This window comes from Dioscorea cayenensis, chromosome 16 (assembly GCF_009730915.1).
Source record: "Dioscorea cayenensis subsp. rotundata cultivar TDr96_F1 chromosome 16, TDr96_F1_v2_PseudoChromosome.rev07_lg8_w22 25.fasta, whole genome shotgun sequence".
NCBI lineage: Eukaryota > Viridiplantae > Streptophyta > Magnoliopsida > Dioscoreales > Dioscoreaceae > Dioscorea > Dioscorea cayenensis.
Window position 1 is genome coordinate 5,973,603 of NC_052486.1, and position 68,168 is coordinate 6,041,770.

At 33.5% G+C, this 68,168-nt stretch overlaps 4 protein-coding genes and 1 long non-coding RNA gene across 5 annotated transcripts; 3 read left to right on the forward strand and 2 right to left on the reverse strand.

Annotated features, from left to right (window-relative positions):
• The first annotated feature begins 6,433 nt into the window (after positions 1–6,433).
• Positions 6,434–7,930, forward strand: LOC120279448. The gene is made up of 3 exons (XR_005541916.1): positions 6,434–6,460; positions 6,677–6,909; positions 7,856–7,930. It is a non-coding gene; the product is annotated as an uncharacterized LOC120279448 (long non-coding RNA).
• A 2,151-nt stretch (positions 7,931–10,081) lies between these two features.
• LOC120279447 lies at positions 10,082–17,979 on the forward strand. The gene is made up of 2 exons (XM_039286381.1): positions 10,082–10,113; positions 17,394–17,979. The coding sequence occupies exon 2, from the start codon at positions 17,412–17,414 to the stop codon at positions 17,853–17,855; it is 444 nt and encodes a 147-aa protein (XP_039142315.1). The 5' UTR covers positions 10,082–10,113; positions 17,394–17,411; the 3' UTR covers positions 17,856–17,979.
• Positions 17,980–33,474: 15,495 nt separating this feature from the next.
• Positions 33,475–37,400, forward strand: LOC120278921. The gene is made up of 3 exons (XM_039285665.1): positions 33,475–33,609; positions 34,634–36,044; positions 37,094–37,400. Exons 2-3 carry the CDS (start codon positions 34,695–34,697, stop codon positions 37,115–37,117), a joined length of 1,374 nt encoding a protein of 457 aa, XP_039141599.1. The 5' UTR covers positions 33,475–33,609; positions 34,634–34,694; the 3' UTR covers positions 37,118–37,400.
• A 664-nt stretch (positions 37,401–38,064) lies between these two features.
• On the reverse strand, positions 38,065–41,692 carry LOC120278954 (putative leucine-rich repeat receptor-like serine/threonine-protein kinase At2g24130). Its single transcript, XM_039285732.1, has 2 exons — positions 39,154–41,692; positions 38,065–38,602 (listed from the first exon to the last, which is right to left on the reverse strand). The coding sequence occupies exons 1-2, from the start codon at positions 41,678–41,680 to the stop codon at positions 38,187–38,189; spliced, it is 2,943 nt and encodes a 980-aa protein (XP_039141666.1). The 5' UTR covers positions 41,681–41,692; the 3' UTR covers positions 38,065–38,186.
• A 5,189-nt stretch (positions 41,693–46,881) lies between these two features.
• On the reverse strand, positions 46,882–50,121 carry LOC120278464 (putative disease resistance protein RGA4). Its single transcript, XM_039285257.1, has one exon. It carries the CDS (start codon positions 50,119–50,121, stop codon positions 46,882–46,884), a length of 3,240 nt encoding a protein of 1,079 aa, XP_039141191.1.
• Between the last annotated feature and the right edge of the window lie 18,047 nt (positions 50,122–68,168).

A 68,168-nucleotide genomic window follows, 5' to 3' on the forward strand; every position in this document is an offset into this window, starting at 1 on the left:
CACCGTAACGGCCATGTCATCAACGGTAACACCATCAGCCGCAGATGGTACTGTTATTATTTCATCATCAGCCGGTGATGGAGATGGAGGCATTATTGTTTTTCTCTTTTTCGCAAGCCTCTACGAATGAGGCCGTTTTTGAATTGCCTCCCCGATGATGTCGTCGTCATCGAATTCTGACACCGCGTCTGTCCTGGATGCTTCATTTGTTCTGAGGGACGGCGCCATCGATTTTAACCGGCCTTCCAATGCCTCAACCGGAGCGACAAGCCGAGGGAACTCGGTCATGAATATCTGGCAAGCTTGTAGAAGAGTTGCAGCAACATCCTCGCCTAGTGCCGTCTGGGGCGATGCCACGGTCGGGGGGGATGCCACGATCGGGGGGACTGTCGATGTCATCGTCGGTGGGGTATTGTAATCTGGCGGGGTAGGGGAGGGCTTCTCTGGTGTCAAGTAATGCGTGCGCGTTTTGGGCTGGAAGTAGGAGAACGGCGTCGAGCGCGCACGAAAGAGGTTGCCCTCTCATCATGCCTTCGAGCAAGTGGTTCCGGAGCAATAGCATCAAACCGATGGTTAGCCCAAACAAATATATCTTCATCAGTATTCGCCGGAACCAGCTCAGGAAACTAACATGTGTAAACCAAACAATTTAGCGAAATCATTCAGTTTAAACAATAAAAACTATAGTTAAACATTGAACTTATATATTTAAACACTATAGCATAAACGTAAATAGAGAATAAAAGTTTTAAACATTGAAGAATACTTTTTAAACGGTAAATGAACAAAGTTAAACGGTAAATAATATGTTTAAACATTAACGTCTACTGTTAAACACATTGTTCATGATTTATTACCTCTTTTCCTTCGAGAGATGACAAACTGGTTTCTATCATCGCTTGCTTTCGGTAAGTATTTTCACTGTAGCACAGCGTCCTTGGGATCTTGCAGAAACGGACTTTCTTTCTGGTTCCAGTCAGTTCGTAAAACCTGATATTAAGCGCGACCGTGCAACCCTTCATATACCCTGTGTTGGTCTTCTTCCCCGCGCATCTAGCTTGCACTCAAGTGGTTGCTTGTGGAATGTCCTCCATAAGCCACTTGTGCGTCGCCTGCGCCTATGCATATCGCCCCATGCCAGGTAGATCATCGACATAATCAATGATCCAGTTAGGAACCGAGCAGGAGGTATTTGGGAAGAGGATTGTACCCATGAGGTACACCATTAGTAGTTTCGCAAAATTTTCTTCTTCTTCCCTCTGTCCAACAGGTTGCTGAAGAGTGCTCCTGATGGAGTCTCTGTGTCTCTCGTAGTTTTTGGATAAATACCTCTCTTGGAAAGCTGAGCGTGTTTTCTTCTTCTGAAACATGACTGCGTCTCCATCACAACGAAAACCAAGAACGAGGGCCACATCTTCAGGCCTGAAAGTCAGCATGCTTTCCCCAATCCTGAATTTATTGGTGCAGCTATCGTACCTTTGTAACAGAGAATCAAGAAAGGCCCGCTCTTGGAATACAGCTTCCAACTCAGTAAATGCTGCAAACGGTGCCCTTCGGATGATCTCCCAGTGTCGAGGGATCATGTGAACTTTCAATTCAGCCACGGTCTCCACTACCGGTGTCAAGTAGCATCGCCCATTAACTAGATTAACCGCCATAATCATAAGCCTGCGACAATAACAGCATATTCAGCTAGCCGTATTAACAAATTGTTAAGTGGAAATATAAGTTGTTAAACGGTAAACTATCAATTCTTAAACAGTGATATCTCTTGTTAAACAGAGACCTATATTATTAAATAGGGATGTCAATATTTAAATGGAGACGACAAAACTTAAATGGTAAAAGCTTATTCTTTAAACAGAGACCTCATTTGTAACTGCAACCATATCAATTGAAAGGAGAAACGTACATTATAAACATTACACAAATCACAACAATCAAAAAACTATTTCGATCATGTACACAGACGAAAATGTAAAACAAAACAAAACCCTAGCCGAGAAATCTCCCTGCAGACTAACGAAACCCCAGATGATAAATCCCCCTACAAGCTTCAATGTCTTCCAATAAAAACAAAATCAAAAAATAAAACCGAAAAATGTTTCTTTGTAACAGAATAGTTAACATAAACCCATAATCAATACCTTAGATTGCAAACTGATAAAATGCCGAATACTAGCGTGGGACTTCTCCTTCGAGACATCGGTGGAAAAGGAAAAGCTGAATTTTACAGAGGATGTGCAAAAATGGCAAGAGACCCGAGTTGAGAGAAGACAAGCAAACGGCTCAAATGGCTGTAGCCCTAAGAACCCCCCAACCCCACTTCCTCTCACACCGCCAAAATGGTCGCAGACCCACGACTTCCCATGCAAGGGCATTGTCGTCCATAAAATTTAAAAATCACTCCGTTAACCACCGTTACATACTTTGGGGGTTTCAAAATCATGGAGTGTAAAAGGAAGGGGGTTTTGGGGATTGCAAAATTAGGGGGGTTTTTTTGGCAATATGGCAAACTTATGGGGCTTTTTTGGCAATTTCCACATATATTTATATGAAATAAATAAATAAATAAATAATAATAATAATAATTGATTGTCGTGGTCCTCATGATCATGCGGCCATGCCCCATGATGAAAGAAAAGAAAAACGCAGCAACCGCCCCACGTCTCTTCACAACGATCGCATCTCTTCACAATCAACATAACTGTGCAACCGCCATGTTGAAGATCTTTAAAAAGGGAACGAAGGACGAAGGGTAAGAGGAGGGAACTGAGGAGAAAATCGAATAGGAGAGACGATAAAGAAGATTTGAAGAAGAAGACAAGAAAAGAAGAAGGTGTTCATCTCTCCCCCTATATCACCATATATATAGATATATATATATATATATATATATAATCACTCTCATTACTGCCGCCGTTACCCGTCAACACTATTGTCATCGTCACTTTCATCGCCTTCGGAGCCTTCCTCTTGACGCCATGGTGTTGGAGGTTGCGAGGCCTGAAGAGAGAATCTCATCGCTGCCGCCGTTACCCGTCGCTACTACTGTTACTGTCACTGTCGTCGCTTTCGGAGCCTTCCTCTCGACACCATGGTGGTGGAGGTTGCGAGGCCTGAAGAGAGAATTTTGTTGCTACCACTATTGCCCGTCGCTACTGCTGTTACTGTCACTGCCGTTGCTTTCAGATCTCTCCTCCTAACGGCGTGGTGTTGGAGTTTGCAAGGCCTAAAGAGAAAAATAGCTTCGGAGAAGATGACATGCAAATCTTTACTCAATTTCCAGATCAAATAAAAAAATCCCAACCACCTGAATATACAAACTCTCGACATCGAACTTCCCATTCCTGACCAGTGATGACACCCAAGGCTGAGAAGAAACCCACGGAGAAGAAGCTGGCCGCTGAGAAGCCAGTGGAGGAGAGGGAAAAGAGTTCCATCATCGAGAAAGCTCCTACATGAGAAGAAACCCAAGGCCAGGAAGCACTTCCATCCAAAGACGCAAGACTCAAAAGGGACCAAGAAGAGGAATAAAACCTACAAGATCTATATCTTCAAGGTTACAAGCATCATGAACTCTTTCAAACAATGATGTCTTCAAGAAGCTCGTTCAGGAAGTATCTCGCATGCGATGGTGGTGTGGCCTTTGGTGTAATCTGGTCTCTCTAATGTTTGCCTTCGTCTAAGACTTGAGAAGCATGAAGATGGGGGTCGGCACAATATCAATTCCATAGACAATAAGAATGGTCAGAGAAATAAGACTAAAGATGGGGTGTTTCTACGCCAACGATCAAGAACATCGATGGCACTGAATGGAAGTGGTCATACATATTCGTCATATTCCCGAGACAAAGGAAGAAGTTCAAAACCAAGATGATGAGTTCCTTTAAGCTGGCCAGGAATTGCATAACCTTTCACTCAATGTAAAGAATACAACAAGGAGGTCAAGTGGTGTTTCAAGAACCCTAACTTGCCCAAAATAGATGGCTTCAGAAGGGAATATAAAGCTACAAATCCAAACTCCATAAGTGTTACTATGATGCCAAGGAAAATGATGAAAGATGGAAGTCCATAAATGATAAAAAAAAAAGGTTTATGTGGATAAAGTAGCAGAATTCAAGTCAGAATATGAGAAAGCATATGGAAATCTCAAGACAAGTCATTTGAAGATGAAGATAACTCGGATGCCACCACTACAAGAAAACATGGGCATTAGAGACGGAATTTTTCCAACGGAATTTTTCCGTTGGTGAAAGTCAATATCACCAACGGATTTTGTGACGGAATTCGAACGAAAAAGATTTTATAATTTAAAACATATTAGTGACGGAAATTCATATTATCACCAACGGAATAGTCCGTTGGTGATAGTTTCTGTTGAAAATTCCGTTGGAAAAACAGAGACGAAATTTTAGGGTATTACCAACGGAATTCGATAGTATCACCAACGTAATTCAATACAATCACCAACGGAATTGTGTAGTATCACCAACGGAATTCTATACTATTACTAACGGAATTTTGTATTATCACCAACGGAATTCTCTATCATCACCAACGGAATTTTATAATATCACTAACGGAATTTTGTGTTATTACCAACGGAATTTTGTATTATCACCAACGGAATTTTGTATTATCACCAACAAAATTCAATACTATCACCAACGGAATTTGTATTATCACCAACTGAATTCAATACTAATACCCATGGAATTTTGTAGTATCACTAAGAAATTCTAACAGTAGTGATTAAACTAATATTTAATAATATTAGAATAAAAATAAGCATATGCACCGCTGACTCCAATCATGAAATTAATAATAAATATTATTAAACTAATATTTAATAATATTAGTTGTGGGTGGCTCAAAGACGTACTTCCTCATCAGGCCAGCCAAACCATAGCCCAACACCTGTCAACAAGAGAGAAAGAAGAACCCTAATCCGAATCTCAAAGGCCTGGGTGGTAACAATGAGGATCCAGGCGGCCATGAAGGAGATGGATCTCTTGTAGGCCTGGGTGGTAACTCCAATCTAAAGAAAACTATGTAGAATTTAATTTTTCTAACAACCAAGAGGATATATATATTTTTTTTTTAACAATATGATGAAAAAAAAAATTCCAGCGATTGTGACTCATCTAAGGCAGAGATGAGGTAAACATGATGAAAACATGACTTCAAGCATCACTACAAAAACACTGGGTCCATGACTTCCACAATAGGAAAAAAGATATATCATTCCTATAATGATAATCCTCAAACATAAACAAGAAAGCACCATGGATGATGTTGACAGTGATCCTAATTTAACATAGAAAAAAAAGAGGATATTTTTATTAAAATTAAAATCATTCTAATAAAAACTAAATTAAACTATTTTATTTAAAAGTAGATGCGTGCGTGAGTAGGCTACAGGAGGTTCTCCATCTGGACCATCTCCATGTGCATTCATGACAAATTCAATGGGCAGAATATCCGGCGCGTCTTGGGAGCATGGAAAAAAGCATGGCTCAAGACTTGCTTAGGTTCAGTGCACAAGGTTTTCTTGTTTATATTCAAAGAAGAGTTAATGTGAAAGAACATACAGAGTCAAGTCACTATTGCTGATCAACTGATCAAGCATGGGCACATTAATTCTAGAGCGTCCCTCTTCTTTAGGGGCATGAAATTACCACCTCACTAGCCAATTGAAAGCTGCACAGCTCTATCTATTTTTAGCAGCTGTGCTGTTAAAACAAATAATTTACTTAAACAAAATAATGATAATACAACAAATAGTCTCTTTTGAGTGGATTTATAATATAATTTTTTTTAAAAAAATATGCTTTTGCATCTAAATCAAATGAATGATTTTTATTGCAAACACATCGGAGCGACAAGCAAACAAATACTTCTGGTGAAATTATTCATTTCTTTTATTTAAAAAAAAAATCAAAATAATAACAAATAGTAATAAAACTCACCGGAAAAGAGAGACCTGAACGAGCGTGCTGGGCCACCACCTGTCAACGACGTACTTCCTCATCAGGCCCGCCCAACCATATCCCAACACCTGTCAACGAGAGAAAGAGAGCCACGTCAGCACACCGGAAGCTCAAAATTAGATAAGAATGAGAAGAAGAACCCTAATCCGAATCTCAAAGACCTGGGTGTTTACAATGAGGATCCAGGCGGCGATAAAGGAAATGGATCTCTTGTAGAACGCCTTGATGATATCGACGATGCCGACGGCGTAGGCGGAGCCGGCGTTGGCGAAGATCGTGATCAAGACGTGCTCCTTCATATTGAACGACCCCGGATTCAGTGAGAACTCCCTGTCTCCGAAACCCGGGATCTTAAATCTGAGACTGCAGCGCATTGGCTGGGAATTCTCGGAAGCGGCTTCCTCGAGCTCCGAAGCGAAGGTGAGCTTTCGTTTTGATGGCTGATTGCTGATTGCTTGTGTTTCAAGGTGAGCTTTCGTTTTTCTTTGTTTGATCGAACTTTTATTTGTGCTTGAGCCGAAGAGACCGATGAAAATTAGAGTATTGTGAATTTTGTGAATGTCTCTTGGATTAGTTTTGAAATTTATTTGTTAATTTTGATTTTGTAATCTGTAAGGTTGTTATTATTTTTGTTTGTTTGAATTTTGATTGTCATGTTGTCATTGGTTTTTCATATGATTCAGATGCGTTGGATGAAAATTAGAGTATTGTGAATTTTGTGAATGTCTCCGAAACCCGGGATCTTGAATCTGGTGGTTGGACGCGCCGAGGCGAGGAATCGACCGACGGGGAGAGACGCCGCCTGAAAGGTGATCTGGGTGATGATCAGAGGGTTGGTGCGGTAAGCGAAGCACTGGTTGAGAAATGATAGGAGAGAAAGAAGACGAACCCTAGAAACATTCTGTGTTAGCATCAGGTATATGGCCTTGAACTTAGTTCATGTAATTAGTGGTTTTTATTGTGTTCTGTTTCATGATTTTTAGTGGTTTTCATTTTGTTTTTGAATTGATTTGTTCTTCATGTCATTCTTGTTGTGATGGTTTAATTTGTTTTATTTTGTGGTAATGCTCTGAAATTGCTTGTGTGTTTGCTCATGTAATTAGCTCAAGCCTATTATTCTATCAGAATCTATGCTTGAAGTGATTTGTGTGCTTAGAATTCTGTTTTTTAGTTGTGTTGAAATTAAACTTTTTGTTGACTTCTTTTTTTTTAGAAAAAAAAACTTTGGATTGTTGTGTTGCTTTGTGGAGTAGATGTTATTAAATAGAATTGTGGTAAATATTATCCCAAAGATTAGATAGAGTTGGTTTCTCTCATTTGTTGAGAACTTTAGTTCAATACTTTCATCAGTGATTCAGTGGTAGGTTCAAGGCATATTTATTGAATCGCAATAAAATGTAAGCTGTCTTTTGATGATGAATTACATTTGTTATGTATGTATCACCTGAAGTTAAAAAATGACATTGAATTCTAAGTGACCTAAAGATGCTGTTCAGAATTTGCATACCAGAAAGGAAACTAATGGCGAAGCTTAGTTAGTTTGGATTCTCCATTGACTGAGATTGTTATTTCTTGCTTTACACATAGGATCAGCCTTAGATTTCTATACTTCTGTGAGATTTCAAATGAAAGACATTAGAATTTTTATTATTAATTAGCAGGAAGTATTAAGCAAAAGTAAAATGTCTCTTATTTCTTCTATATCTTATAAGATTGATGAAGGGCCTTAGGTTGGATGTGTGATTTTTATTCTGTTCTTGCACTAATTGGCTTTGTTGTTGTTTCTCATGCAATGAACTTGTTGTTGATTACCTGGTTTTGTTTGTCAACCTCCCAGCTAATGTTTTGCTTCTCTTTTCCAGCTTGTTGATCAAGGCACTGAAGGACAGTGTAATTCAGAATGTAAGACCATTGAGCGAGCTTGTCAGGAGGTGGATATAATCTTCTCTTTATTTTGCATTGTGATTCAATCTGTTGTTTAAATTTTTAACAATAGCGACATAGATATGAAATAGTTTTTATTTTCTATTTTATTTTTATAAAAATAGTACATAAACTATAATTTTAATAAAAAAAGGTGTTCAGAATATCTATTTGATGGTTTCTTTAAAATAAAAACAGTAAAGACATCGGATTTAATTAAATATATTGATAAAATATGTAGACCAAAATTTTTTATTATATATTTTTATTAAAAAATGGTTCATAATTATAATCCGTAAATTAATAAAAAAATATTTTTCAGAACGTGCTTTTAATGGTAAGAAGTTTAAATTGGATTTATATAAAAATATAAAAATATACAGTGGATTTATATAAATTATTATTTAATTAAATTAAAATTAATTTTTTAAAATAATAATAATAATAATTATTATTATTATTATTTTATAATTTTATTATTAATTTTTTTTTTAAATGTGATTCATGAAGCCAGGTAATTTGATTGAGACCAGACCAGAGGCTAAAATAAAACATAGTTCATAATTATAATCCATAAATTAATAAAAATATATGACTGTGTTTTCATTCATCAATATGCCATGCATGCATGTTCATCTTTCTCATCTTAATTTGTTAATGAACATGGACAAGTGTGATGAGAACTAGTTTATACTTTATAGTAATGTGCTGGCACAGAGTTCAAAAGGAAGTCACATGAACCTAACTTTCATGAAGATACTGTTCTCTTATATATATATATATATATATATATATATATATATATATATATATATATATCTTAAGAATTTTTAGAATTTCACATTATTTGTGTTGGGGTGGCTGTTAAGAATGGATTTAGACTTAAAAATAACAAATGATTTGTACATGTTTTGGGTTTTTCTTTTTAAGTCCTCGTCATTATCTTGATTGAAGGTTGTAATTAAAACTAAAAGAGCTTGGATTGTTTGTTGTGTTGTATTATTAGAGAGTTTCGAGTTGGTTTAGTTGCCTAAAAGGCTACATATTATCAGCTGACTTAAATGCCTCGTATGCGCACACACACATATATATATAAGTATCACTTGATTTTTAGTTTAAAACATGTACATTAAAAGAGAATCACTTGATTTTAAATTTTAGTGGTTGCCTCATACAATTTCTAATTTCTAATGGTCAGACCTTTCTTGTGACCTCATACAATTTTCCATATCAATGAACAGTACTTTAAAGAATTATATCATCCGTTATCATATTATAAATCATGTTTGAAAAGGGATATTTGGTGGCCATAAGAAACTCATTGTACCATCTTGATGCTAGTAGTTTATGTTTAGTTGGGATGGTCACCTACCGATTGTTGTTCTTAGAGTTGACCTATGAAATGAGTTTGAAGAAAAGCTTTAGCTTTTCTTTTTGTTGATTTTGTACAAGTGTGTCAAAAGTTATAGTAATTTTCTTGCAAAAAATGCTATTCCAATCTCATTTTCTTGAAGTTTTGATTTTCATATTAAATAACACTGCTGCATAAGAGCTATATATTCTATTGCCACTTAATTCTTGAATTATTCAGTAGACACACCAATATGATATCAAATGTTTGCGGAGTTGATCATCTGTGGTTATTCCTTTCTGTTTGTATATATTGATCTCTTAGCCATTTGATTACTATCCTTCAAATCAAGTTTTTGAAATGTTGATTGTACTCAAGTTACAAATTCTGTCATTAGCAAATAAACTATTGTGCTAATTGAACATCTCCGTTCGCATGTGTTAACTTTTCTTGGCAACTTAGAATTTTGGAACTAGTTTTTTTTCTTTAAGATAATGATTTAGAAACTGTATTTTATATGCTATAATTTTATTTTAGTGATTGTATTTGGAAATACTACAAGTTAATTAAAAAAACGCCTTTTTCTCAATTAAATAAAAATAAAAGCCCGGTTAAGCTCTTTTTCTTTTATTTTAACATATATTTATTCTCTCTAATATGTAGTAATTCAAAATGGAATTATTATCTATGATGTGAGATAAATCATGATAAATTAATAATATATGTTATGCTTGAGTAAAAATGGAAATTTTGCTAACATAATCACAATATCTAAACCACAGGTCGCGGTTTGATAGTTCTTCAAAGCTACACGCTTCTCGATTGGATCTAAATTTGCCATCAACGGTACACATCTTTCATCATTGGATATACATGAAAAATCTTTTACTTATCGCATGACATTATAAATTATTTGGCTCATAGATAATAAAAGCATTTTCTTTGTTAATAAGAATACATTGTAGCCACTTATATTCATTCAAAGTAGCTTTTGCTTATCTTCTGCTTATGTGGACTTATTTTTTAATTTTGATTGTTATTTTTATTGTTAAAGGAATGATAATATTTTCAGCGAGGTGAATAGCAAGAAAACATAATTGAAAATAGTATTTATCTAAACTTTACTGGCTACATTTGAAACTAGCGACGGATTGCACAATGGATAAAGACTGAATAGTGGGCATGTGCTGCAGCTTAATGAGCATGGATATATATCGAACCAATATATGAAAAGCAGCGATTTGAAGATTACATAACTTTTGCAATGAAAGAGAAGTGGTTTGTTAGTGTTGATAGAATTAGATGCCCTTGTTTGAATTGTCAGAAACATATGTTTTTAAAATATGATGATGTGCGGCGACATTTATACTATAGTGGATTTTGTAATGAGCCAATATCTGGTGTTGGGCAATCATCAAGAAACAGGCAGGAGGTTGACGAACAATTTTCTGAAGTAATGGTAGAAAATCCATATGCTACCATGGTTAGGGATGCTTTTTACTCAAATTTTGACTCAAATATAAATTGTGATAATGAGTCAATGACTCTGGAGCAAGAACCTAGTATAAGAGCATCGACTTTTTGTTCTTTGATGAATGATGCCGACGAACCACTGTGGTCTGGTTGCACAAAACACACAACATTATCAGCCGTGTCGCAACTATTAAATTGCAAATCAGAGTTCAACATTAGTGAAGCTTGCTTTACTCGTCTTATAACTATCATGAAGGGTATGATACCGATGAGGATAATAATCACGTGAGAATTATTATCAAATGAAGAAGAAGATGACCTGATTTGGCCTTGAATATTTGAAAATCCATCTATGTGAGAACAATTAAATGTTGTTTTCTAAAGAATTTGAAGTGTTAGAACATTGTTCAGTATGTGGTCATCCTCGCTACAAATCGAATAATTCAAGAGCGAAGGTTTCAAAAATTTCTTTCAAGATTTTGCATTACTTCCCACTTATTCCTAGTTTTAAAAGGCTTTTTATCTTAAAAAATATTGTGAAGAATATGACTTGGAATGCATACAATCAAAGACCTCCATGAGTGCTACTTCATCCTGCTTATGGAGAAGCGTGGCAGCATTTCAACCGTACACATGAATCTTTTGCCAATAAAGTAAGGAATGTCAGGTTAGGGCTATGCACAGATGGTTTTACCCCTTTTAAGCAAGGTGCAAGACCATAATATTTTTGGATAGTAATGGTCATGATATACAATCTACCTCCTTGGATGTGTATGAAGCAACTATATTTATTCCTTGATATGGTTATTCCAAGTCCGAATAGTCCATCATAGAATATAGATGTCTTTTTGAGACCTTTAATAGATGAGTTGCTTATTTTGTGAGGGGTTGTTCTTCTGACATTCGATAATAATAGAAAGGAACATTTTTCACTTCGGCCAGCATTATTATGGACAATTAGTGACTTTTCTGCATATGGCATGCTATCTGGATGGGACACTCATGGAAAATTATGTTGCCCATATTGTGTGAAAATTTTTAAGTCATTTAATTTAGCACATGGGAGAAAACTATGTTTGTTTTATTGTCATTGACAGGTCTTACCTTCTGATCATCCTTTTAGAAGGCAAAGAGATAAATTCAGGAGGAGAGTTGATCATGGTCCTTTGATAGATTGTTAGGTGAAGAAATTTTGAAAGAAATTGACGGCTTCCTAGATTTGACATTTGGCACAAAATGTCCTCCACAAAAATGAAGGGGTTATGGGCTAACTCATCATTGGGTGAAGAAAATCATTTTTTAGGAGTTACTGTATTGGTATACAAATTTGATCATCACAATTTGATGTCATGCATATTGAGAAAATGTGTTCGATAATATATTCAATACCATGATGGATATTACAGGGCAAGACGAAGGACAATGTAAAAAGCACGATTAGATGTGGCGAGAATATGCAAAACGCCCAGCTTTACATTTGATTAAAAGAGATGGAAAAATATTTAAGCCTGCAGCTTCATATGTTCTAATGAAGGAAGATCGATATAGAGTGTTTAATTGGGTTAAACAACTTAGACTACCTGATGGTTTTGCCTCTAACATAGGGAGATGTTTTAACGTCGAAGAGGGAAAAGGTTTCATGCAATGAAAAAGCCATGATTGTCATGTATTTATGCAACGATTGCTTCCAATTCGCGATTACGTGATTTAGTGCCTACTCCAATTTGGGATGCAATTACTGAGATTTCCAACTTTTTCGAGATCTTTGCTCCAATCAAAATAACTATCGATCATATGGAATTGTTAGGAAGAAATATCATTGAAACAATTTGCAAATTAGAAAAGATTTTTCCACCTGCATTCTTTGATTCAATGGAGCATTTAGTCATCCATTTACCTTACGAGGCGAAAGTGGGTGGACCAGCCTATTATCGCTGGATGTATGTGTTGGAAAAGGTAAGAAATTTAGATAGTTAGCATGGTTATGCAAGTTTTAATGTTTAAGAGAATTTGTACTAAATTAAATTTTTATTTCGTTAATCGTTTTAAGGTTTCTAGCATCATCTCAAAAAGAAAGTGAAAAATCTCGCAAATGTTGAAGGGGTCAATTTGGAAGCATATATTCTCGAGGAGATTGCATCATTTTTGTGCCTCGTATTTCAAGAAGATGTACAAACAAAGTTTACTCGAGTGCCACGTAATGATGATGGAGGCGAGATGGATCACATGGGACGTCTTTCAATTTTTAGATATCCTGGCCGACCCCTTGGTCCAAAATCAAATAACACTTTCGATATTTGACAACAAATGAGTATTTGGGCTGCAAATCTATGTCCTAATGAATTGCTGATGAAATGGTTCCATATATTGAGTAAGTAATATTTGTTTCTTTGTATTCAATTATGTAGTATTGAAAAATTATTACTTAATCTAACTTTATACATCACATGATTTAGGATATTTGATGAGAATGTAAGGAGGAGAACATCACATATTATCGATAAGGAATTGGAAAAATCACGAGAATCCACATTTACTTCATGGTTTAAACAATATAGTAAGTATTAAATTACATACAATTTATATTCATTCTAGTTTCATATAATTGTCTTCTTATTATAATTTGATAATTTTTTAGGTCCAAGAGCATGTCTCGAAATTGATTCTCGTGATTGCTCAACTTGCTCATGGTCCATCTCTCGCTTGGTAATATGCTACAAAGGTTATTTTGTGAATGGTTTCAAGTTTCATACCAGAGAATATAGTCGTAATCGGTCGACATTGAATTGCGGTGTATGCGTGAAAGGGAGTTATTACAATGATTATGATCGGGACTTTTATGGTGTGTTGGTGGATATAATTGAGCTGGAGTATTTTGGAATTGGAAATCGAGTTGTCCTTTTTAATTGATCATTGGTTTGATACAAATAAAAGGAGTTTAGCGTGGATTCCCGTCATGGTCTTGCTGATAAATTATAAATTAGTACTTGCTACTAATGAACCATTTGTGTTAGCAGCAGCAATGTCATCAAGTTTATTATAGCCCTTATCCATCGACAACTCAACATCGGCGAGATTGGTGGGGCTGTGGTTCAAAACCAAGGCAAGAAATAGATTTCACTTTTCCACTAGTGATAAAGAAGTTCTTGATTTAAATGAAAGCGTTTACAAGAGTTGAAGTGTCTGAGACCAAGAAATGTTATATATCCCAGAGGATCTTGATAATGAAAGAATACTTGTTCATGGTGATATTGAAGAAGTGGATGAAGTCTTAGAGGATGAAGATGATGAAGAAGAAGAAGATGAAGGCGAAGACGAAGACGAAGATGAAAGCGAAGAAGAAGAAGAAGGCGAAGGCGAAGACGAAGATGAAAGCGAAGATGAAGACGAAGATGATTATTAGGAATATATTTACACAATTATAGTGGACTACTAATTATGACACTATCATATTATCTTTCATGATTTTTGCTTTTTAATATATTTATCAGCTTTATGACTGAAATTTTGTGATAGATTTAATTGTTACTATTGGGTTGTTTTTTATGAATATTTATGCATTTTATAGTATAATATCTTTATTACTAAACTAGTATCTTATTTAAAAATATTCAATTACTTTGTATGTGAGTATTAATTTTTGTTTATTGTTTTCGGATATCATGCCCAAAAGGAAAAACTTCAAACTAAATCTAAATCTAACAAAGGCCTTGGAGATGGAGTAGTTGAAGAACCTCCAGTGAAAGACGATGGGGAGCATGGTTGACCTACTCCACCATTGCAGAGTGCACCTTGACGAACCATTCGATTGATTCACAAACCGCATCAAGAGATTCGAGACCCAAAAATCAGTATATTGGCATAGAACCGAGGATGCTTTTACCCACGATCATGAATAAGGAAAATGTTTAAGAGGTCCAAATAAAGTAATACCTACACCAACAAATGCTAATGATCGAGTCTTCATTACTACCTTACATGATGAGTATGTTCGTTTAGAATTCTTTGTTTTTTATGCTAAAAAGCGTGTAACTAATATAAACTAATATTATTTTTATTGCATTATTGTAGGAAATTTCTTGATGCTAAAAATTGTAAGAACAATTACAAAAATCTCTACAACTAAACTTCAACGATGCATGGCCAACATGGAAAAACTCCTAATGATACCAAAGAGGATATATGGGCAAAATTTCGTGTGTGTATCGAATTAATAAAAATAGTTTTAAAATGTATGTAGTATACAATATTTATGTCATGGTTTGGAATAGATTCTTATATGTTTGTGAGTAACATGTTATGTAGATCAATTGGATGCTTGTTTTTATGTTGGATAGAAATGCATGTTGAATATGTTTGTCTTCTTGAATAAAATGATAAATAATGAAAGATAGCAAATGGGACTCCTTGGTTCTTTGTAAAAATGAAATAATAATAATAAAATAATAATAAATTTGATATGTTGAATTATTATTTATATGTGCTAGTGGTTCTGGTGGGTAATGAATGAATGAAGGTATGTAGGCAAGTGAAGCATCTAATGGAAATCAAAGGACGGTGGAGCCATTTTGAGTTGGCTGTAATAATTCTTATGAATCTAGACTTCATTTGCACTATTTAGATCTGGATATATAGTATGTTAATTAAATAGGAATAGTTTTGGTTGATTATTTTTTTAATTAAGATGTCTCATTGTATTTGATTTTTATTTAATTGTAAATTTATATATGAGGTTGAACAATTAAATTCAAATTGGTTTAGATGTATATTATGTATTGTTTTGTTGTATTTCAAGTAGAATAGAGTGGTAGAAATTTGTTAATTAAATTTTGGAGAAACATTTCATTTGATTATACACACCAAGTATTTATTATAACTAAATAAAAATTTAAGTGGGATTAGAGATGCTTTTTTAAATCGTTAATCCTCATAATGTCAATGTGAATAAGGAATCAACCGGCATGAATACTTAAATTATAAATATATATTCACTATGCTTTTAATTTAGATTTGATTAATCCAAATGGCATTAATGTATATGTTCTTGATTTCTTTGGTGGTGTTCTTCTTCATCAATGATTAAATATTGTTAGAAAAATAAAGATTAGTGATTTGACTAATATATAATCTTAATCCATTTGGAAACCCATGAACCAAAGCTGTGTGACTGAGCCCCTTGATAAGTCGTGCGGGCCTGCAGACTCATGCAGTGTTTTGCCTTGATGCATGCAGAGCATGCACATGAAATAGCTACACTTCTTATCCATGGATGCAGACTCATGGCCTGTGCAACCATGCAAGTTGCTGAGTTTGTTGATAAATTATTATAAGCCTATCTATACAATGTTTTTATGTGTGTATATATATTAATTAAGAGTAAAAAATATTTGCCTTATTTTATTTCAAAGCATTGAATTGGACTCAAGCGTCTAGAGTGCATATCAATTTTTAAAAAGATTTATAACAACCTTCCCTTGGCCATATATGTAATTCATGGTTTTATACAACTATATAAAATATATGACCCATACTTTTGATACTTGAAAAATAATTTTGTTTCATTTTTATGGATTTTAATTTGATGTTTGTATTTATGAACTTGGTGCCAATTTGGCTGCTCTTTGCTGCTGTTGTCTGTTAGACACCTTCTTCTAATTCTATGAAAGCTTATTTAAGGTGTGGGAAGGAGCAAGCTAATGGAGTCTCACCTATGAGCTTTTATTTATGCACCCCTAGTTCTTTCTTAGGAGGAAGACATTAAAATGTCTTTGTTATCTTTATTTTCTTTATTTTATTATTTCATATGGATATGAAATTATTATAGCAAAGATATTTCCTTTTTTTCAATTAATGTTGACGAATTGGGTATACAATACTTATCTTTTGAAATCCAAAACTTTACAATCTTCAATTTCATGCAAATAATTTACCATCTTTGCACTTTGAATATTTTGTATCATTTTTATAGTTTGAAACTTGTGTTGATAATATTTGATTTATATATATTTTGTTAGGAGAAATTTGTGTGGCCCATAGAAAAAACAAATGTTGTACGAAAAATATGGGATACCACATGTAAAGAACGATTTAAAGGAATGATGGAAGAAGAAAGGAGTCGGGCAAAGAAGCATTTTGGTGTTAATGATATTGCCGAATGCAAAGGTTATAATGAAGGTTGGATAAGAGTTGATATTTGGGATCGATTAATTGACAATGTTTGGAACACTGAAGCATGGAAAAATCGATCTCAAAAAGCCAAGCAAAATAGGATTACTGAAAAACATGGAAGCATTACCAAGCATACTGGTGGATCGATTCCTTTTTTGCTTCATGCGGAGAGGATGGTATACATGTTTTTTATTAATTAAACTTACCTTTTTTTATGCTTTTACATTTTTTTCTTTTTAATTTTTATGATCATGAATAATTTATTGTAGGCAAAAACAGCTTAAATCGGAAACCAACATATGGAGAAGTGTTTAATCGCACCCACAAACGCTGGGAAGGGCCTTTGGTGATTATATTGATAATAAGTCGAAACTGTTAGTGTAAGGAATTATATTTCACAATTATTTTCTTGCACTAATGCAAGTTTTATATATGTTTATAATATGTTTAATCTAGCACTAATGCAAGTTTCATTTTTTTTTTAGGATTTGTATACTTCTTCAATGAGCCAGAAATATGGTGCCGATGAATCTTGTCATCCTGAATTTGATCCGCAACTTTGGTGTGATGCAATTGGTGGTATGGAGACTACACGGACACATGTATACGGCTTTGGAACTACACCACGTGGAAAGAGTTTCTTGTCTCCTACCAATAGTATTGGGGAAGCATGCTCGACGGCTTGTAGTCCACAAGTTGATCAAACTCCACATTCTAACACTGAAGTTGATAATCTACGAGAAGAAGTGACGGTTGTGAAGAACAAACTACAAAGCTTGGAGGATTCTCAAAAAAATATAGTGCAGAGTCAGAATGAAATCAAGGCTTTTTTGTCTCAAATTACTGAGATGTTAAATCCTACAACAATTGCTCGGAATGCTGGATTTTCTCAATTTGGGACGAGTGATAGAGGCCAAGAAGAAGATACCACTGATGATGAAGTTTGAATCATGAGAGAGTGACTTATAAAACTTGGGTGCTGCATAACTAGTTTTATTGCCATATGATTTCTATTATTCATGTTTTACTTGTGTATGAATATGTTTTAGATATTATGAAAGATTGAACTTACTTGCTTTGAATACCATTGAATGTGTTTTGTTATGAATAAATAATTTTGTTTATTATATAGAGTTTGCGAAATGATATTGATTACATGTAATATAGGGAAATGAACCAAAAATAATAATAATATAAATATAAAAAAATACTATCACAAACGGAATTTCATTGGTAACAAAGACTTTTAGGGACGGAATTTCGTGGGTGATAAAAAGTATTAGTAACGAAATTCCGTTGGTAATAAACACATTCAAGGATGGAATTCCGTGGGTGATAAAGACTATCATAGACGGAATTCCGTTGGAAATAAACACTTTCAGTGACGTAAATTCCATTGGTGATAAAACCTTTAGTGACGGAAATTCGCTGGTAATAAATATTTTTCAAAGTGATCGAATTTTCGTTGGTAATGAATGCTTTTCGGTGACTGAATAATTCCGCTGGTAATAAACACCTTCTGGACGGAATTTCCGCTATTAATAAACATCTTTCAGAACGGAAAAATTCCGCTGGTAATAGTTTAATATCACCAACGGAATTAATTTTTTTCCAACGTGAATAGCATTAGCCACTTGCTTTTCAAATGACGGAAATTTCCAACAGAATATTCCGTTGGTAAAAGTTATCACCAACGAAATTTTACCTATTAGTGACGGAATTGTCCGTCTCTGATGCCCATGTTTTCTTGTAGTGCACCTCAAACGGTGAAGATGATGGGAATGAAGATGAAGATAAAATCATGAACAGAGACTACTGTTGAACTTGATTTCGGTCTTCTAACATAATTATATATGAAGTTCATTACATGTACAGACCCACCTCCATATCTTGTACATGATAAATTAAATATAACAAGACTCATGACATCAACTTTTCATTATATAATATGACAACCAACACAATCTATCACCATACATGTACCCAGTTTCCAAGTAGCTCTTGAATTCTCTCCGGGCTTCTCTTCATGTCTTCAGCTAGCCTTCAACAGGAGTGCAACCATAATCCTACAAACATAGTCCAACATAATTAAGCACATGCAACTCTGCTAAAAGTTCAGTCCATATATGTAAAACTAACATAAATAACCCGGTTCGGTACTTCATCATGACTTAACTCATGAAAGGTGATCGTGCATGAGATTATAATAAATATGGGACCTTCTCTCTGCGACATATTTGAGAAGATAAGCAAAGGTGAACAAGCAGTTCATCCGGCGGGATACTGCTGCTTTGAGTTAAGCTCGATCACTTACAGAGGATAAATGATAAGACATATGAATAAATGATCAACAATAAATGTCAAAATACAAAGACCATTCCTATTATTCATACTGGACAGGCCGGCCCCGGTTCGGCGTAGTCTGCATGGTAACAATGCGACTGACGAAAAGAATGAATTTCCGAGTGGCACCATGCTTAAAATAACCAAAGTGGCTAACATAAAGGTCATTGGTGAACACGATGGATCACTAGAAGATGAAGAATCAAATTTCAAGAGGAACAGCGCAATAGTCTTCATGCTTTCTCAGAACTGAAAATCCTAAAATCCTTCATCTCTCACCGGAGAGAGAAAGAAAGTGAGAAGCATGCAATAATATACATGCTTAGTCACTCACGTGCATGATTCAATTTTTTTAAAAAAAAACATATATATACAAATATCCAAAAGTGGGTCCCACCTAAAAAAAATATGAAAATAAATGAATGATATATAAAAAAATCATGTAATGATATGCATGCATTGTCACGTGCATTGATTTAGTAAATATATATAAATCAATATAAAAAAAAAATAAAAAAAAGAGACCCCACCATGCACATGGGAATAAGTCAATGATAAGCATAAATATAAAATAAATAAATAAATGAAATCTAGTCAATTTTTGCATGAATTATCACAAAAACTAAGGAAGGCAAAGCTGATGGATTGGACAACTACATACATTGTGTAAAATTGAGTAACAATACAATGGATAGTGCTTATTCAGTAACAAGAAATGGGTTCTGGTCTTCTAATTTGGATGTTAACTTAATACAAAGCAGTTTACAAGGCATAAACTTGTGGTTGATCAATTAAGACTCGATAAAATATTCATTATGAAGCCATGATAAACATGTTCACACCGAAGCAATTATGAAGCAATGATAAACATGTTCATACTGAAGCAACGTCAAAAATGCTCATACAAATTTCAAGACGGTAATGAGATATATCTCAAAGCAGCAATGAGGCATATAACATGGTGACAAGGCACGGGCAACGACAGTGATATATATATGTAGATATATATATATATATTACATGTTGTAATGAATATATATATATATAATAAGATTTATAATTTGCAAATTTTCTGGCCTTTACTTGTACTTGAACCCTTAATCGGATTCTTAAGATTTCAGTCTGGGGTAATTAATAATAGAGGCTTGCCTCTATTAGGAATGGAAGAGCCTACAAAAATAAAAATAAATAAAATAAAAAAAAATAACATTTGTGATTCGATATATCGCCCCGTGTCTCTTCATCCCACAATAATGAAAGATATTTAGGTTGTTAGAGCGACTGGTATAGAGTTAGCCATTATCTACACACATGTGACGTTTGTTATAATGACATGAATGGCTAGTTTAATAAAGGATATGATTATGTAGACAAAGATATCCAGGTTTTCAGAAAGATTGTTATGGAGTCCTCCATTATTCAAGTACACATGGTATTTGTTCAATGCCCTGAATGGCCAATTTAATGAATGATATGATTTTATAATAAAATATATCCAGGTTGTTAATAAGGTTGTTTAGAGCCCGCCATTATGCTGGCACACGTGGTGTTTGTTACAAAGCCCTGAATGGTCAACTAAATTAATGATATGATTTTGTAATAAAAAATATTTGTTTTGTTAGGGAAGTTGCTATAGAGTAAGCCATTATACTGGCACATGTGGTGCTTGTTACAATTCCCTAAATTACCAATTTAATTAATAATATGATTATGTAATCAAAGATATCGAGGTTATTATAGAGTCGGCCATTAACCTGCCACATGTGATATTTTTTTTACAATCCTCTGAATCACCAGTTTAATGTATGATATGACTATGTAATCAAAGATATCCTTATTTCTTCAGAGGTTGTTATAGAGTCCGCCATCATGTTAACACACGTGATTTTTGTTGCAATGCCCTCAATTGCCTATTTAATTAATGATATCATTATATAATCAAAGATATCCAGGTCGTTATAGAGGTTGTTATAGACTTTGCTATTATTCTGGCACATGTGGTGTTTGTTACAATTACCTAAATGACCAGTTTGATGAATGATATGATTAATTAATGCAAGATATGTTAGTTGTTAGAGAGGTTGTTATAGAGTCAGCCATTATCCATTCACACATGGTGTTTGTTACATTGCCTTAAATGACCAGTTTAATGAATGATATGGTTATGTAATCAAAGATGTCTAGATTTTTAGAAAGGTTGCTATAGAGTCAACCATTATCAAGGCACAGTGGTGTTTGTTATAATAATCTGAATGACCAGTTTAATAAAGGATATGATTATGTAATCAAAGATATCCATGTTGTTCGAGAGGTTGTTATAGAGTCAGCTATTATCCTGACACACATGGTGTTTGTTATTAGAGAGGTTGTTATAAAGTCTGTTACTATCCTAGCACATGTGGTGTTTGTTACAATGCCTAAATGACCAATTTAATGAATGAAATGATAATGTAATCAAAGATATCTAGGTCATTCGAGAACTTGTTGTAGAGTTCACCATTATATGGGCACACGTGGTGTTTGTTACAATACCCTGAATGAACAGTTTAATGAATGATATGATTATATAATCAAAGATATGTAGGTTGTTAGGTAGGTTGTTATAGAGTCGGCTATTATCCTGGCATACGTGGTGTCTGTTACAATGCCCTAAATGACTAGTTTAATAAATGATATGATTATGTAATCAAATATATTCATGTTGTTAGAGAGGTTGTTATTGAGTTGGTCTTTATCCTGGGACACGTGATGTTTGTTATAATGCCCTAAATGACCAGTTTAAGTAATGATATGGTTTTATAATCAAAGATATCCGAGTTGTTAGTGAGGTTATTATAGAGTATGGCATTTTGTTGCCACACCTGGTGTTTGTTACAATGGATTGAATGACCAGTTTAATGAATGATATGATTATTTAATCAATGATATCTTGGATTTTTGATAGGTTGTTATAGACTCAGCCATTATCTTTGCACACGTGGTGTTTGCTACAATGCCTTGAATGGTTAGTTTAATGAATGATATGATTATGTAATCAAAGATATCCAGATTGTGAGACAGGTTGTTATAGAGTCAGCTATTATCCTATCACACTTGGTGTTTGTTACAAAGCACTGAATGGCAAGTTTAATGAATAATATGATTATGTAATCAAATATTTCCATGTCGTTAGAGAGGTTGCTAAATAATTGACCTTTATACTAGCACACGTGGTGTTTATTACGATGCCCTAAATAACAAGTTTAATGAATGATATATCATTATGTAATTAAAGAAATTCAAGTTGTTAGAGAAGTTGTTACAATTACCTGAATGGTCAGTTTAATAAATGATATGATTATGTAATTAAATATATCCAGGTTGTTATAATGGTTGTTATAGAGTTAGCCACTATCCTGACACATTTTTTGTTTATTACAATGCCCTGAATGACCAATTTAATGAATGATATGATTATGTAATCAAAGATATCCATGTTATTAGAGTACTTATTATAGAGTTGGCCATTATCCTAGCACACGTGATGTTCATTACTATGCTCTAAATGACCAGTGACACACCCCTTGCGTGTGTCCACAGGTACATGGGTCAATCAAGTAATAAAGTGTACCCAACGGGTCGGGTAGTCGAATCCACAGGGAAAAAGATTATTAGTAATTGCTACTTCTAAGTTATCTAGTCAAATGGTCAAAGATATGATGTTATGAACTAATGCACAAGTAAATGAATATCACGAAAGGTAAGCAAGAGTAAAATGAAGAGAAGTCTCAATCAGTAAAAATGAGGTATTCGGGCAATGCTCACCCTAGGATTCAAATATTAAGCGCAAGATTCAAAGGTGTTCCTAAACCAAATTAGTTAAGTCATAGAAATCCAAAGGTAATCAGTCCCTACCTCCAGATCACCGATCCTTGTCCCCTACAAGATTCCAAAGGAGAATATCTTAGCCTCAATATCTCACACCACATATGATAGCATAACACTCTACGAGGTTCTTGCAGAAAAAGCTCTCAATCTCAACACCTCACACACATATGGTTGTTTAGAACTTAGGAATACGGAGATAGAATACAACAATCGGAAAGGAAATGGGGGCACTCCATTATCTCATGACTCACCCTCTCAACCCTCTTCAATCTTGAGGTTCTAACCCTAATAGAGATCCCTCTCTCACCAAGGTAAATGAATCAATGCAAACTAATCAATCAATCAATCAATAGATCAATATAGCAAGCAAGCATTAAGAACACAAGATTAAAACTCAACTAAACTAGGATTAAAAGGAAAACACAATGTAAACCAACACAAAGAATAGAATCATAGGGTTCACACACCCAAATACCCTCTCCTTCAAACTCATAAAGAAGTTAACCTAAAATCGAGCAAAGTGGCTTTTTATAACTTGAAATCGGGGCTCCACACGGGCTCCCACATGCCCGTGTGGGCTGGAAAATTCTCCACAAGACTGTGTGAAAATTTCAAACAGCCATGAACAGTGACTGCCACAGTAATTTGCTACAGTGCTTTCATGACTAGTTCTTTAAAATTTCCTTTTTCTAAGGCCACACGGCAAGGCACACACTAGTGTGGTAGATCATGTGGCTTCTTGTCAACTAAATACCATTAGGAAATCTCTTGAAGTCTTCACACAAGACGGGACATGAAGATGTGATTATGTTTGTACCCTTCCAACTCACGAATTAACTTGAACTCTTTTCAGAAGTGGCACACAACCCCCATGTGTATGAGCACAGCCTATGTATTGATCCTTATGTCATGCAAAAGACTCTCAAAATGTGCCTCCATGACCTATCTTTACTTTTTTCTCTCTACACATCTTCAAAACCCTATTTACACAAAAGAACACCAAATACACTTTATGAGCTATAAAACCTGATAGAAGCAATGCTCAATGCATGTAAAACATATGGTAAAATATGTTCACTCAAGCATTTATTAAACTCCCCCACACTTAACCATTTGTTAGTCCTCAAACAAAACTAATCAATAAACTCAAGGAAGGAAAAGAGAAGTGCTTAGCCTTAGGTTCACCAAAAGAGTACAATAATGTAATTCTAAAATCATGGAAAGAGTCAAGTAGTAGATGAAACAATGAATGCTCTAGTAAACAATTTAATAAGAAAGAAAGAGGTGAAATCCGAAAGCGTGTGTGTGTAAAGAACTCAACTCATGTCAACACTATGTCTACTACTTAATGTTCTTATTACAAAGGGGCTTATTTAAAGACAAAAAAATAAGCAGTAGCTTCACACATTCTCTAAGGTAGCCCTTTCTCGAACGGCTGCCCGAGTGGCTTTCACACTTTCGAGATAGTAGCTCTTTCTTACCAGAAGTGGTAGCTTTTAGTCATCCCATGAGATAACTCTTTCTCTCATTAAGGCATAACTTGTATCTGGCTTATAAGAGTAGCTTCACACATCATAGGTGGTAGCTCTTTCCATCCTTTATGTAAAAACAAGAAACTTATTTTTTTTTAACTAACACTACTAAGTCCCAAGAATTATGAACTAGAATTTCCATAGGTTTAATGAGTGAGAAAAGTGCACGAAATGGCAATCGGACAAAATTTCCAAGAAAATTGGAAAACAACTAGAGCTTGATAAAACCTAGTGTTTAAAACCTCCAAAAGCTAAGAATTAAACTCTTAACCCTGAGATGAACCTTCATTTTCAACAAGAGAATGATCATGATAAACACAAGTAAAAGATATGTATAAGGTGAACCCTTCCTGACACTTAAGATGTATATTGTCCCCAATCTACATGTGCAAGCATAATAAAGATATCATCAATAAAAGTAAAGTGTGTGCGGGAACGCAATTGAAACAATACTCCCCTAAACTCCTCAAAGATTGTTTAGTGAAGCCTAACTCATTGACGTGTTGTGTTAAACGGGTGTATGAAGGTCACATGACCATGTACATAACTAAACCATTCTCAACATCACTCTCAAGGCCATCTACATGTAGATATAGGGGTTCAGTGGAGCTCAACAAAAAAAAACAAAAAAGAAATATGAGTTCATAGAGATAAGAAAATTGAAGAACAAACTCACAGAAAGGAAACAAAACATAAAGATGCTCTCAGAAGGTGAAACCTTTCTGAGTATATCCAAAAGACAACATTAAAGAAAAACAGAAATAAAAGCATAAGTAAAGAAAATAACAATCTCATGAGTGGGACGCTTCAAGCATCGACATCATCGGTTGCTGCTGGTGCTGCTAGTGCTAGGTCAATCACCTCGAACATCTTCCAATCAATGAGATGATTTGTCCAATTTTCAACCTTTGAAGATGCTCAAGCCTTTGCTAATGTTCGGGGATAACAAACTCCAATTTTGGTGGTGGGAATGATTCCTGAGCTTGGCGAGACCATTTTTGAGCAAGCTTTTTGGTCCTTGGTACCATACCTGCAAAAAAAAACACCAAATGACATCAAAGGCTTCTAGTTAGTATAAGAAGATGATTTCCATGAAGAAACTATGCTAAAACAAAAACAAGACCAACAGATCTAAAAATAGGAAGCATGGAGAAGGTAAGGAAGATGAGAGCTTACCCGAGAAAATCGGAGAAGAAAAACTTGAAGTAATGACTGGAAAAGCTCTTCCTCATCTTTATATGGCCGAGAAAAACAGTTTGGAAGCCCAAGAGGTGTGTCTCTTGGTGTAGATGTGTGAGGAGATGAAGGGGTGTGAGAATGAAGAAAGTGAATAGTTACCCTTTTTCTCCTTCAAAAGGTACATGGGGGTGTGGAAATTCCACACCTTCGTGTGGCGTGATTTATACAAAATTTAGTAGCCCACACTAGCACTTACACTTGTGGGGGCTGTCTGTGTGGATATGCAGAAAATGTACAATTCTCACAATCTAAGTCCGAATTCTCGACTAAATACATGAATAACATCCTAGACCATGCCACACACATGTGTACACATTAGAACACCGAAAAATTTCATGAAAAACTCAACACCAACCATAATTGAAATTGGCACCCACTCATGAATAGTTATTTTTGCAAAATTGAAAAACTAAGCTAGAAAACATGTAAAGCTTGGGTTGCCGCCTAAGAAGGGTTTGTTTTACATCACTAAGCTTGGCGTACCTATCCTTGCCTCATGGTAATTCATGGAGATGGATGGTCTCCTAACCTACAGCCTGCATTACTCATTCAAAGTAAGGTTTTAACCTATATCCATTGACCTTAAATGTCCCTTTCTCCGGATGAGTTATCTCAATGGCACAGTAAGGAGATGCCTGAGTGACTATATATAGGCCTGACCATTTGGATTTCAATTTCCCAGGAAACAACTTCATGCAAGAATTAAAAGCAACACTTGATCTCCTTCCTTGAAGTCTTTCTACAGTTTAATATGGCTGTCATGCCATCGACACATTCTTTCCTTATAAATTCTTGTATTTTCATATGCCCGCACTCTCTACTCATCTAACTCATTCAGTTAGAGCTTCCTTTAGTCACCCGCCCACTCAAGGTTGAAATTCATCCCCTTAATTACCCAATATGCCTTGTGTTCGAGCTTCACCAGTAGATGACATGCCTTCCGATAAACCAAATTAGATTGTTGTTCCAACTGGTGTTTTATATGTTTTCCGATATGGCCACAACGTGTCATCTAACCTTTTTGATCAATCCTTCCGATTATGCTCCACCGATTTTGCTAGGATTTTTTTGAGTTCCTGGTTTGTTACCTCAGCTTGTCCACTTATTTATGGATGATATGGAGTGGAAAGATGGTGATTTACACCATATCATTTCAAAATCTTCTCAAGTTGAGAGTTACAAAAGTGAGACCCTCTGTTACTTATAATGATCCAAGGAGTCCCGAAATGAGTGAACATCCATTTGAGAAACCTAACTACAGCTTTAGCATTATTTATGGGGAGAGCTTATAACTTAACCCACTTAGACGCATAATCCATGGCGACTAGAATGTAGCTGTTCCCATTTGAACTTGGGAATGTTTCCATAAAATCAATGCCCCAAACATCAAATACCTCACAAAACTAAATTGGATTTCATGCCATCTCATCACGCCTAGAAAGATTTCCTGCTCGCTGACACTTATCACAACTTTGCACAAATTGACAGAAATCTTGAAATAGAGTTGGCCAATAAAAACCTGCAACCAAAACTTTCTCTGTTATCCTACTTGAAGCATAATGGCCCCCAACGGGCCCTGAATGGCAATGAGTCAAAACATCCTATTCTTCTTCCCGTGAAACACATCTTCACACTATGTGGCCTGGACACATTCAAAAAAGGTATGGATCCTCCCAAGAAAAATACCTCAAATCAGCAAAGAACTTATTCTTTTGTTGGAATGTGAGTCCTTTAGGAAGGACTCTCCCCGAGAGATAATTCGCAAAGTTTGCAAACCATAGAGTTTCCAATTCTGTGATTTTCTACATGCTTTACAAGTGTTCATCTAGGAATGAATCATTAATTTCTGTTTTCCATGACCCATTTTCTTCCAAACTTTCAAGGCAAGATAGATGATCAGCAGCCACATTTTCAGCCCCTTTCTTGTCTTTAATTTCAACATCAAATTCCTACAGTAATAGCAACCAATGAATCAATCTTGGTTTGGCATCGGATATGTTCATTAGATAACGGAGTGTTGTATGATGCATAAAGACAACTACTTGCGACGAGATGAGGTATGATCTGAATTTGTCAAATGCGAACACCACAGCTAGCAATTCCTTTTTAGTAGTGGTGTAGTTCTCTTGAGCACTTGTCAAAGTTTTGCTAGCATAATAAATTGGCTGAAAATGCTTATCTTTTCTCTGCCCCAAAACAGCCCCCACTACATAATCATTAGCATCGCACTTAAGTTTGAAAGGAAGATTCGAATCTGATGTGGTGAGAACCTAGGTAGTCAGAACCGAGTTAGACCGAAATCAAACCCTAGGCCAGTCCAATTCCATCCCCAAAACCGGCCCATCCAAAACCCGTTCATAGATCGGATGAATCGGCCCAATTCATTCGGTTCTCAGTCTCAAACTTTTATGCTAATAAAAGAATCACATGTTATCTTCCGCTCTGATTTTAAATTTTATGCTAATAAAAGAATCAGACTAAGATGCATAAATTATTAAATTTCTTACACTATGAAGTCATTGATTATGTTGACAATGACGTGGTAAATAGTCATAGGGATAATACACATTAATGAAAAGAGCTTTGTATCTAAAATATTAAATTAAACATGTATGAATTAAGTTATTCATAATTTATTTTTAAGTTTCAAGTTTTAAGTTTTTAACTATCAATTAAAATATAAAAACAAATGAAAAAAAAATTGTTTAGGTTGATATTTTATTTAGTCTATCATAAAAATTTTGTTTAAATGTTGTTAAATGTTGTGTTTTAAATATGGAATCAAGAATTGTTTTGGTTGATATATTATTTACTTGATTTTAAAAATTAATTCAATATTTAACGTGTTTTTATATTTTTTTTAATTATTTATTTATTAAATCCGATTCGACCCGGTTCAACCGCAATTGGACCTCTTGACCCTTGAACCTTGGCCTTCTCTGGTTCAAAGGTCTGGTCCAATTCTGACTACCTAGGTGAGAACACATTGATATTTACCTTAATAGGACACATTGATATTTTCCTTTATCTAAATATAGATTACCGATAGTTTAATTGTTCACTTATTTTCTAATAATTATATGTTAATTATTTAGTTAGTTTTAATTTAATGGTTACTAATTTTTTATTACTTATACTTCTCTGAGTTATTAAATTATTTAGTTATAAATTCCTGGTTTATCAAATGTTTATTAAAGTTTTTATTATTTATACATTTCTGACTTATCTACTCATTTGTTAATGTTCTGTTGATATAATTTTGTTATTTATTTATTTATTAAATTCCTGGTTTATTGATGCATTTTTGTAAATATTTGATCACTTCTACATTTCTGATTTATCTACTCATTGTTAAAGTTCTGTTTATATAATTTTTATCAAGTTTCTGGTTACCATGTTTTCCTCAATTATTTTGAAAACTTCAATTATTCAAGATTTTTATGAGGTATTTGTTCAAGTTTGGATTAGAAATAGTTGGTTCATTTGGATATTATAAAATTAGGATCATAAGAATAATGATATTTTTGCTTGAAGGATTACTTTGTACTTTACTTAATCTGAATTTTAATAGTTTGTTGTTTTGTGAACATGAAGTGTTTTGACATAGAAATTGGTCCCCAATCAACTATACACTAGCCCTATCACTGGGGGTTAAACACTGACCGTGTCGACATGTACTTCTGATATAGAAACTATAGTTTCACACCGTTTCGTTGTTGGAGAATAATTACCTATAATATTCAGGCTCGGGTCATCGAGGGTAAACAAATGAGCTCTGAAATTCTGACTCGAGTCACCGGGTTTAAATATATGAATTCTGATGTTTTGTTTTGGCATTAGTTATTTGGCGGACACATATGATCATTTAATGATAACTTATATTTGTTTGAAATTTTCTGATTTATGGCTTTTAATTTTGATATTTATTGTACAATGTCACACTTGAGTTTGATTTTGAAGTTACTAAGTTTTTCTGTAATCCCAACATTTTAAGTGGTTGCTTACTAGGCTCCCAAGCTCATAAAGTTGTTGTTAATTTCTTTCAAATCATGGCCAAGTTCTAGCGGTATCTTAGTGTGCAGTCGAGTATCATGTTTTCTCCAGTGTAGTCAAGTTGTAAATTGTCTTCTCAAATTTGTTTCTAACTTCTTTGTATTTGATTATTTGTAATTCATGTCTTTGATTGATTTTATTTTTGCTTTGAGTCAAGTGTGAAGACCTTGCGTGACTACGGGGTTCCCGTCCTATGGGTGCACTGTTGTTTGTCTGTTGCACCCGGCTCTGGGAGTGACATATATATATATAAATCCAAATCCCTAATTCTTAAAGGGATTAGATTATTAGATTATGGATTTGGATTTTTTTACTTTTAACCTAAGAAAAATTTAAATTTATATATATATATATATATTTAAAAAAATATACTGAAAACTAGATACCTAGTTTTTATTTTCTCCCGACTCGGATCTAATCCAGTTTTCATTTTAAAAATTTGGATCCGTTCTTTCGGATTGGGTACCACAAAAATTCAGGTCAAAAATCGGTTAAAAGATCGGGTCATAGGATCTGAATGTTTTGCCCACCCCTAGTGTATGGTAGTTTAACTAGAAGATTGTTGGGATGTGCACTATACACTATGTTGAGATCTAATAAAGTATATGCATTATGTTATGTAAACATATTTGATTCATATTAATAATTGTGTGTGTATTATCACCATTGAATAAAATGACCTGATTACAATGAGAGGGCATTTGGTTGCAAAGAATGGAATGGAAAAGAGTAGAAGAGCAATGACAATGAGGTGGATTAGAGAAGGAATGGGAATGGGAATGAAAACTATATTTCATTGGAAGGATTATGGAGATAGTTTATTAGGAATGAGAAAAGTGAAAAACAGAAAATATGATAAAATAACTATTATGCCTTTTATGCAAATGAAAATTATATAAAGGAAAAAAAATAAATTAATTGTAATAAATAAATATTTAACTTTAATAGGCTCAAAATTTTTGTTAATATCTTTAATCAATAATTAATTAACTATAATAAATAACTAATTACACGTTTAAAGATATTTTAAATGAATAAGTAAAGATATTTTGTTATCATTAATTATTAATTAATCAACTATAACAAATAACTAATGAAGAAATATAACTAATTAATTACTATAAATAAATATTTAAATTTAATTATTAATTATTATTATTTCATTTTAATTATTAATTATTATTAAAATTATCTACTCAATTATTATATTTAATTAAATTTTTATTTTTAATTAATAATTATTTTTAAATTTTATTTATTTATTTATTATTTAGTCAAATTATTATTTTAATTATTAAATAAAAGAATGGTCATTTCTCCCTAAGGAGGGGGGAATTGCTCCTCCCAAAGATGGGAGGATTGCGCATTCCCCCTTACTCCCCACCCATTCCTCTCTTATTCCCATTCATAGCCATCCAAACAAAGGTTTGGGTTTACTCTATTCTTGTCCTCATTCCAAACATGTCAACCAAACACCCCCTCATTAAAAATATATATATATATATATATATATCGTTGGATTATAATAATCTAAATTAGATGTATGAGGTCAAATAAAATTATTCAGAATTGTTAGAGACAAAATCGTTAAATCTATGATGAGTAGATTAGTAATTAACCTCATAACTTTATAAATAGGGTTGTGGTTCTAACTATCGCATGGTGACTCAATTCGGAACTAGATTTTTCTCTAATAGAGGGTTTACATCTCCCATACTATCCGAGATTAGTCATAAGAGTCACTAAATCCAGATTGATTGAACGATTATGGTTGAATTATGTTTCCACTCTTTCTTTCTTGTTATTTCTAAACTATTCAAAAGGAAGATTTAAACTATTATTGAGATTATTAACATTAAGTTTCATAACTCCTTACCCACAAATATATATATATATATATATATATATATATATATATATATATGATGACAATTATATAGACATAAAAAATGGTTTAAATGAGAAACCGAAATTGACCCAATGATAACTACCTCTCCACGAGGCTATTTGCACATAATACTGGAGATATTTGGGCTTGTTTGGATCAGCTTTTGGAAAACCCAGAAGTGCTTTTTTATAAGTTAAGACACGGGTTCAAAGATTGTTTGTATTGACTTTTCTAGTAAAAGCTGTAAAAAAAGTGAAAAAAGCGACTTTTTTCATAAAAGTAAGTCATGAGCTTTTTGAAAAAAAGCTTTTTTTGAAACATTTTTTCACTTTTCTTTTACTGAAAAATATCTAACATGAAAAATATAAAAAGTCTTAACTTACTCAGAAAGCACTTTTTCCAAAAGCACTTCTACTAAATTTAAAAAAAAGTACTTTTTTGATAAGCCAACCCAAACAAGGCTAATCTTATATATATATATATGATGACAATTATATAGACATAAAAAAATGGTTCAAATGAGAAACCGAAATTGACCCAAAGACAACAACCTCTCCATGAGGCTATTTGCAACAACAAAAAAAACTAATAAATAAACAAATAAAACTTTTTCTTTACTAAAAATAAATAAAACTTAATAGTATTAGATTTGTGAACAAAGCCAATCCGACAATGGGACAAGCTAGTACAAGCGTGGAGAATGTCATCGACAGGTATCTCCGACAACATGATTTCCATGGCCCACACAAATATAGGGGTTTATGTGGAACGAAAAATTTTAAATGGGGTGTATATCTCACTCTTGGATTTCTGAGGGTTATATTTGTATAAACAACTAATTTTATTTTTAAATTATAATTAAAGGTTTTTACCTGCCATCAAATTAAATTCCCCAAAATATTTTTTTGGTGTTGTACGCTAGTTTAAAATAGTTTTTCTATTTATATTTAAATTTGTGTGATGTCTATTATTAAATATTACATAAAAAATATGAGATATTTACAAATCAGTGAATTACTATGATCTTTTTTTTTATTAAAATCAGTTATATATCAGTTTATTTAAATAATGATATATTCAATATCTAAAAGAAATTCCATGACTGACAATTTAAATATAATATAACCTATGAAAATTATTTTTACTTTATTTTTGCAAATACAACCTAAATGATCGTCTATTTTTTTGAGTATTTCTATTTTTAATATCAAGTTTTAAAAACTTATGATTTCATTTTTTATTTTAATTTTTATTATAATTTGGTCCCTCGAACATATACCGTTAACAGAATTATATGTGGCTAACTACATGATATATATTTTTTTTAAACTAATATCTACACTGGTATATGCCACATATGATTCTCGATATATATTTAGATAATTAAATTATAATAAAAATTAAAAATAAAGAATTAAATAGTAATTCATAAAATTGAATAACAAAAATAGAAATAATATAGATATGAGATTATTTAGGTGGTTTACCTTTTATATTTATTTTTAAAAATAATTAATTTCTAAAAATTAAAAAGTGAGGAACGGGCGGCAAGTAAAATCTCTTATGATTATTAAATTTTAATGGGTACATCTGCAAAATATGTCTATATATAGCGGGCCTCGTTGGGTCGAGCCGTTAGAATACTACTGCCTTTGAAACGCCCGCTTGAAAAGCCTCTTCGATTGTTTGAGCTCTCTGGAGATGGAGACTGGGAGCTTAGGTTTCGCAATTCATCAAAGAGAGGAAGATTGTAATGCGGTTTAAGTAGGTATCAATCAGGTAATGATTTCATTTAGTTCGTCAATCTGATTTCTTTGGGAAAGTTTGGAATTTGACATGGAAATGATTTTTTAAAATGTGAGATTTAAGGGGTCTTTTCATGCTAGAAAAATTTTCTATTCTTGTTTTGTGTATTGAATCTTTGAGTGAGATTGTGGTTTTATCTTCTCAGTGATGAATCTTTTACTTTACCTTTTGACTGAGAAGTTCGAAGTTGTGACAAAAGATGATACTTTTGGAAAAAAATTAAAAAAAAAAATGAATAATTTTTTTGGGGTTTATGTCCTGAAATATGTCTGTATGGGGGGTTTAATCTGTTGAACAATGCATTATTTTCTTTCCTTTTAATTGGGTCTGCATTTATGGGAACAAAATTAGGAGTTTTCAGAAAGCATTTATTCTTTGGTGAAAAATTGGAAATAATAGAAAAAGAATCTATAATGTTTTGCATGTGAAAATGGTGTAGTTTCTTGGATTAGAAGAATTGCTTTTTTGATTGGTGGGAACATTTATTTTATTAGTACTTTTTTGATCTATTTGGGAGATTTTTGTTTTATTTTTTTTCTTGATCTATGATCGAGAAGCATACTATGTGATTTTGATATGGTTCTTTTGTTTGATTATGTATCTACTTTACCTTTATTAGAGGTTCAGATTGATTTCTCTGAAGTGTTTTTTTTTATTCCTAAGTCTCATATTCCAGCTTGGTTAAAGTCTATTTTGAGTTCTTCATTTGCACAAAAAGATTGTTCAAGTTTAATACCTAATGTCCTCACTATGATGCACTTCCAAGGTTTTCCCTTTTTCATATTCATTTGTATTTGTTTGTTAATTTATCTATGTTTTTATTTATTGTTTTTTGCTGTGAGTTGAATGAATGGCCTGTTCAGTAAGAGCTATGTGGTTTCCTGTTTTCTATTGGTTAGGTTTGGTTGCTTCTTTGTTTGATATTTTTATTTTCATATTTGGCAAATATATCGAATGAATATCAAGAAATTGACGATGCTAGTTGTTATAATGTCAGGGTGCAGTTTGTGAGGAATCAATATTTTCTGACGAAGCTGATCAGTAGGTGATTGTTGGATATGGATGAAGGAGATGTTAGGGTTTTAAAAGAAGCTCTTTGCAAACAATGCCTTCTGTTGAAAAAGCTTTATATTGAGTTGGAAGAGGAAAGAGAAGCTTCTGCAACTGCAGCTGATGAAGCTTTGTCTATGATTTTGCGTCTACAAGTGGAAAAGTCTGAAGAGAAAATGGAAGCGGTTCAATACAAGAAATTGACCGAGGAAAAGATGCGCCACAATGAAGAGTCTATGGCAATTCTTGAAGAAATTATTCATCAACAGGAAACGGAGATCACATCTCTCAAGCATCAAGTACAAGTTCTTAAGCAGAGATTGTTGAGTGCTGGTGTAAATGATGGAGATTTGGGCTTGTGTAGTCCTTCAACTCTGAAACTTAATACGTTTTTGAATGAGACTGGCTTTCGTGGATCTTTTAGAAGAAACGTCTCTCTGCCTTCCATTCGACTTGAACAGATTTTCTCAGAGATGGATATTGTTGGCAAAGATAGATTTCCATTTCACAAAGGAGAATCAATCTGCATGGCAATAAGTGACTGCAAAAGCCAGCTAATTAAAAACTCTGAGGAACATCAACGACAATGCGAGGATTATAAATCATTAATCAAAGAATGCACTTACCAAAAATTTGACTCATGTACAGGGGTAAAAGAGTTGTTGAGTAATGAGTCAATGTCAGCAAACGATACATTTAGATCTGGTGGTATGTCATTTGGAGAAACAAGAACAAATTTCAGTGCCAAAGGGGTCTCATCTTCACCACCTCCAGCTGAAAATCATGAGGCTATTGTAGAATCAGGCATGCTTGTTCATTCATATCGTAAAACTGAATCAAACAGAAATGGGAATCAATTGGTCAGTGGTCAAGGCATTTCTGAAGCTCCAGAAAGTCACACTGGACATGCTTATTGTGAATATTACAAAAGGCTGTCCCATGAGGCTGAATTTGAAGTGAAAGATAAAGATGTATTGTCTGTTTCAATTCCTCAAGAAGCCAAAGATTGCTGTTTAAAGGGTCAGGACTTGTTAAACAGGTCATTCATTTATAGGGACCATGCTTATAAGACACGAAAAACAGCTTCTATAACTTGCCACTGCAATCCTGTGCATTCTAAGATTGAGATTGCTCCATGTAAGACTGAGATTGATGAACTAAAGCAGTGGCTGCTGCACCTTGAGAATGATGGAAGGACTCCGAAGATGGATGCCCCCAAGAGAGATAATGATCAAGTGAAGTTGTTGAAGGAGATACAGGAGCAGCTCAACACAATACAATTGCATATTAAAAATTTTCTATCCAGGAAACAGCCCCAACGGCAACAAGATGATTCAGTGTACATATCCCTCATGGAGGTATCCTGATTACTTCTGCACATATGGCATCATCTTTGTGCTTATACTGATCTTGCATTCCCATGTAGTATCATATACGTTTTTTCTTTTTCTTTTGAGTCTGGTAAATATGCTCATCCAAAACTATATGATTTTCATTTACTTGAAATATAAAACAATGCTGCAATGGATGTAATACCATGCACAATTGAGGGTTTACAACTTTAATTTGGTTTCATATTTTCTCAATTATTTGCTGTCAAAGATTAATTTTCAGCCATACATGAGTTTTGAAACCCCCACAGAGCAGATTTCAAATGTCACGCTGAACAAGTCAAGTTAATGGGAGGTTTAGAACATTTTAGTGCTCCATTCTTACCATGCATGGCTAGCGGAAAGGACATATGCACCTGTAGCATCATTTGCCTATTAAGATGCTGTTTCTATTTTTTTTTTTTTCATGGTAATTTAGGCATGAGTCTCTCTGCTGGGCCACTTGGGAAAAATCACTGTTCATGTAAAATTCCTGAGTAAGAATAAGTTCTTTAAAATGTTAAGACTAGTATTTTGACCTTTTTACGTTTTTTAATGGTCATGGTCATCCCTGGAGTTTATCTAGAAGATCAATAAAGAGTGAAGATTAGTTCCAACTACATGAAAACAAGGTTAGGAGGATCACTTGCAGCATATTTATATACTAGTTGTCCTACATGATATTCTAAGGAGAACGAGTGTGGTGCAAATAAGATGAGTTTACATGACTTTGCTTTCCCTTTCACTATTTCTCTCTTGTTAGTAGTCCCAAATGATTTTTATGCTTCTCATCATAGAAAACCCTGTCAGGTGTTGCATTTTCAATCCAAAATGTTAACTTGAAAAGAAGTTGGTAAAAATGATAGTCTGCTCTCCATTCGTTTTTGAAGTTGAAAGTTTTGCTTTCTTATATCATTTCAGGTTGAGCCATTATCTGTAGTGTAATGCATTTTGCCATTCTACACTTTTGGTATAACAATTCTACATTCATTGACGTAAGTGGTAACATTCTTTAACTTACTGTATTTTATGAACAGGCAATGCTCTATTTTTCAATATAGTCTCATCAAATTTGCAATTACGCAAGTAATATTGTGACCATACCCTGAAAGATCAATTCAGAAGTGCTGCTTTTGACTCTGGATGATAAGAAGTGAATGATAATCTCTGACGGTGGTTGTGAAGTGAGAAGTTGGCTGGTTGGTTTTTTACAAATTCAATTTAATGTTACTTTACTGGAATATGTTTTATGTAGGAAAACTTTTAGGGTCAAAGAATTTATTACATCAAGATATATGTATTTTGTTTTTTTTTTTTATAAAAAAACCTTGAGTACAGAATTCTTCTCTCATACCTTGATGAAACATATTTCATTCTCGTAAAATGTCAAATTCATTGATGAACATTATATAAAGAATTGCCAAATATTCTTGCAGTTATTGGCTTTTTTTTCCCCTTTTATTCTTAAACTAGAATGATTCTTAACTGAAGAATAGCCGCAAATGCTCTGATAGAGGTAAAGTGGTTCTCTTAGACTTCAAAAACTACAATATATATTTAATGTACATTAAGAGATTGGGTTTTTGAGGCTGGCTTATTTTAATTAACTTTTGGAATGTATTTAGTTCTTTCCAATGAGAAGGAGAATATGTATTTTCAACATTCATAAAAGCTTGAGGGCAAACCTTGGTGGTTTGCAACCTGGATATAATGACTTTGAGGTGAGTTGAGTTTTGCCTTTTTTTTTTTTTCTTTAGAATAATCTTAATACACGTCTTAGTTTTCTTAAATCTTGAATGTGAATTGAACACTATGTTTATACCTTCTTATGATTTGTATCATGATAACATCTAGCATTTGACAATGTATGTGGTTTTAAGGTTATATATATACGAGGTGAACTATAGTAACACTAGATGATGATATTCCATGAAGGGAGATGATCCATCAGGCGTTTTTATTTGAGTATCAATAGATAATGGTATTTATTTCATTTTGTTACATTACCTCCATCATAATTGAATTTCTATGGATCAGAATATTTATGTCTTTCATTATTTTAGAAAACAATATATCATTTTACATTACTTGAAGTTCTCCTAGTGATCCATACACTAGGAGGAGTATCTACTAATTCATCTCCTTGGTAAGACTGGATGATGATATTCTGTTTGATGAAGAGAAAGGCAAACTTGCATCACTATTGACATAGTATTTTACTTCCTCCAAATCATCGACAACTTCAATCATAGTGGGCCTTTTAGATGGGTCTTCCTGAGCGCAAAGAAGGCCTAAATCAAGTAGTTGCACGATCATAGTCTCCCATATCTTTTTAATTTCCATATGGCTTTCTAAGTCATGCATAAGAGAGGGATCGATAACCTCTCTCAATTGCCCATGGTAACTGTTCTTCACCCATTTCTGCAAGTCTAGAGGCTCAATGAACATGTCATCTGTTGGCTTCTTTCTTGTAAAAATTTCCAGCACAAGAATTCCAAAGCTATAAACATCACTCTCCGTTGATGCTCGTCTACCATATGCATACTCTGCAAAAGCTTCGTGCAAAATATAGCTCTGTTAAGACTATATGCAAATCTTAAACTGGGTATAACCAATATTATGTTTGCAAGATAATTTAATTTTTGTCTCAGAAGATAATGAGATTTACTTTTCATCATTAACGATGACTACTGCATTTTGCGAAGTCTCATTTGCAGAAGGTTTTCATGCGAAGTGGTGAACCTGATTTTTGGCTACTTTTCTATGATGCATTAGTTAAGATTGGAATTTATTTTTGAGAATTATGAAGATATCATGATGTTATTTTGTATCTTTATGACATGCACTACATAGAACAAAACATGTGTGACCATATCTTAATCATCTAAATTATGCAATAAAGTGGTCTGAAATCGCAAATAAAATGGGCAAAATTTATTGGAAAATTTTGTCTTCTAATATTGTCATTGCTGATTTGTCATCTCCTAATGATTAATAATGTATTTTTGACAGTAGATTCTACATGCTGCATTGTTAGAGATGAATTATGAAATTGTATCTCAGTTTCTTGAAAGGAAGAAAAAGAAGAAAATGCAACCTGGAGCCATGTATCCAATTGTCCCGCTAATTAGCTCAGTGTTGATATGGTTTTCGGATGCCATTGTTTTCTCTGCAATTGTTGTCGTCAGTTTAGCAATGCCAAAGTCTGATACCAGCGCCATCATGTCATCATTGAGGAGAATGTTGCTTGGTTTCAAGTCACAATGAATCACCTGAACTGGAGCATGATGGTGCAAGTAAGCCACTGCCTCAGCTACATTGCAACAAATATTCACCCTTTCCAGTAAGCTCAAGTATGTGAAACTAGGATTTTGTCCCTGAGGATATAGATGGCTCTCAAGATTTCCATTGGCCATAAATGGTAGAACAAGAGCCTTGAAGTCTGGAAGACTGCAAGTTGTTACAATCCTGATCAGGTTCCTGTGACGAATCAACTTCATAATTTGGCATTCTCTGTTGAAAGTCTTGGTGAAATCACTATTTAGCAATTGCAGAACTTTGATTGCAACTATGCTGCCATCATTCAGCAACCCTTTGTATACATGTCCAAATCTGCCAGAGCCAATTAGCTTGTTATGATTGAATCCTTCAGTAGCTTCCAAAAGTTCTCTGTACAATATTCTTCGGTAGCTCTTCACAAAGCCCAATGAAGTTGGACATGAGTTTCTATGATTTCTTTTAAATACCTGATCTTTGATGCTGATGGAACATACCAGATAAAAAATTCCTAGAAGGACTGATGATAGCAAGATGGTGCCTAATATCAGTAAGGAGACTTTATGTGTTTTTTGTTTATGTAGGCATGCAGGAAGTCCTGATAATGACCCACAGAGATGATTTCCCTTGATTGAATCATATGTCAAAGAGTTGAAGATGCCGCCTTCTGGAATTTGTCCACTCAAGTTGTTGAATGAGAGGTTCAATAGTTTGAGACTAGTGCATTGACAAAGGGAATCTGGGATTTTGCCGATAAGGAAATTGTGAGAGAGGTCCACGGATTGGAGGTCTGGGAGACTATCAAAGGAAGACGGAACTGCCCCTTGAAGATAATTGTGAGATAAGTTCAACACTTCAAGTTCCTTACAGTTTCTTAAACTCACCGGGATGGTGCCACTGAAGTTATTTGATGACAGGTCAATGTTCTGAACCTTGTCCATCTTGCTCATCTCCATTGGAACTTCTCCTTCCAATAAATTGTATGATAGATTGCATGTTCCCATGGAGCTCAAACGTGCAACCTCAACGGGTAAAACTCCCGTAAGTTGGTTTTGTGACAAATCCAATTGCTCAAGGTTAATACTTCCAAGACTGGATGGTATGTGCCCTGAGAGAGAGTTTTTGCGAAGATTGAGAATCCTCAATGCATTCAGATTGGCTAAAGATGTTGGGATAGTACAAGAAAGATTGTTGTATGATAGGTCTAAGAGTCCAAGGTTTGTTGAGACAACAGGAAGGGATGGAATTTTGCCATGGAGTGAATTGTTAGATAGCCAGAGTCTTTGTAAGTGGGGCATAAGAAATAATTCCAATGGAATAGTACCATTCAAAAAATTATTAGATAGGCTCAGGTCTAGTAGATTTCTAAGTTTTGATATGCTTGATGGTATCACTCCGTGGATTTGATTGTCTTCAAGAAGAATTTTTGAAAGGTTACATGGAAGTTGGCCTATCACAAATGGCAATTCACCTCCAAGATTATTTCCCGCTAACTCAATTATCTTTAAATGAGTCAAATTTGAGATAGAGCTAAAGAAAGAAGTGAGGTTTGTATTGTTTTCATCGCTTGAGAGATTGTTGTTGGAAAGATGCAATTCTGTCAAATTTGGCATATGAATCAGGATATGCGATGGTAATGTGTCAGTTAGGAGATTACCTGCAAGATCAATAACTTCCATGCGAGTTGAGTTGGATAGAGAAGCAGGAATGTGGCTTGTGAATTTATTGCCATAGAGAAGAAGGACAGTTAAGTTAAGAAGATAGTTTCCAAGCAGTGGGGGAATTGGTCCATTGAGGAAGTTATCACCAAAGTCAATTATTTCTAATTTTGTGCAATTGTACAAGAGTTGTTGAGGAAGTTTTCCTTTAAGCTGGTTATCACGAAGGTTAATGAAATAAAGGTCTTTTAGCTTGCCAAAGCTGTCAGGGATGGCACCTTGTATCTTATTTTCTTCAAGGTTAAGTACCATTAACTTAGATAAGGCTCCTAGATCTTTGGGTATGGACCCGTGAAAATAGTTATTTGATAAATGAAGACATTCAAGGAATGAAATATTCGACAGAAATGGAGAGATTTGTCCTACCAGAGAAGTATCATTTAAGTAAAGGCATGTTACTCTTGTTGTGTGGTTGTTGCAGGTAACACCATTCCAATCACAAACATGATTAGCTTCATTCCAATTATGAAGAGCTTGTTGAGGATCACTGACTATACCCTTCTTAAACGCCAGTAACGCTGCTCTATCGATATTTATATTTTTGACAGGGTGGCTGAATTGTCGAGGTAAAACAAGTGAAAGTGAGAGGAGAAAGAGAAGTAAAATTGAGATGGTCCTGGTGTAATCCATTGGCAGATTTCTGTTGTGAATTCACTGTTATTCAAGACTAAATCCAGCATGTCTTTATAAAAACTGGTGGTGAATAATTTAAATCTCGTCACATGCTTTCATTGGCTGATTTTGTTGGTGGGGAAGGTAAATGCGGAAAGTATTTTCTGTTTCAGTGCGCATATCAGATGCATAGATTGAACAGACACATGAAACATCAGTGTCAAGCACTGTGCATCCAATTTATTCCATGCCTTACAATCCAACCTTATCAGGTCCTGGACTAAGAAAGAATGCCCAAATCACATGGATAAAAAAATATTTCACATGCCAGTCCATATTTTGAGGTTTGAGCAACTTCCTCTGTTTTTTATTTTTTGTCACTGCTTCTACTTAAAATTGTCATATTGTTTGATGCTGAATTTACTGAACAGTGAACATATATACTATTAACCAGTAGTTTTTCCTGGCAACTTACTTAGAATGCAACTGGTATTTCAAGTCATTTCTGCTGGATTTGTTTGTGCAAGTAATGTTTCAGTGAGAAATATATACAATTCCCATTTAGTTTCGCAGCAGTCCTTTCATACTTCTATTGTGCATTACCTCCAGTGTCAACTTTCAATTTTTTTGTTGTTAGTGAAAACGCCACCTTAATGGTTAGCTTGTATTCTCCCATAGCTGTATAAACCACAAATCAGTAAGCATTGTATGATTTAATATTGACTGCTGCTGAAAGACTAATTCTGTTATCAGTGGTGGAATTATTTCATTAGTATCCATTACAAAAGTTTGCTGAATATTCCAATCAATAAATAGTATTCTTCTTGTATTCGATAAATTTTCGGGAATATTTTGTAGTTTCATTTCAACAAATATGGCATGCTTCAACTTATCAAATCTATTGTTTGTATCACAAACTACACCTTTTTTATACCACTGATGTTGATATTTGCTCATGAGAGACACACACATATGCATGGTTGGCGTGCAGACTGTTGTGATTATTTTATTAATCTAAATGAATGTGGATTAAGATTGTGATCAAGAGTCACTAGTTCTTGTGAAACTTATTGCTGATCAAGATTGTGATTATTTTAGTCTTTTGAAACTTATTGCTGGTTTCCGTGTGATAATTAAAGGTTCTTGATTTTGATTTTCAGAATAGACTTCCTTAAAGCTTAATCTTTGGAGATTTGATTGGATGAGTGCATTTATAAAATATTATGAGTTGTTTAATTTTTACCATCAGTATGTCTGCCAAATTTTCGTTGAATGGTTGGGGGTGACTAATGAAAACCATTGAAGACTTAATTCATATTTTAACTAATTCCATATTAGAACAAACTTAGGTGAAGTCCTTGAATAAAAAGGTGCATTAGTCTTTGAATTTTTTACACTCTCAGGTGTAAAATATTGGTCCTTCCATTTAACTCCTTTTCTAACTTGACCACAATTCTATTGATCGTATATTAAATTAATAATTTAATATATGCTTTCCTTAATGCTTATCAAACCACCATCTGCTTGCATTAGCTTGGTGAGTGGACATATTAAGGTGTACCCAAATGCACTTTAATCCCATTAACATTGAAAAGAAAAATATTAAAACAAAAGAAGTGTCATGTAAAGATTTAAGAAGTTTATGGTGGCGGTAAGTCCAATTGTCACGAGTCTGTCCACTAGATAATTATATTCATTGAGTAGGTTTATCCCAACTTAACAAAGTTTATGATGTTTGTTCAAAGGTTCATCATATCTTGTGAATGATATGATCAAATATTAGCCAAGGCAGAATCACAAATAAGGGTGGCAAATAAAACTAATTAAATCAAATTTTAAGTACATTTAAAATTATATAATAATATAAATTAAAAACTATATCTGACTTTAAAATATATGAATATAAAAAATCAACAAAAATAAATTCACAATTGACCTCAATGAGTTTTCATCTAAGAAATCTTTTTCAATGTATATTACTAAGCAAATAGGTAAGTGTTAAGTTTGATAACGTGGATTGGCACTTTGACAAGCCAAGTTATGACATGACAAGAGGAAGGTGATGTGGCATGTGGTGACTCATCAAAGGAAGCATTGACTATGATGATGATGTGGCAAATGGAGATATCATGACATGTGAAGCTACAAGGTTATGAAGATCAAGGTGGAGATTTTATTTCTCTCAATGGAATCATCAACTATTTTTTGAAGTGCATCAAGTCTAAAGGATTTATTTAAAAAATGCAAGTTTTATTTTAGGTATGATTATCTATCCTTGGTAAGATCCGGGATGACAATTCATATCTTTAATAGAACTCCCTTTTAGAAAGATCTATTTGGAGAGAGAGAAATATTCTATCATTGGCAAGAATTCAAGATCATGAAGATTGTATGAAGTTATTAGAAAACACAAAGTTAAACTTGGTATGAAGCTATTAGAAGACACAAGGTTTAGTTTGGTGTGAAGCTATTTGAAGACACAAACTAACTAAGTTAAAGACAAGCCAAGAAGATTATCAAGACCATATTTAGCAACACAATTTGAAAGAAGATCCAAAAGCTATCTATGGGCGGAACTATTCGTGGAGGAGGAGATTGATTGAAGATTGCATGAGATATGATTAGAGATTTGGAGATCCAAGCATGGATGATTGAAGATCATGCTTGAAGATATTGAAGGCTAAACTTGGATGAAGATGAGATCAAGTTTAGTAACAATATTTTCATGAGTCAAACGAAGATCATTTGGGAAGGCCAAACTTGGGCCAAGTTTGGAAAAAAGATCGGGAGATCTTCTGTGGCTATCTTTGGTGAGATGGTCGTGTGTGCCTTGGTGGGCACGTCCCTCGGGAGAGGGAGACCTACTGAAGTGACGTGAGGAAGGAAGCAATTGCAGGCAGGAGAAGCTCGGGTCGAGTCAACTGCTACGAGGCGGAATGAAGAAATCGGGAGGTTGAAGGTCGCAGATTCAGGTGCATCTAGTTAGAACTCAGTCATGTTCAGTAAGGTGGGCCATGTTGTAACTGGGTGTTGCAACATCTAACTTTGGAAGGTGTCCAAGTTAGTGAGTGTTGTACTCCTTGTTCCTATACTTCTTTTAGTTGATTATTTCTCCGGGCCTGGCCCCCCAGATGTATGCAAGGTTGTGCTGAACTGGGTTAACCAATTTGCTTGTCTCCTTTCTCTTGATGCTTGATTGTATGTGTGTGTGTTCAAACCTTGAGTGAGTTTTTGAGTGACTTAATCACATCACATCCCCACCGGAACCATCACTAAGAATTGATTATCAATTCTACTACGTAGTGGGTAATGCAAAAAAGGAGAGCTCCGGGAAAGAAATCAGGGTTTTCAATATAAGGTTTTGAGAATCAGATTTAGGGGCTATCGCTCATATCTCTAGAGTTTTTTTCACTATTAGTCCTTGAACTGAAAAGGTGGATAAACTACATATATTAAAAAAGCAACAGAAACAGATAGGGCGAACGCCCCTACAAAACAAGCCGCCAGAGGCAACAGGATACCACAAGCAGTAGAACAGTAACCAACAGCAAAAAACCAAAGATACAACTCCCCACAAAAGTGAGGACAAGAACTATGTCCTCAACACACCGCCTTGGACTTTTTTAAAACATTGAATTTTTTTAAAATACCATTTAGACCTTTACTTTTATATTCATTTGATCTTTATTGCTTAAAAAAAAAATCCCATTCTGATACCAGTTGTTGACAAATAATGGAGCATTTCAGGAGAAATTAAAAGAGCAAGAAGACAATTTGGCAATGTGTCTTCTTTGAGAGTGGAGCAACCTAATTTTTCTTATTTATTGAAAAAACCAAAGTTACATGTCTATTCGAATCCTAACCCTTACAAAATTAGTAAAAGTCGTAATCTTATATGGATACAAATTACAGGATTACTAGAAATCCTAATTCTATCTGGAAACAAATTACAGGATTACTAAAATCCTACGATTACCGATGTACCATAATACTGGGTGTTGCCCCCACATCTTCAACCCATCTAATCGTGGCTCTCTCTCATTGGGGCAAATACTGTCACGTCTCTCTTACATCTACTCGTTTAATTTTGTATATGAGAAATTTTTAATAATATAGATGAAATTCCAAAATACCTTTCTTTTTTATTTTAATTATAAAAATATTTTATAAAAAAAGTGTAATACCCGAATTGGTCTCTCTACTTTTCTCTCTCTTCCCTTTTGGTCCCTCTACTCAGAAATGCGCCCCACTAATCCCTCTACTCTTGAAAATGACCTAATTTAGTCTCTCTACCCTTAATCTCTTCTCATCTAGTCCCTCTACTCTTGAAAATACAGCCAAATAATTAGCCTATGTTAGAGTAAAAGGGACTAAATGAAACCATTTCAAGAGTAGAGGGACTACTTGAGAGCATTTCTGAGTAGAGAGACCAAAAGGGAGAGAGAGAAAAATAGAAGGACCAATTCGGATATTATACTTAAAAAACTAATGGGGCCCACAGTAAGAAAAATAGCATCAATTTAGACACATATTAAATAAAAAAATTTATTAAATAAATTTAAATGAAAAACATATCTCTTCTATGTGGCTTTGCCCATGCATGCCAAGGTCTATAGTTGTTATATATATTTATAGAGAGACATATACAAATACAACCTTGGCTAAAGTGACTAGCTTCAAGTAACTATGCTTAATTATTATATTTTACTCTATTCAGATGTCCAAAAACCAAACTTATGATATTATTTGGTTTAAGAAAGTAACGAGAAAGTTTGGAAATCCTACGACTATAGAAGTCCAATTTTCATGTGAAAGTGTCATTTCTTCATTTTTACTTGATCATGGAAGTGCATATAAAATCACCATTTTCTCGTTACAGTAATACCCTTTGTATTTTGTTATATATTTTAATAAAAGTATTTTTTATCCATTTTTTCTAATAAACAAATATTTAATAGAAATATTTTTTAAAAACATAAATTAAGTACACACGGACAGGGATATGCAAGCGGCCTTAAAAAAAATTGCAACTAACTGCTGAAGCAGCCAATATAATGAGATGAAAGAAGAGATTTGTAAAATTATAATTGAAGAACATTCATAACAACATTTTGCTTCATTGACACAATGAAAATCAAAACTGAACTTTTACAGAGACACACAAACACTCCACTACCAACTGCATACCATGCAATGAGAAAACCTAATACAAAATAAAATTAAGTTGATATACCAGCATCTTCACTGCTTCCTGCACCAACATCACCGCCACTGCCACCACCATCATTGCCGACAGTGACATCCGGTAGTTTGCTAACAAAGCTCAATGGATCTTTGGTGTACACAATATAACTAGTTACCCCTGGTGTGTATCCTCTCACTAGTGGCATATAACTAAACTTCATCCATTCAGGTCCATTCATTAAACACCTTGAAAGTAACTGGGCGTTGCTCTCAAAATCCATTTTCTGAATTCTACTGAACTTCCCCTCTCCTGCTGCAGTTAGCAACCATTCCGGCAATGTCTCCATTTCTTGATCATCCAGCACCAAGTCCTGTAATTCATCAAGCCTCTCCACAACCACAAGTTTCCGGCATTTAGTTATCATCAATCTATACAAATGTGTAAGGTTCGAGACTTCAATTAAGCTCTCGCAATCCATGACCAAAATGTGTTTAACTGAATACAGATTCTTCATTTCTTTGACATTGTTTGCGCTGACAAGAGCTAAATCTGTCAATGCTGTGCAGTGACTTAGGAGACCTTCAGGGAGTGATCTCAACTTTGGACAACCATTGAGAACCAACTTTTGAAGCTTCTTCAGTGGTGTCAATCGCAATGTTCTGGCCTCGTCTTCATTTATCCATGACCATTCTTCCCAGTTAGTCATGCCACAGAAATAGAGATGTGTGAGTTTTGGAAAGCAACAAGTAGTGTTATTTTCAATAGCGAAGAATTCAGGTCCGATTTCAGTAACAGAAGATGCCCCAGTGATGTCAAGATAATCTAGAAAGTATAGGGAACCGAGAGAAGGGAGTTTCTTGCACTGCTTACAGTTTACCAGCTCGAGCCGTTTTAAGTATGGAATGAAAGTTGACAGCTTTGTTATCCAATTTGGATATTCTCGTCCAAAGTAACCATCTATGATTAGAACTGCAAGAGATTTTGATGGGCATAGCTCCTCAAAGACTTCTTGAATTCTATTGATATCTTCTTCTTGGCAATCTTGATTCATTGTGCAGTATAATTCCAAGTTTCGGAGTTTCTCTTTTGCTCTCATTGAAGCGGAGATGGCTTCGTCTTTGCTTGTCACCGTCTCTAAGTTGTGCAAACAGAGATGTTGGAGAACCGATAAGGATTTCATGTCTTCCAAGGAACAATGCGGATCACTGTTATTGCTGTTCTTCGACAAAACACATCCAGTAAGAACTCTGAGCTTATGAAGCCTCTCAATTCCTTTCGGCATTGCCTCAATTGGAGTTCCATCCAAATTTAGGTTTTGCAAACTCTTCAGTGATGTTACACCATTCGGAAGTCTCTTCAAATTCTTGCATTTCAGTAAAATCAAGGAATGAAGGTTGATAAGATTCCCAATGCTTTCAGGAATCTCTTTTATATGGGATTGAGAGAGTTCCAAGTATCTCAAGAGTATGAGGCTTCCTATAGATTCAGGTAGCTTCTCAATTGATGATCCACTGAAATCTATGATCCTTAAACTCTTGAGCTTTTTGAAAACATCTCTAGGGAAAATAGAAATGCTTGGCATTTGAACAAGCAGAGATCTCAAGGATTTCAACTCCTTTAAGCTCTCTGGGATTGATTTTGCTTCTCGGTCTACAATATATAAGCGTCGAGGATTAACGAAAGACTTGCTGCTGCTGGGGCCAGTAGAAACTGTTTCACTGAAACTCTGCACATTGCCATAGAAACATTCATCTTTAGCTAGATGCTGAGCTAAAGATTGAAATAGATCATGCAGTATGCACCCTTCGTTGTTATAATAAGCGGGGTTTGGCTGCAATATGTTTCTCTCAATCAACTCTTCCCAGTACTGAATTGCCAATTCATACGGTGATAACGAACTTTGAGTCTCGTCTATGAATCCTTCGGCAATCCAAAGACGTGCAAGAACTCCCTGATAGAGGTTGGATTTTGGAAACAGAGACAAGTACATAAAACATTGTTTTAAAGGGCTTTTCAAGTTCTTGTAGCTCAGATACAATGATCCCATAACTCCATCAGGCAGAATCCCAGTTAATTTCCATGCTGAATCTTGAAGAACATGGTTCCATGTCTCCCGATTTCTTTCCTTTGCAATCAAAACACCGGCAATGGCCTTGATTGCAAGTGGCAAACCATCACATTTCTTCACAATCTCCATTCCAATGTCTTTGAGTCTCTTCAAATCTTGTTCATCATCTTCCAAAACAAAGCTCTTGGATAACAATGCCCATCCATCCACATCACGGAGCTTCTCAACTTGATGCTGGTGCACCGCCTGCATTCCCTTCGCCACAGCTTCATCTCTTGTCGTCACTAAGACTCTGCTCCCTTTCGCACAACTCCGCAATGGCTCATTCAACAGCTCCTTCCACACTTTAGCATCCCAAACATCATCCAAAACAAGAAAAAACCTCTTGTTTTCCACCAATTCACAGAGCTTATCCTCTAGGTCTTGTTTGCTCGCCGTTAGTTCACCGGGATTACCTCCGAAAACTCTTACACAAGTGCGTAGAATATCGATCTCGGAGAAATCTTGGCAAACACTCACCCAACCAGTTGGCATTGGATAGAAGTGAGAAACCAAAATTTCATTGTTGAAGATCTTTCGAGCTAGAGTGCTTTTCCCTATGCCAGCCATGCCAGTGATAGCAAAAACTTCTATATTCTCCTCAGCACGCTGATCATCCTTCATGAGAAGTTCTACCAAGCATTTTGTGTCTTCTTCAATCTTCATGCCGACAAGATCTTGTTCCACTAAAGATGATGTCCTTCTACTTGTAACTCCCCTACTCACGTTATGTTGATTGATGACTATGGTTGAAAATGAAAAAATTTCTTTGTCTTTTAATATCTCATCTAATCTAATGTTGAGGTTCTTGATTCTAAGGCCAATCTCATGGCGAAACAGAGAAACGGGAATGCATGAAATTGGTGACCAGCACAATGAAGATGAAGAAGTGTTATTAGCCCTTGCCTTGGTTCGAAGAAGATATTCTTCGATGATGTCTTCGGCGTCGTACATGAAGTCTCTAAGCTCCTTGAGCCAATGCTTGATAGCTCTTTCTGTGATTTCCCGGTCCTCAGCATCATTGAGAACGTTCTCTAGCCTTGTGAGCCTTCTTTGGAGCTTGTTAATATCTTCTGGTACTCCCAACAGCATGACTGACTCTTCCTCTGCGTAGGAACTTAGCACTGTGAGGAACTTTGTTATGAAGGCGGTTAAAACCATTGCCATTGTTGAGGGGAATTGTTGGAAGAGCTTGAAGAATATGGAATGATTTAATAAAGAGTAGAAGATGAAGATGGTGTTGATTGAACGGAATAGTGGATTGGAAGATGACGTTTGACTTGTAGAATGATCTGCTGTGCAAGTGGGCGGCGATGAGGATTAAAAAGCAAAAGTGAACATGGTCTTGTTGCTCCGTTTCATAATTAGCTTGGTAAGCTGTGGACGTCATTGTGTCAACTGATTTAGTCTTCAAAAAATGAGTCTTTGGTTTTGGTACTTTAATAGCAATATTTATTTCAAACCTTAGAAGTCGTCGATGATCTTCTAAGAAGCAGCAGCTTTGAAAAATCATGCTTTAGAAATAATTTTTAAAGTTAAATTTATTTTTTATAGGTCTACTTTGTGATAGTTTTATTTATTTATGTATTTATAAGTGTGGACAACTCAAGAATAAGATTTGAAACATTTGATTTAAAAGAATAAAAAGAAATTCCATTTTTCAATTGTAGAATGGTATCTTACCAATATTTCATAAAGCTATTAAGGCAATCTTTAACAATGGGCAAAATTAATGTGGGTTAGAAAGATCCAATGAAACGTGTGAAGTGGTGGTTGATTTTTCATAAAAGTATCAGAGCAATCCTTGGTATTAAATCACACCATCACCTATTATGCCAACAAAGTCAAATGATATATATATATATATATATATATTTGTTGATATCCTAATACCATAGGATAGTATCTTATTAGCATCCATCATCATGACAGTAATCACATCTAGGGATATTGGTATCACATAGTTTTCATTATTTAGTAATAATTTGATATTAAACCTGAAGTGAAAGTGAAACTTAGGATGCACAATGAAAAATAAAATAAAATTTGAGTGATTAAATCACTCAAATTGACAAAATTCATGAGAAAATGATAGTTAGCCACTTTGCACTTTTTGTCTGTTTTTTTTTTTTAAAGTTATTAATTTCATATCTCTATTTTTCAATTAGGTAAATTAAATCCCTCTACCTAGGGTTGTAACTGTAGCAATATTGTAGATAGTACTTTTACTGTTATAAAACCTTGGGTCAGTCCATGGTTTTGTTAGTGGTTTTGTAAGAGTCTTGTCAGTACACTGTTGTAAATAGTGTTTGACCATGGTAGACCATGGGTTAAGTTACTTAAAGGTTAAATCTTTGGAGCCTATATAAGGCCTCTCGGTTTGTAAGGTGGAGGCACCACACACCCCCACCCCCCATCATATGAAATAAAAAAAGTCCTTTTTAGCCCAAAAGCTCTCTCCCTTGTTCTTGCTCATAATTCTCTCTCTACTCTCTTCAAACCAAGCTTCCGACCTCATAACCTTTACTTCACTTAGAACCTTAGAGCTTCCATCCCTCATCCTGGATGAGCCTCAAGTAAGTTGAAAGACATCCCCAAGGATACCTAGAGGATTAAGGTGGTATCAGAGCTGATGTTTTTTTCCTCGGGTAATATTTATCATGCAAGGATAAACCCTTAACAGGGTTCCCAACATGTAGATAGTAATTTTTCTCTTAGTTTTAGGACTTTTTATTGATCCATAAACCTTAAAACTAAAACCAAAGAAAAAAATTTGAAAAATTGGAACTCAAAATGATCTTAAAATATGTATAAGAGTTGATCTAACTGGTATAAAGAGGTTAAGATAAACTGGAGAGCACCAAACAGTACCCGCTAGAGGACAGGAGGTCCGTTTAGGGGAAAAAGAGTGTGGAGGTAAGTCTTAATTCTGAAAGTTGGAAGGATTTACTCCAACATATTAAGAGATACTCAGATACTTGGTCTCTAAAACAGCTTAGACTGTTCTTATATCAAGATAAGTGAAACCTAAGAATTAAAAACAAACAAACAACTTTATTTTCAATAATTGTGGATCAATTAAAGTTATTAACCGAGTTAAATCTTCTATCATATTACATGTTGTGGATCTTGTTTGATTATAAGAACTCTTTCTCACTTTTATTTGTTGAAATTTTATTTCCTGCAAAAGTAGTACTAAAATTTTAATTTCTGCAAAGTAGAAAGTAGCCAAAGTCGCAAGTAAATTTTATTTTCTTCAAATTTTATTTCAGCAAAGTAGTATTTAATAATCTAAATTTCATTTACAATTGTAAAAATATAAATAAAAAATCAAAATAATAACAAATAGTAAAAATCAATCAATAATCATCAAGAAATAATCAAAGTAATAAATTTATAAACAAATCAAAATTAAAAGTAATCAATCAATCAAATCAAAAAATAATAATAAATAATCAAATTAATGTATAATCAAGTAACAAGCAATCAAAAAGTATCTAATCAATTTAATGAAGCAATAAAAATCAAATCAATCAAATCAATTAAATAATTAATGCATCCACTTATTCATAAAATAATAAAAATAATAATCGAAGTACAAGTTGTAAGTATCTTAATAATAACAACTATCTTAATTAATAGTATAATAATCTTAAGAATATTAGTATAATTTTAAAATGAACAATATTAAGAAACAAGAAGAAAAGGGAATAATCGTACTAAAATCAATAATCCAAAAAGAAATAATATCAAAATAAAAAACAATAATAGATGCAAAAATGGAGTTAATCATTAAAAAACTAAATAATTTAGAAACACAATTATTAAAACTAGAAATTATTTGGTATAATACCCGAATTGATCCCTTTACTTTTCTCTCTATTCCCTTTTGGTCCTTCTACTCAGAAAATAAGCCCCACTAATCCCTCTACTCTTGAAAATAACTCAATTTAGTCCCTTTACCCTTAATCTCTTCCCATCTAGTCCCTTTACTCTTGAAAATATAACTAATAATTTACCAATTTTAGAGTAGAAGGGACTAAATAGAATCATTTTCAAGAGTAGAGTGATTAGTGGGGTGCATTTCTGAGTAGAGAGACCAAAAGGGAAGAGAGAGAAAAGTAGAGGCACCAATTCGGGCATTATACCAAATTATTTTATCCAACCTAGACTATGTAAAAAACAGTATAAAAGAAAATCATAAAAATGAAATAGATAAATTATGCAATCAAGTAAAAAATATTCAACTAGGAACAAATCAAAAAATCAGAAAACCAATAACAACCTTTAAAATATGGACAAAAGAAGAATTATTAAAACCATCAGAATATAGATTAAAATTTTCTAGAAATGAAGCAGTAACTGAATCAAATCTATAAAATACAAAAAATAAAATAAAATGGAAGAAATAATTGAAAAAATATATCCAAGGTATGACTAGATAGTAGATTTTGAAGAATTACCAGAAGATATAGATGATATAAAATTTTTAATAGAATGTAGATATGATAAATATAATTATCCTACAAGATTAACAACAGAAGAAAATTATATAATAGAAGAAATTAATACTTTTGAAGATAAAGAAGAAATATACATAATGAAAGAAATAAACAATAATGTAGAAGATGAAGAATTTCAAGAAATGGTCAGACAATTAGAAGAAATTGATATAGAAGAAATAATGATGAATGTGGAATCAAAAGCAAGTAATAATCAAGATAATCAAAGAGCGGAAAATTCAAACAGTAGAACAATCGTAACTCCAACAACAATTGAAAGAACTGGTAGAACAACAAAACCTTTACAATTTCCATCCCAACATAATTTTACTTCAAACAATTATTATGAACAAAATTATAAAACAAACAAAGGAAAACCATATCCCATAGAAGTTATAAAAACCATGCCAAAACAAAATAATGAAGGAAATATGTTAGTATTAAGCACAGTTCATCCTCAAAAATGGCCAGAATTAATAGATAGATGGGAATCAGACGCCATAAATACATTAGAAAGAATACCCCATACATTAGATTCAATTGAAACAAAAAATTTTATTGAAAATCTTTTAGGAACCATTGCAAGAGATTTATTAAACATTTGAAAAATTAATTACTCAGAAAAATATCAATATATAATACAAATGCCAGATAACCCATATAATGTAACAGGACAAATTAGGCAAATCACATTAGGAACCAATCCATCCAGAGGAGATACATTATTACAAGATATAGCAGCCAGAGATCTAGAAAGACTCCAAATCCAAAACTTTGGTGAAATAGTATAATTTAGTTAAGCATATATCACTTTAGCAGCCAAAACAAGAAGAGCATTTACAAATAATGAATTAACTTAAAAATGGTTTAATAAACTCCCTAAACTTCTAGGAGACATCATTCTAAAAAATTGGATAGAAAATGGACATGAAAATTTAACTGGAATAGGGCCAGCAATAATGTTCACGTTCAATTACTTAAAAGATAAATGTTTAGAAGCTGAAGCAAAGAGATAAATCTCTAATTATAGTTATTGTAGTAAAATATATGTAACAACCCTTAATAATGAATGGAAAAAAAAAACAAAAACGATTAAAAAGAAGCCAATATTGTAAAAAAGGAAGACCCAAACGAAATCATGTTAAAAAATTTAAAATACATAAATCACCAGGAAAATGTAAATGTTATTTATGTGGTATAGAAGGACATTATGCTAGAGAATGTAAAAATCCACAAGTGAAAAAAGAAAGATTAAATATGTATCAAAATCTAGAAATCCATGATGAAATCGACATAGTAAGTATAGACAGTAATGATAGTGAAAATGATAGTGATGTGTGTAGTATTTGATGGAAATGAAGGACCAAACTTTTCTTAGAAGATTCAGAAGATTTTTATGGTATAAGATAAATAAGATAATAAAATGAATAAACAAACATATAATTTAGATATAAATCCAAAATACTTATTAGAACAATATAATCAAATAGAAAATGTTAAAAAAATGCACACATAAATTTGAACCATATAAAATAAATTTTAAATCAAAATGTGATAAATGTTACAAATTTCATACAACAAAACATAGGGTAACTTGTCAAAAATGTGAATTATCTTTTTGTAGAAAATGTGCACTAGATATTTATAATTTTACCTATGAAGAACAAAAACTAGTAAAATCCAATATAATAAATAAAGATAAAGAAATAGTTGAACAACTATTAAAAAGGATAAAACCCCTAGAAGAAGAAGTTAATAAGCTACAAGAAGAATTAAAAAAATAAAAAAGAAACAAAAGATAAAAGAAAAAGCCTAATAATTCAAGAACAAGATGATGATAATAACTTAATAATAACTACCCATCAAAAAGATAAACAGAAAAATATCATAATACAAGAAGAAGAAGAAGAAAATTCCTCTAAATTACCATCCCTAGAAGCCTAAAACCAATGACTAGAAAAAGAAAACCAAATAAAGAGATTCCTATAGAATTAGAAACAATGTTTAAAGAATTAAAAGAGTTTAAAGATAAAATAATATTAAAGTATCCAATATCTCATTCTAGAAGCAAAAATAGTAAATTCTCTACAAAACACTATAGATCTTATTACAAAAAGAAAAATAAGACTTAATGGAAAGATTAATGAAATAAAAGAGAAAAATTAACAATGTTACAGAACATTGCAAAAATGGAAAAAGAAATAAAAGGAATCCAAGATACTATAAAACAATGGGAAGTTGATAATTATTTAAAACAACAAGATCCAATCTTAAATTATGTACTACTAATATCCTAGTCAACCAACAACAAATCCTTCTTGATAATCTTTGGGCTAACAGAAACAATTCTCATTTTCTTCATGTAATGAAAACACTCAGCCAATATTTCCAAGACCAAAATGCAGATCCCAATTATACCATTCCATATAACTCCACATGCATCAGCCACAATCAAAAGTTTACTCACCACCAGCTGTTGAACATTTTATTGCCCAAGATTGTATAATCAAATTGATGGAAATAAAAATAGAAATCAAGAAAAAAAAAATAGAAGAACTCACTAAAAAACTTTAAAAAATAACTGATGACTATAATGAGATGTCCCAGCATGTGATCCAGAATCAGAAACAAAAAGAAGAACTTCTCAAAAGATTCCCTTCAACTATTCGAGAGGTGCAACAAATTATTTTAGAAAAAGTTCTGAAGACAGCATATGAAGATTTTGTTCAAACTCAAATACTTCTTAGATAAATGGCTAAAGATGAAGCATATCCTCATGGTATGGCACTTTCTGTTGGCTTATATCAAGACGTTGCACACCGTCATCAAGACTGTCATTGTGAAAAAGGTTTTTTCATCATCAAAGCATAATTTGAGTTATCTTCCTGGATTGATAAAGAAATAAAAGGAATACCAGTTAGTATTGAAAAGCTACTACAATATGGTATGATTAACATATTAGTACTCACAAGGCCAAAACAAGTCAAGTTCCTTCAGAAGCATTGAAAACTCTCATACCTAAGTTAAAATATTTAAGAAGCTAAAGTTTCATGTAGTTATAAATTTATCAATTACTTCTATTTCACCAAGCTATGAAAAAGGATATTTAGAAGTGGCAAGACATCTAATCACTGTGGAAGTATTCATAAAGTATGTTCCTTATCAAATACATGTTCCCACTGAAGTATTAAAGAAGAGCTACAATTGTTTACTACTCCAGTTACTGAACAACTCTCATTGTGGCGAGCATTTACCTTCATCTCCAATTGACAATCTTACTATCATCCATTAGCAATGGAGGATGCTACCATGAAAGTCTATGCAAGAAAAGAGGTACTCCCTATAGACATTCCCTTTGCAAATCTCAAGTATAATAATTCTCCTACAATACAACACTTCAAAGATGTCAATGCTATCATTTCACTCCAACACTTGGGAGATTATTCTTCTAACTACCTCCCAATAATCAAAGATCCAGATGAAGACCTTCCTTTGGGTGTCCTCGAGGCCAATCATCCAATCCATATGACTCAGACCAATCTCCTTTTACTCAATCTGAAGAATTGAACATTGCTCATCTTCTGGTGGATTGAAGCAATTTTTTTTTTTAGTATGTAAAGGAGTCGAAGTTTTTTTTTTAGTGTGTAAAATAGGTTTATGACTATAGTAGTACTGTAGATAGTACTTTTACTGTTGTAAAACCTTGTGTTTGCCCATGGTTTTGTTAGTGATTTTGTAAGAGTCTTGTCAGTACACTATTATAAATAGTATTTGACCATGGTAGTCTATGGGTTAAGTTACCTAACAGTAGGAAGTAAAGGTTATGAGGTCAGAAGCTTAGTTTTTAAGAGAGAGTAGAGAGAGATTTATGTGCAAGAACAAGGGAGAGAGCTTTTGGGCTTAAAATGACTTCTTTATTTCATATGATGGGGGTGGGGGTGTGAGGTGCCTCCACCTTACAAACACCAAGGGGTCTCATATAGGCTCCAAAGACTTAACCTCTAAGTAACTTAACCTATGGTTAAGTAACTTAACCCATGGACTACATGGTCAAACATTATTTACAACAAGGCACTTGACAAGACTCTTACAAAACCACTAACAAAACCATTGGCAAGCCCAAAGTTTTACAACAGTAAAAGTACTATTTACTATAGTCACAAACCTATTTCACACACTAAAAAAAATAAATTTCGACTCCTTTACATATTAAAAAAAACAAATATTGCTTCATTCCTCCAAAGTAAATGTTGAAATCTGGGACAGATAGGATCTTCTTAGCTTTCCATCATGTTGGCTAGATTTTGTTCATCAATTTCGTCTAAGCCTTCTGGAGATCATTCAAGACTTGGTAGCGTTAAGATATCAGCAGGAATGCTTAACCTGGAATAATCTTCAAAACAATATTCTCTTGCCCATGCATAGATCTTCTTCATGTGGAGTTCGGTAGCTGGCATTTGTGAAATTAGATTTGGGAATGGGCAGTACATGGGAAACATGTACTGGTCAACATATACCTTCAAGACTTTTGTTGCCAGCACTATTTGCATCTCTAGTTGTCAGCAATGGTGGGGCAAGTTCTTTTCCATTCAATGGAGATTGCACATGCTCGCCATAATTTCATTTGTCTTTTGATACCTTCTAGAATGATCATGTCTTCTAGTCTGATAAGAGTTATCCTTCTTGTTTAGGCTTATGATGGCAGAGAAGAGTTATCTTGATATGATGCCTTGCTTCATCAGGATAGCCTTCATCATAACAAGGGGGGATAGAATTTAATTCTAAATTTACATACCCATGTATATGTGGTCCAAGAGCTTTAAAGAATTTGTGGAGTAGATGAATAAGGTGCCATTAATCATTCAAGAAATTTGTCTGTTCCAGACTTGGCAGCATAATTTGAGATAGGTATCTATGTTTGAAAAGATTGATGGCTTTCATCTGGACGCGATTGATTTCTTGATCTCTCCATTTAGACATATATAGTGAACATTTTAAGATTGTGAATCCTTTTTCGCATTGGTATCCTGCATCTTTGTGTGCTAATTCTCTGAATACATTTCCTGCTATTGCAAATCCTACAGGAAAGATTTCTTTCATTGCTAGTTGTCTTAATACTTCTTGCTCAGAGATAAACTGATCATATTTAGTTTCCATCACTTTCTTGAAGATGATCTATTTTACTTCTTCAATTGGTTCAGGAAATAATTTGAATTTCTCCATTCTTTACTTTCTTTCTTGTATCATAATTTGCTTCATGTCTTATGCTTCTTTTTTTGATTTTTTGAAGTTGAATTTGGATCATAATTATTTCTTCAGTCTTTTGAGCTATTTCTGTTTCCAATGTTTTGATCCTTAATTCTTGCTCAACCATGTAATCTAGTGTATGGGGTTTCAAAGAAAAATTTAACACTGGGTTTTGTGGTAATGGTATATGTGCTGGATTTTGGGCTTTTTCATTTGTTTGGTGGAAGAATTTTGCTAGGAAGTGAAATAGTGGAATGAGATTTTTTGGATCATGTCTGTTGGCCCAAAGATTATCAAGAATGACATGTTGTGACAGGTTTAGATTTGCTTGGGTTCTGAATCTTAAAGTTGAGGTTGGAGAAAATATTGAAAGGTTTAGTTGGGGTTTATGGAAAGATTGTTGGTTATAAAAGCTTTTACCAGCCATTTCTGCAAAAATAAACTCGTTAGTTTTAATAAAAAAATTCTTACCTTTCATGTATTTGGGTTTTTTTAAGGTAGCCAGGTCTTCACCATAACAAGAGACGCGTATGGACCTACTGGTTTTGTAGCTACAGCTCTTATTATTCAGATGAACAAACCTTTGTCTGCTATTATACTACAAGGGACTTGGTTACATAGTTCCCACAATTAAAAAACGCAAATGAACTTGCTGGTTTGGCAGTCACAGTTTTCTCTAATGCGAATGGACAAACTATGGGGTAAAGCTCAAGTTACATGATTTCCAAAGAGATAAGAATACTAGAGATTCTGTTGGTTGTGAAGTTTCAATTCTTAAATTTAAAGAGGGAGATGAGCAAACTAGGGGTTCTTGTTGCAAGGATGGAAAAGCCATTAATTCTTGTTATTTTAAACAATTATCAATTTCCCATTGTTTTATAGTATCTCAAATTTCTTTTATTTTTTTTTTCCATTTTTGTAATCTTTTGTAACATTGTTAATTTTTTCTCTTTAATTTCATTAATTTCTTCATTAAGACTTTTTTTTTTAATGAGATCTATGGTGTTTTGTAGAGAATATTCGATACTCTAGTATTATTTTATCTTTAAACTCTTATAATTCTTTAATCATTGTTTCTAATTCAATAGGATTCTCTTTATTTAGTTTTCTTTTTCTAGCCATTAGTTTTAGGTTTCTAGGGATAATTATTTAGGGGATTTTCTTCTTCTTCTTGTATTATGATATATTTTTTTTGTTTATCTTTTTGATGGGTAGTTATTATTAAGTTATTATCATCATCTTGTTCTTGAATTGTTAGGCTTTTTCTTTTATCTTTTGTTTATTTTTTATTTTAAAATTGTTCTTGTAGCTTATTAACTTTTTCTTCTATGGTTTTTATCCTCTTTAATAATTGCTCTATTATTTCATTATCTTTAATTATTATAGTGGATTTTACTATTTTTTGTTCTTTAAAGGTAAAATTATAAAGATGTAGTACACATCTTCTACATAAGGATAATTCACACTTTTGACAAGTTACCTTATGTTTTGTTATATGGAATTTATAACATTAATCACATTTTGATTTTAAATTTATTTCATATGGTTCAAATTTATGTGTGCATTTTCAAAATTTTCTATTTGATTATATTGTTCTAATAAGTATTTTGGATTTTATATCTAGGTCGTATGTTTGTTTATTCATTTTATTGTCATAATTTATCTTATACCCTAAAAATCTTTTGAATCTTCTAAGAAAAAGTTTGGTTCTTCACTTCCATCAAATATACTACACACATCACTATCATTTTCACTATCATTCCCATCTACACTTACTTTGCCAATTTCATCATGGATTTCAAGATTTTGGTACATATTTAATCTTTCTTTTTTCACTTGTGGATTTTTGCATTCTCTAGCATAATGTCCTTCTATGCCACATAAATAACATTTGGATTTACCTGGTGGTTTATGTGTTTTAAATTTTTTAACATGATTTGATTTGCGTCTTCCTTTTTTAAAATATTAGCCTTTTTTTTTTAGTCCTTTATGTTTTTTCCATTCATTATTTAGGGATGGTACATAAATTTTGCTACAATAACTGTAATTAGAGATTTGTCTATTTACTTCAGCTTCTAAACATTTATCTTTTAAGTAATTGAATGTGAACATTATTGTTGGCCCTATTCCAATTAAATTTTCATGTCCATTTTCCATCCAATTTTTTAGAATGATGTCTCCTAGAGGTTTAGGGAGTTTATTAAACTATTTTTTAGTTAATTCATTATTTGTAAATGCTCTTTCTTTTTTGGCTACTAAGGTAATATATGCATGACTAAATTGTACTATTTCACTAAAGTTTTGGATTTAGAGTCTTTCTAGATCTTTGGCTGCCATATTTTACCCTATATTGGTATTCTTCTGAGTAATTAATTTTTCAACTATTTAGTAAATCTCTTGTAGTGGTTCCTAAAATATTTTCAATAAAATTTATTGTTTCAATTGAATCTAATATATGGGGTATTCTTTCTAATGCATTTATGGCGTCTGATTCCCATCTATCTATTAATTCTGGTCATTTTTGAGGATGAACTGTGCTTAATACTAATATACTTCCTTCATTATTTTGTTTTGGCATGGTTTTTAAAACTTCTAAGGGATAAGGTTTTGCAAATGTTGTGTTGTTTTACTAGTTCTTTCAATTGTTGTTGGAGTTACTATTGTTCTAGTGTTTGAATTCTCCGCCCTTTGATTATCTTGATTATTACTTGCTCTTGATTCCACATTCATCATTATTACTTCTATATCAATTTCTTCTAATTGTCTGACCATTTCTTGAAATTCTTCATCTTCTTCATTATTGTTTATTTCTTCCATTATGTATGTTTCTTCTTTATCTTCAAAAGTATTAATTTCTTATATTATATAATTTTCTTCTGTTTTTAATCTTGTAGGATAATTATATTTATCATATCTACATTCTATTAAAAATTTTATATCGTCTATATCTTCTGGTAATTCTTCAAAATCTACTGTCCAGTCATACCCTGGATATATTTTTTCAATTATTTCTTCCATTTTATTTTCTTTTTTATATTTTATAGATTTGATTCAGTTACTGTTTCATTTCTTAGAAATTTTAATCTATATTCTGGTGGTTTTAATAATTCTTCTTTAGTCCAAATTTTAAAAGGTGTTACTAGTTTTCTGATTTTTTTTTTATTTGTTCCTAGTTGAATATTTTTTACTTGATTACATAATTTATCTATTTCATTTTTATGATTTTATTTTTCTTTTATACTTTTTTTACATAGTCTAGGTTGGATAAGATAGTTTCTAGTTTTAATAATTGTGTTTCTAAATTATTTAGTTTGTTAATGATTAATTCCATTTTTGCATCCATTATTGTTTCTTATTTTGATATTATTACTTTTAGGATTGTTGATTTTAGTACGATTATTCTTATTTCTTCTTTAATGTTGTTAATTTTAAAATTATACTGATATTTCTTAAGATTATTATACTGTTTATTAAGATAGCTGTTATTATTAAGATACTTACTACTTGTACTACGATTATTATTTCTATTATTTTATGAATAATTGGATACAATAATTATTTGATTGGTTGATTTGATTTATTGATTTTTATTGCTTGGTTTAATTGATTAGATAATGTTTGATTGATTATTACTTGATTGAACATTACTTTGATTATTTATTATTATCTATTATTAAATTTTTGCTTGATCAAAGTGATTTAATTATTACTTAATTTTTAATTTATTATTTTAATTTTGATTTGTTTATTAATTTATTATTTGATTATTAATTGTTGCTTATTGATTAATTATTTATTCTTGATTATTTTGTTTTTTTATTTTAAGCTATAAATATTTTTTGCAGTTGTAAATAAAATTTAGATTATTAAATACTACTTTGCTAAAATAAAATTTACTGAAATAAAATTTGCAGAAAATAAAATTTAACTACTACTTCTACCTTGCAAAAATTAAACTTTAATTGCTGCTTTAGTGAAATAAAATTTCAACAAGTAATAATGAGAAAGAGTTATTATGATCAAACAAAATCCACAACATGTAATATGACAGAAGATTTAACTCGGTTAATAACTTTAATTGATCCATAATTATTGAAAATAAAGTTCTTTGAATTTTTTTTTTTTTTAGTTCTTAGGTTTCACTTATCTTGATATAAGAACAATTCAAGTTGTCTTAGGGACCAAGGATCATAAGTATCTCTTAATATGTTAAGGTAAATCCTTCAAACTTTCGGAGTTAAGACTTACCTCCACTCTCTTTTTCTCCTAAGCGGACCTATTGTCCTCTGGCCGGTATTGTTTGGTGTTCTCCAGTTTATCTTAACCTCTTTATACCAGTTAGATCACCTCTTATACATATTTTAAGATCATTTTGAGTTCCAATTTTTCAAATTTTTTCTTTGGTTTTAGTTTTAAGGTTTATGGATCAATAAAAAATCATAAAACCAAGATAAAACTTACTATCTACATGTTAGGGCCCTGTTAAGGGTTTACCCCTGCATGATAAATACTACCTTATTCTTGTTCATGAAAGAAACCGTTGCTCTGATACCACCTTAATCCTCTAGGGATCCTTGGGAATGCCTTTCAACTTACTTGGGGCTCATCCGGGATGAGGTCGGAAGCCTTGCTTGAAGAGAGAGTAGAGAGAGATTTATGTGTAAGAACAAGGGAGAGAGCTTTTAGGCTAAAAGAACTTCTTTATTTCATATGATGGGCAGTGGGGGTGTGTACGGTAAAAGTACTATCTACAGTACTGCTACAGTCGCAAATCTATTTAAATCCTGCTAATATACCTAAAGTATTAACAATAAATTACTAAAATGTTATAAAATATATTAAAAATTATTAAAAATTATAAAAAAGTACTAAAATCATAAAAAAAAATTATTAAAAAGGGTAAAGAACTTAAATAGTCCCAATCTTTTGGCGTGTTTTTATTTTGGCCCCTCAGTTTTAGAAAGTTACGATTTTATCCTCTAGTTTTAATTTTTGTTACAGTTTGGTTACTTGAACATACGCCGTTAATGGCGATCACATGTGGCATATGCCAACTCATATGCCAACTCTGAGAAAAATGTGTCATATAGTATCTCACATGTGATCACCGTTAACGTTGTATACTCGGGTGACTAAATTGTAACAAAAACTAAAGGTAGGGGACCAAATTATAACTTTTCAAAACTAGATAACTGAAATGAAAAACACATAAAATTGTAGGGGACCATTTAAGTTGTTTAACCTAAAGATTATAAAAATTCTAAAGTATTAAAAAGTATTACAAATTATAAAATATTAAATATTTTTTTAAAAAAAATAGCCACATACAATGCCATATGTTACCACGTCATTTCAGATCCAGGTATGAAACGTCCCAAACTCAAAACCTAATGTAACTTGAGAGCGTATTCTCTCCAACCCTAATCCCAATCTTTTCTAACCACATAGTACTGGTGAAGATCGGGTTATAAAAAAATAATACTTTTTAATATTTTTTAAATATTTTTTATAATTTTTGATAATTTTTAATAATTTTCATATTTTTAATTTTCTAAATTTTTATGATTCTTTATTTAAAAAAAAATAAATTATAAAACACTATAAAAAAGTATTAAAAGTATTAATTATTTTTATAATTATTTTTTAAAAAGTATCAACAATTATAAACAAAATTAAAATTATAAAAATATTGAAAATTATAAAAAATATTTTAAAAAGATACTAAAAACTATTATTTTTTTTTAATAACCCGATCTTGACCAGCACACGTGATTAGAAATGATTGGGATTGGGATTGGGATTGGGGTTGGAGAAGACCAGCACACGTGATTAAAAACTATTATTTTAAATTTTTCATAATTTTTTATAGTCTAATACTTTTTTATAATTTTTAAGATTTTTTGTAATATTTTAGTAATTTCTAGTTAATATTTTAAGCCACATCAAGATCTAACCGAAAAGCTAACAGTTGTTTGGTAGGGGGACTAGATTTGCTCAATTAAAAATATTGAGGGATAAAATTAGTAACTTTTATAATCAAAGGACCAAAAGGACAAAGTGGCTATAACAGAGGCACCAACCAAGGGATTTTTATATATATATATATATATATGATAAAAATCTCATTTATGATATGTATACATATTTGTTTTTGTAATAAAATAATAAGATGGCCCATACACTTGATTCATTATTTGAATTTTGATGAAGGAATAATACTTAAGTCTTTTAAAGAACAATTACCATGACTTAAGTTTGTTTCTGATTTAGATTAATCTATGTTAAATAAACTCTCTATCACTTCCCTTATAAAAAGAGAGAGGGTAGGGATAGGGATAGGGGTGTAAATGATAGACCTCTACTCGTAAAGCTACTCGGGCTCGACTTGACAAAAACTCGAACTTGGCTCAGTCGCGATCGAGTCGAGCTCGAGTAATCAAGCAAGCCGAGTTTAAGTCTTTTGATACTTGGCTTGAGTGCTCGCGAGACTATTCGAGCATATATGTGTATATATATAACATTAGATTTATTAAATTGCCATTTTATCCTTTTAAAGTAAAAACGATTAATATTTTTTTAACTAAACATTTTTCTTTTTCTTTCTTCCTATGCCCATCCACCGCCCCATTTCAAAAAAATCTAACGCTTCCCTTCCGCTCTCTCTAGCCACCGCCGCCGCCCCTGCTATTGCGATCATCCCCAAGTTAGCCCACACCCATTACCCTTACTCACTACCGGTTCCTCCATCATCCCCGACTTGTAAGCCCTAGCTTCCTCTTCGACCAAATCTCCGTTTTGACCAGTGACTTCGATTTGTGCAACAAAATTGAAATTCCTAATGTATGGAGCTTCCTAATCTCCAGATTTACTCTTGAAAGCCTTAGGCCTTGTCTTTTGGATTATTTGAAATTTGCTCTGCATTTCAGTATTTTCAAGATCTCTATCACCTTGTTTGGAATGTGGACACAAACTTGATTCTTTTGGAACCTGAAAATTTATTTATTTATTTATTCTAGTTTGAATTAGTTACCTGTGATGTTGATCTACAAAACTAGGCTTTCTTGTCAACAAACTTGATCCATTCTATGGTGTTTGATCTTGTTGTTTAGAGATTGACATTGTTTATAGGTTCTACTTCTATATACTTCATTACTCATTAGTATAAATTTTTGGATTTTAGTTTTATATATAGCTGAGAAATCTCCTCATTAAACACTGGTCCTTTCTAAAGTCTGAAATGATACAAAGATTCAATTTTGATCTGAACTTTATATTGCTAAAGAAACTACCTAGTGCTAGAGAACCATTTCATTTTGTTTCATGTCATTGGTTTATTGTTTATTATTTTTATTGTACTAAAGTGATTCCAAGTCATGGCTACATATTAGTTTGCAACTCTTGTCCTTTATTCATGACAGGCTATTTGTTTGATGTTATAAGATATGAACTAGTGTAGGACTACACAATTTTCCATTAGAAAAAGAGACCTATCTCCCTTATATGTCACCTAACCAACCACAATTGTCCATACCACCTAACCAACCTCAATCATGTGGACCATCCCTCACAAGTTCTTCCATCCCTATTAAGTGCCTCACACCTACAGAAATGACCGCATGACATGAGCGATGCATGTGTTATAATTGCGACTCGCCATTCACTAAGGGACACAAATGTAACCCATCACAATTCCTTTTCCTTCTAGTTGATGGCCACAGAGAAACTTCAGATGCCGATAACGATTCTAATCCTTCCCCAATACTAGACGGCCTCGACCCACTTCCTAAGGATGACCCGGTGAAGGAGGTTCCTAGCATCTCATTCCACACCCTAACTGGAGTGATGGTCCTGTGCACATTCAAAATTTTGGAAAAATTCATGGCCAAGAGGTCATCATATTAATTGATGATGGCTCCACCAACAACTTTATTCAAACAAGATAGGCACACCACCTCAGCTTAACTATTCAACTAGCACAATTTATGAAGGTCACTGTTGGCAACGGCTAAGAGATACAATGCGACGGGACTTGTCTCTAGGTACCACTGCAAATGGGTGATGCCATCTTTTCTGTGGATCTATTTCTGATACCGGTCTTCGGAGCCGATGTTATCTTAGGGGTCCAATGGCTAGTTAGGTTGGAACCCATCCTTTTCCATTACCATCAACTTTGGATGGAGTTTCAATACCAGGGTGCGACCATTTGACTTCAAGGGTTGAAAACCCTAATGCAACCTCCACATCAGCAGTTGCCTTAAAAAAAGCATATACGCAGTCAACCAGACAACCAGTATTATCATCTTATGGTACACATTAATTCATCTTAGTCTTACTCCATTTGCAACCACATGGATGACACAGCCTCGCCTTCCTTTTCCAAAAACCTCCAGTCATTGCTCACAACTTATGATGATCTTCTCATCATTCCTACCGGTTTTCCACAGAGCAGACCCTTTGACCACCGAATTCCCTTACAACCAAGAGCTACTCCGATCAACGTTCTACCATATCGATATCCTCATTTACAAAAAGCGGAGATCAAACGGTTGGTCTGTGACATGCTCAAAGATGGCATCCTCCACCCAAGCACTAGTCCATTTTCTTCTCCGGTGATGCTCATCAAGAAAAAAGACAGCACCTAATGATTCTGCGTCGATTATAGTGCCCTCAATGCCATCACCATTTGTGACTAGTTTCCTATTCCAACAGTGAAGGAGATGCTCGATGAGCTTACAGGTACCACCATCTTCTCCAAGCTAGATCTCTGCTCTAGCTACCATCAGGTATGCATCCGACCCTCTGACATCGAAAAAATGGTGTTTTACACGCATGAGGGGCACTAGGAATTCCTCGTAATGCCTTTTGGATTGTCAAACGCCCCTTCTACATTCCAAGCTCTAATGAATGACATTTTCCGGTCGGTATGATGTAAGGCAACAACATGCTGAAGGGTTTTATTCCCCTTTAAATATGGTCAATGAAAAGGAGAAGTGACACGCGTCCGAATATGCGTGTATGTACCGCAAGTGCACGGGTGTCGAAGTAATAATTACCCCGGTGAGTGGGTAGTCGAATCCACAGGGAACATGGCTACTAGTACTAACTTCTTCTCTGCTTTCTAACCTAATGATAAATGGAAAGGTGTGGTGATCTAATGTGCGAAGAAGTGAATACCGGAGACGAATATTCAAGAGTTAAATGGATGGAGATCTCAATCAGTAAAAGTGGGGTATTCGGGCAATGCTCCCCCTAGGATTCAGGTATTAGGTACCGAATAAGCAAAGTGTTTCTATGATGAGTAAGTTAAGTCATGGAAATCCAAATATAATCGGATCCGGCCTCCCAATCACCGATACTAGTCCCCTACGAGGTCTCGGTGGAGAAATCGCTCAATCTCAACACCTCACACCACATATGACTACAAAGCACTCTAGGGATTCCAAGAGTTGTATCCGATTAGTAAAG

Excerpts from the sequence above, each read along its gene's own strand:
- LOC120278954 (XM_039285732.1), bottom strand. The coding sequence starts at position 41,680 with ATGGATTACACCAGGACCATCTCAATTTTACTTCTCTTTCTCCTCTCA. Across the intron at positions 38,603-39,153 it reads AATTGGATACATGGCTCCAG|AGTATGCATATGGTAGACGA; the intron begins GTTGCATTTTCT and ends AAGCTTTTGCAG.
- LOC120278921 (XM_039285665.1), top strand. The coding sequence starts at position 34,695 with ATGGATGAAGGAGATGTTAGGGTTTTAAAAGAAGCTCTTTGCAAACAA. Across the intron at positions 36,045-37,093 it reads TGTACATATCCCTCATGGAG|GCAATGCTCTATTTTTCAAT; the intron begins GTATCCTGATTA and ends TTTTATGAACAG.
- LOC120278464 (XM_039285257.1), bottom strand. The coding sequence starts at position 50,121 with ATGGCAATGGTTTTAACCGCCTTCATAACAAAGTTCCTCACAGTGCTA.
- LOC120279447 (XM_039286381.1), top strand. The coding sequence starts at position 17,412 with ATGAGCCAGAAATATGGTGCCGATGAATCTTGTCATCCTGAATTTGAT.